Consider the following 69,880-nt stretch of genomic DNA (forward strand, 5'->3'; position numbering starts at 1 on the left):
AAAAGCCCTTTACCAAATAAGGTCTTAATTTGAGGACTTGTGTTTTTTCATAGTTATAAATCACAAACATTAATTAAATTGGAGTTATTTAGTATTTTAAGTCAAAACATGTTAATTAATTTAAAATTGAGGAAGTATTATATAAGTACCCACATATGCATAATCATAATAATTTATTAGTATAGATTAGAGCTCATAAAAAAGCAACTCAACCTACTAACCGTACCCAAAATTTGCCCAGATATATGAGCAGGTTTTTTAGGCCTGAATTCTTATAACTCTGTTTCGGGTAATTTTTGTTCCAATTTTGCCCAGGTAAAAAATAGCCCAAAAGCTCACTAATGTTGGCCCAGAGCATTGAGCCCAAAATGGCCAATTTTTTTGACTAGGCCCGACTGTAGTTCATAAAGTATGGTGACTATTAATGGCTCGACCCGCTAGCCAGATCTACTTCAGCCTAGGAAGTGCATAAAATTTGCATAAAGCAATAGTTAAATGTTCAAAATTAGTAATTGTTCAGATTTTTTTTACTAAATGTTAAAAAGTATAGGTGTTGTACACCTATTTATAGTTGCACAAGGTGCATCTTAAAATTTACGCAAAGACTGAACCTGACCTTGAAAAGCCAAAACACCTGCTTTGGCTTGATAAGCCTGACAATATTTTGTAAGTTTAGACACAAGATTTTGTTCAAAAGGCTAGCCCAACCCGATTTTTGGTCACCTCTAACATAAAGACAAGATAATTTGTATAATAACTTATCCCTCCGTTTTTTTAAATACTTGCTCCACTTTTCTTTTTCGGCCGTTTTTAAATACTTGCTCCATTTTCTTTTTTGGAAACCTTTAACAATATTCAATTCATTTCTCATACTTGGTGGATCCAATATAATACTCTATCTCCTGCTATTCTTCCACTATTTTTGCTTTTTACAATTTTTTATTTTCTCAACTACCCCACTATCTCCATATTTTATTACTTTCTCCAATTTCTCCTAAAACTCCACGCATGGAGAAATGGAGCAAATATTTAAAAACGGAAAGAATACTTTATAAAACAACATAAACACAAGGCAGATACGAACTTACGAAGTACAAGTAGAATACAAGTACTAAACGAGTTATTCGAATGATTGAGCCGTAAAAAACACATTAAAATTTCACAAATGTATCACTGCAGTTGGTGGCATAGGCAATACATTGCTGCCATCAATCTATAGTCAGCACATGATTTTTCCCCCCTCTCTAAAACAGCGAGTAAAAGTATAATTAGGAAGTCCTCCTCACCATGGGCAAGTTACAATTCAACACATGAATTGAACAGGCGACGGAGGCCCTTGGTAGATTCTGCAATGTATTCTCTAGGAACATTCGATCTGCTTTTGCAAACTTTCTTCGGAATAAGACCAAGTCCTCCAAAACTAACGCATATCTCAGCAGAAATCGGATCAAACATAATTCCCTTTCAATCCCATAGTAATACTTTATCACAATTCTTTTAAGATGATTTCTGCAACATGAAGGAACAACTGAGAGAGCTTCTTCACAAAATCTTCGTTCCAGCACACATGTATCCTGATTGTAACGACTACTTGTAGTATCACCAGATGATACGAATCCCTACAAATTAAGTAGATGATAATCAAACTACAATTATTATACCATATATAAAATTATGACCAGATGATACGAATTCACACACTTACCGTCGGAAAGACAAGTGTTTCTAAGACAGGAGAACAATTCAGAAATGCTAGCAGCAACTTATCCCAAGAGTTACAACAATGATAAAGCTCTAGTCGCTTCAAGTTATTAAAAACGGGCAGATGATCATTTACGTCAACATAGCTTAAAACCTTCAACCAAAAGTTAACAAATAGCAATCCATCAATTTCACAAATATAGTATAAATCATTAAAAAAAAGAGTAGGAAATTGAGACAAACCTCTATGCATGCACCAGACAATGTTAAATGCTGAACATTAGACAAGGGCCTTATAAAGGTAAGCATTTGCACAGAAGAAACCTCAAATTCTTCCCTTAACAATTGATTTTCCAGGTAGACATCTGCTTTAACAAGGCAATTCATATTTGGGACAGAGTACTGTAAAGCTAAATTATCGGTGTATTCAAGATACTCCAAATTTGGAGTATTAATAATCACACAATCAGTATTGTCTACGTAATCAAGTTTATTCACAAATAAGCATAATCTCCGAAGAGAAGGGGAGGAGATATTTGTGAAATGGACGTGGTTCCAATAAACATCCACAATGAGGTCTTCAAGTACAGGACAACCAGAAACTAGCCTTGTCACAAAGGCTTCCTCGAAAATGAAAGCCACACGTAATTGGAGTAGTTTCAAGTTTGGAAGATGAAAGGATGACATAGTTGAAGTTTTATCAAGACTAAGGTTAACATCGAGCTTCAACACCTCCAAAGTTTCACAGTTGAAAATCTCAAGGGGGAGCAGACAATCACCAGGTTGCTTCACTTGAATGCGAAGGTCAAGCTCTCTGAGGCCACAACGGGTTAATGGAAAAGAGATCCACGCATTAACTTGTGTAGCTTTCAAGTCCGGGCAACAGTCTTTCTCTTCTGGACCATTAAACTTGCAATCCGTACAAGATGTGTCCGTGAAGTCTGCACCTACTCCAAGCTTAAACCTGGTAAGATACTGAGACTTGTATGCAGAGAGAACACTGTCAACAAAGGTGACAAAAGTGGGGAAACGTTGGATCGCAAAGGGAAAATCCGAACAATGAGATATAGGTGAATCATCAAATTCGAGGCTCGTAATCAAAGGGAATATACACCTCATCCTCTTGGACAAGATGCTAGTAACAGCAGCATCCTTGGTGGGAAGCAAAGACAGTATCCGAATCAATAATTCATCAGGTAAATTGGTGAGCCTATCTGATATAAGGATGTCACCACAATTTCGATCATTCTGTAACGTAGTAGTACTACATGGTTTCAACCTCAAATCCATAGGACTATAGGAGTATTATTAACACATAATCCCCTGATCCTGAATTAATTAATTCCCTGCTTCAATAAAATGAAACAAGAATCAAACTTATACGAAGTAATAAACTTAATCTAACATTAAAGGGTTATAGACAGAATTCTGCAATTCATTATCAACCTAATTCCCATCTAATAAAAGGGTGTCACTGCTATTTTGATCCATTAAGTATTTTTAACACAAAATTCCAACAACAAGAATTGATTCTTAATAACACAATTAATTATTTCCATGTTTCAATGATAAAAAAGTAAAAATAAAAATAAAAAAAATCAAACTTAACAATAAGCTTAATCTAACATTGAAGGGATATGAATAAAAGAATGCAATTCAAAATTAATCAAATTGGGCTCCAAAATCACATAAAATTCCTCTACATAAGAAATGAACAAAATTGTTTGTTATAGTCATTTATAAAATCAGTAATTATAACCTATAGTTCAATATTTCACCTCACAAGAACCCGGAATTGACTATACAGACAATTTGATTAACAATAAACCCTAGATTGTAAAATTGATATCTAATGATCAATAGCAATTAAAAATAAAATTACCTCAGGCTGTTTCAATGGAACAGAGAAAACTAAGAAGGGTCTTCAATGGAGAACTCAGATCATGCTTCTACGGTAGAACTCTGAGACACAGGAGTGAGCTTCAATGGAGGAGAGAGAAAGAGGGGCAAAAATAATTTTAAAGTTGGGAGGAAAATTCAGAGAAGCCCACGCTTTCTGATATTACAGTACATTATTAAACACTAATGACCTTAGAGCTTCTTCTTATACATTTATTTTCATTTCATTTCAGTTCAATTCAGCTCTTAATATTCTTCTCTTATAAAATATTCATTTCATTTCATTTCATTTCATTTCATTTCATTTCAGCTCAGCTCAATTTAGTTCAACTCAGCTCAGCTCAGTTCAGTTCAGTTCAGCTCAGCTGAGTTCAGTCAATGAGAACAGACCTTTATTAACCCGTTTTTCAAGAGAAAATCCTAGTTTCTCTTTTTTTTTTTTTTGGAACAAAGTTTATCTCCTTGATAACAAATTATAAATCAAAATTTGTTCCTAGTCATCTTGATATTTTGGTTAATAAATAAAAAATATTGAGTTGATTTATTTACATTTTTGCCATTTTGTCTAGTCATCATGTCTTTTTTGGCAAATAAATTAAAAACTGTGGGAGTCATGTATGACTAAAAGTTGTTAATTTATTTACATTTTTATTTTTTGATAAACTTGCATTTTCTCGTTTTTCTGAGTTTCATCTATTCATTACTCCCGCCATTTCATAATAATCGCAACATTTTGTCTAATATATATGTCAATATTTGAACATTAATATTTGTAAGTATAAAAAGTTAATAAATGAAAAAATATATATATATATTGGTATGAAATATAGTCAAATATATTGGTATAGAATATAGTCAAAGTAAACATTTGAATAATGCAAAAGTCAAAATGTTGCGATTATTACTAAACAAAGGGAGTATACACTAAGTCAAAATTGACTTGTTTAGAGTCTATTCTCATACGATTATTTTCAGTTCAACTCTAATAAGTTCAGTTCAGTTCAGTTCAGTTCATTCAGTTCAGCTTTTAATTTCCTTCTCTTATAAGAATATTCATTTCAGTTCAAATCACTTCAGTTAAGTTTAGCTCTAATAAGTTCAGTTCAGTTCAATTCAGTCAAAGAGAATAGGCCCTTAATGGTGCATTTATAAGAAAAAAATTAGTAAGTTTGATTTATTAGAGTAGTATTGAAATATATAAGTGTTTATATAAATGTAAGTTAATAATCAACCCATAAATAACTAAGTAAAGGGGTTTATTAATGAATAATATATATATATATATATATATATATATATATATATATATATATATATATATATATATGGGGAGGCTCTCGTGAGAATTTTTCTTATGTGAGAATTTTCTTATGCGAGTACACTTTTTATGTTCTAAATTTTTTACTCGTATGTTCTTAATTTTAAATATGATGTTCTAAATTTTTTTCCAGGTGTTCTAAATTAAATCAGATGTTCTAAATTGGACTCACATGTTCTAAACCATAAATTAATTAAGTTAGATGTTATAAATTTTGAATGACTTATTCCGAAATTTTAACTTATAAGTTCTAAATTTTAAAACGGACGTGTGTTCTAAGATTTTTAGTTATATGCTCTAAATTCAAAAGCGTTCCAATTTTTACTCGCGTGTTCTATATTTTTACATATATGTTCAATATTTTTACTCCCATTTTCTATATTTTATATCAAGTGTTCTAAATTTTTTATTCACACGTTCTAAATTTTAAATCAGATGTTCTAAATTTTAATCATATGTTCTAAATTTCATAAAACAATTTTTTTTTTTTAATTTTTACTCACATGTTCTAATCCTCAAATCAGATGTTCTAAATTGTTGCTCACACACATGTTCAAAATTATTATTCATATGTTCTACATTATTAGTCATATGTTCTAAATTTAAATTTGAGTCACATGTTATAAATTTTACTCACGTGTTCTAAATTATAGATCAGTTCTCATATAAGTATGAATTCTCACATATGAACTTATTCTCACCGGATCCCTCAATACACACACACACACACATATATATATATATAAAAGTAGAGTTTAAGCGGGAAAATTCCCTTTAAAAAAGATTTCACTTTAGTATAAGTATATAATTATTGTTATGAATTTTCAATATATCAACTCTATATGATTTTTACAAATTCTTAATCAAATAAATTAATGGTCAAAGTAGTGCATCAAACATCGCGTGAAATACAAGTGAGTAACATTAAAAAAAAAAAAAAAGAGGTAGTATGAGTAATTTTTGTAAAAGCTAGTAATATTAATTATTCATTAGTAAAATTATATACGACATACACAAAGAGTAAATAAGCATTAAATATCTTTCTTATTTGGTATTAGTAACATTAAAAAAAAAAAAAAGAGGTAGTATGAGTGTAGCCGGCAAAATGCACGGGATATATAAGAAAAAATATATTTAAAATATGAAAAGTTGATTTTGATGTTGTAATTTAAACTTGAGCTGTAATGGTCGGTTTTGGACTGGTCGGTTCTATTGAACCCTAATTAGCTCTGTTGTACTGAGTATTAATAATCGTATTATAATGTGATGACACCTGTTGTGCTATGCTGAAATATGATATTCTATGCTTTAATTGTTTATAAGCTCAAAAAACAGGGTCTTACTCTTTTATGTCGGTGGTCACGCAATGCTATTTTGAAGTTTACTTTTTCAAAGTTATAGAGGTTACCCGTTCAGTGTTATAGGGGTTACTCGTGTTACTCGGTTAGTATCATATGAGTTAGTGTCTTGCTCTAGGAGTTACATACTTTGTTTTGTTGCAAGTAGTTATTCGTTGAGGCCAGTTCCACAAAAACATGTTGTACTTTTTTTTTGGCTTTTGATGATTAAAGAAACGGAAAATGTTTGGAGTAAAGTCCCTAAAAAAAATGCATATAATTGAAGGGTTGGGGATTTATAGTACTATAGTGAATGGTTGATAACGAAACTGTATACTCATGGTAAAGCATGACATATATTATACTATATACCAAAAAAATACTCGTAAAACAAAGTGAAATTTTAGTACGTAGTGTTTAAAAAAAAGTGAAATGTTGGGGATTTTGAGTGGTACAGTGAATTGTATGTGGAGTTATATATTGTATTGTAAAATAGTAAAAGTGAAAGTGAATTTTTTTTTTATCTAAAATTTAGAGAATTAAAAATTAATGACAAAAAAAAAAGATAAGGTAGTTATTTTCCTCCAAAAAAAAAATATAGTGGAAGTTGGAGAGGAAGTTATCCAAAAAAAAAAAAAAATAAAATAAATAAATTAGAATGCAGAGAATTGCTTGAATGAAAGTTGGAAAAAAAACTCTACAATTATATATTAGATCAATAAATATTATATGTTATTAATAATTTTTTGTTAGTATTTTCTTATTTTATTTACTATTATTAAATTAAGGAAAATTTGTCAGAAACTATGAGTACCTTCAAAATGGAATTTTGTGTCAAAAACTACCTTACAATTTTGTTTTGCGAGAAACTACCATTTAAAATATTGTTTTGCAAGGATACCACATAACCCTCGTTGAATTTTCAAGTTTGACCTCAAAAACACTGTATTAAAACTTTTATGTAACAACGTAGTTTATGATTAAAAAAATGTATTTATTACTCCCTTTACATTTTATTACTTGCTCCATTATTTTTTTTTTTGAAAATTTTAACAATCAATAAGTTAATGTTAAAACAGACTGGGAGTGACACGTGTCACATCCTGATTTTTTCCCCCTCCAAAACTCCCTTTTCCTTTTGAACATTTTTTTTGTGAATATTCGATATAATTATAATAATATCATTCCCAATCTTTTATATTATCTTTAAGACAAAAAATACTCCTTGCGTTCCTGAAACAAACTTTGCATGTGCACGGTTTCCAAGGAACATCTTTGATCACTAATAGATTCGGCTATGTGTAAGTAAATTTTTTTTTTAAAAAAAATGATATTTGAATTATCTGTCATAAGGGGAATCTAATAAGATCAAACTTGTTAATTTATTTTGATTGTATAAATAATAAAATGTGGTCAAAGTTACTTTATTTTGATCACATGAATAGTAAGTGAGTCGAACTTTCAGGAACGGAGGTAGTATTCCTTTTTATTTGGCATTCATAATTCTTCCATACACATTTACATAAAATATTATTCCAACTCCTTTTTAATTACGGAGTATATGATAAACGAAATAATATTAAAGTTTGCCAAAAAAGTAAAGGACTGTTCTGATTGACTGAACTGAACTGAATTGTACTTATTGGAGCCGAGCTGAACAGAATTGAATATTTTATGAGAGAGGGAAATTAAGATAAGAACTGAACTGAAAATAAGTTGAAGAGAACAGACCCTTAACACTCCTTAATAAAACTGATTTCTATTATTGATATCAAAGAAATTACTTTAAAGCATCACATTTATATGCTAGATATAATATATATATATATATATATATATATATATATATATATATATATATATATATATATATATATATATATATATATATATATATATATATATATATATATATATATATATATATATATATATATATATATATATATATATATATATATATGCATGACACGAGGCTTAAGCTAGTATTTTGCTATTTTCCACCCCACTAGTGGTCTCATCATATCACATTGTAATATTTTTCATATTCTCTCTCAATTTTACTCGCTTTTGCTTTTTATAGATTTTACATCCATCATATTTTTAATTTCTATTATCTAAAACATTGTGAATGGAGAAATGAAACAATTAATTTTTAATTTTTAAATACGTGTAACAAAATATGTTACTCAAGGGGTACTCTTATGTTTTCGTATCTACCATTCAACTTTCTCTCTCCTCACTCCTCTTCTACCTCAACCATCACAGCCACCACCATCATCACTTCGTCGCCCACCCATCTACGACCTCGACCCATCATTACTTCGTCGTTGTTGAACTCGATGCATCTACGAAATGTCGAACTCGACCCATCATCAATTGAAGGAGCTTCAATAGAGGATATGGTCAACACTTCCTTTTGGGGTTGACCATGTCCTTAATTTCACCCTTCAATCCTAGGGTTTTCATTTTTTTTTTCAGATGTGGGTGGAGATCAAGGGAGGTGGGTGGAGATTGGGGAAGGTGGAGAAGGGAAATCTTGAGTTTTGTACAACCGCGACATTGTGGGCTTGAGAAAGGACGAAGAAGAGGAGGTCAACGGGGGAAAGAAGATCGAAGGTTGACGGGGAAAAGAAGATCGGCTTGAGAGATGGTGATTGTGATGATGGTAATGGCAGTGGTGGCTATAATGATGGGAAGGAAGAAGGAAGAAGAAAGAGGAAGAAGCAATTATTTACAATTGTGCCATTTGATTAACAAATGTTGTTACTCCAAATGAGTAACTGGGGCTACCTCGTAGTAAACTACTATAATCAAAGGTAATATACAAACAGTGAAAAAAAAGTCAAACATGTTCGTTATATTGGAATGAAGGGAGTATTAGTTAAATTCCACGTTCACATATTCTAATCAAAATGTGGCATTTATTTTGAAATAGATAGTAATTTTATATGTGCCCTATTCCTAATTAAATATAATAATAAGTGGCATATTACTAACAGCACTAGAATACATAACTTAAGGCTGGTAGACTGTTCTAAAAATTCAAACGAATGAGCCCGTATCAACGCATTAGCCGTTTAACTCATTTGGTGCATATATGCAAATAAATACACAACATTACAACATTACAACATTGCTGATTTGCTGATGTCAGCCATATTCAACACTTGAATTGAACAGGCTGAAACCCTTTCTAATTTCTGCAATGTATCCTCAATCAGCTTCCGATCAGATTAGACATACTTCCACCGGAATACAACCAATTCCTCCAAAGCTAATGCATGTGTCAGCATAAACTGGATCAAACTTATTTCCCTTTGAACCCCACAATAATGCTTTATCACAATTCTTTTAATATGATTTTTGCAACATGAAAGAATAACTGCTAGAGCGTTTCTACAAAATTCTCGTTCATCCAGATAGATAGGACGAATCCAAGTGCGAATGGTGCTACGAGGCTCAGTTAAACCCTGCAAATTAAGTACGTGATGATCAAAGTAAAATTGTTACACGACAAAATATGCTCCGCATTTGGAAAATTTTAATAACAAATACAGGAGATAAAATTACACACTAACCCTGTGGAAAGACCAGCGTTTCTAACACAGGAGAACAATTCTCATTTAGAAATGCTGGCAGCAATTTGTCCCAACAGATATAATCATAAAGCAGCTCTAGACATTTCATGTTATGAAAAACGGGCAGACGATCCTTTAAATCAACACGGCTTAGAACCTTCAACCAAAAGTTAACAAATAGCCATTCAATTTCACATTTATAATAAATAATAATAAAATATGAACAAGAAACCAAGACAAACCTTCACACAATTGCCACCCAAAGTTAAATGCTGAACATTAGACAAGACACTGATAAAGTTAAGCACTTGCACAAGACAAACCTCAGATGGCCCAACCGGGAAGATTCTAAGGTCGACATCTGCTTTAACAAGAGAATTCATGTTTGGGACAGAGTACTGTAATGTTAAATAATCAGTGTAGCTGAGATACTCCAAATTAGGAGTATTAATAGTAACAAATTTGTTATCAACATCATTATAATCATATCTATTCACAAATAAGCATAATTTCCGGAGAGAAGGGGAAGATATATTTATGAAATAGGCCTGGCTCCAAACCACATCCACCATGAGATCTTCAAGTATAGGACAACTAGAAACTAGCCTTGTCACAAAGCCTACCTCAGAAATGACAGGCACACGTAATTGGAGTCGCTTCAAGTTTGGAAGATGAAAGGATGACATGGTTGAAGTTTGATCAAGACTAAGATTAACATCGAGCTTTAACACCTCTAGAGTTTGAAAAGTGAAAATTTCTAGGGGTATCAGACAATCACCAGGTTTTTTCACCTGAATGCGAAGGTCAAGCTCTCTGAGGCCACAATGGGTTAATGGAAAAGAGATCCACGCATTGATTTGTGAGGCTTTCAAGTCCGGGCAGCAGTCTTTCTCACCTGGTAGATTACTTTCGCAATCTAAACAACAAATGCCCTTGAAGTCTACACCCACTCCAAGTTTAAACCTGGTAAGATACTGAGACTTGTATGCAGACAGAGCACTATTAACTAAGGCAACAAAAGTGGGGAAACGTTGAATCGCAAAGGGTCTATTCAAACAATGAGATATAGGTGAATCATCAAAGTCGAGGCTCGTAATGAAAGGGAAAATAGAGCTCATCCTCTTGGACAAGATGCTAGTAACAGCAGCATCCTTGGTGGGAAGCAAAGACAGTATCCGAATCAACAATTCATCAGGTAAATTAGTGAACCTATCTAATAGAAGGTCGTCGCCGCAATTTAAATCATTCTGTAAGGTAGCAGTAGTACTACTACATGATTTCAACCTCAAATCCATAGAGCATACAAGTTACACACAATTCCCAGATCTTGAATTAATTAATTCCCTGCTTCAATGAAGACAAGAATTTAACTTAATCTAACATACAATTTTGGATTTTGACTCATCATCAAAAAAATCAGACTCATTTATCAATTTGGGCTCCAAAAACTAAATAATCTCTGCATACAATTACTACGTATATCAAGTTATCAACCACATTATAACTTAGATATGAACATGAACAACACTGTAGAAACATAATCGATTGTTATAATCTTCTGTAAATTCAGCAATTATATCCTATAGTTCAATAATTCACCAGAAACCTAAATTGAGTAAACTCACAAATCAAATTAACTATAAACCCTAGATTGTCCAATATTTCCCTACTTCTACAGTTCTATTACGGTGAATAGTCCAAATGTCCAATCGTTATTCAATAGTTACTCCAATCGGATTATAATCATCAATTAGTCTAAGGTGCACCCTTGTGCACTTTAAATAGGTGCAACAACGTAGTCCAAAAGCCTAATTACACACAACCTAATTAAAAAAGCCCTAAAACTAAAAAATACGGAAACTGCAATACACCCAACCACACCCAATAAATGTAACGTCATTTCCAAACTCAAAAATCTTCTTCTTCTATATGATTTTCTCTCTCCTCTTTTTCACTTTCTCTTTCCTCTATTTCATTCTTTCACTAAAAAACTGCAAAAACATCAATGGACGTTAGGAAAGAGATGCAAAATCAAAAGGATCCTCCCCCAAAAAGGCAATTTTATGTAAATTTCACTTAATTTTGTTTGAATTTATATGATTATCACTTAATTTTGTTTGAATATTGTTCGAAATTTATTATTGAAATTGTCAAAAAAAATTAGTGAAATCAAACAGATATTTTTTGTTCACATTTCGAAATGTTTATGTTTATATTTTGAATTTTTATGTTCATATTTTGAATCCGTTTGTAAAACTTTTGAAATGCTTATATTCACTTTCTAAACCCATTTGTTCATATTTTTTTTTATGTATATGCTCACATTCTAAAATGCTTAACTATGTTCATACGCTGATACGTATTAAAAAATGAACCAATGCATATGTTCATATTTTGAATGCATATGTTCATATTTTTAATACTTATGCATTATGATGCATATGTTTAATAATCATATTATTTTTTTTTCTTCAATTTTTTATGTTCATAATAAAATGCCTTATATTCATAATAATCTTTTATATGTTCATAATGTAAATATTCATAGTAAATATTCGCTGTTCTCATTAAGTCTATTTATGCATATCTTTTCTCTCTTAAATGCATATGATCATATTTTTTACGCATATGTTCACCTTTTAAATGGTTATATTCACTTTAAGGAAACCAATGCTTACGTTCATATTTTGAATTGTTATGCTTACTTTCTGAAATGCATATGTTCATAAGTTTTATGCTTATGTTCACTTTTTGAAAAGATAATGTTCACATTTAAGGGAACCTATGCATATGTTCATATTTTGCATGATTATGTTCATTGATAAAAAAAATTTGCAGAAAATCAAATGAAATTCATACACAAATGAAATTGATCGAAGCTAAAAAAAAAAAAAAACAATTCATATGAATTCAAAAAATTAGATAAACAACCAATTCCATATTGTAAGTAACATATTCAATCGAAAAAACGAGAAAAATAGAAAAAAAATAGAGGAAAAAGGAATTAAAGAAGGAATGAGAAAAAATAGAGTATAATTTGTGAATTCAAAGATTCATATATACCTTAATCAATCGAAATTAAAGCACAAAATCGAAATTCACACAAAAATTCATACTTAATAACTACTTTCATGTTGTAAGAAACAAATTCAATCAAAAAAGTGTAAAAAAGGGGGGAAAATAAAAAAAAAAAAACCGAGGAGAGAGAAAATAAAAAATGAAGGAGAAAATAAAGGAGAAGAAACCTAATGTTCACTTTCTGAAAAGCTAATGTTCATATTGTGCTGTTGTTACACCTATTTCTAGGTGCATGAATGTGCACCTAAGAATACGCCTATAATCATTTCGTTCTTTACTCGTCCATTTGGGCTTCAGTTTTCTATTTTGAGCCTATTTCATGTGAGCCATGTATATTGTTTTACCCTTTGGCTAATTCAAATTTGGAGATCAGTTCTGGATAGTGAGCCATGTACATAGTACTACACTAGGTCACACGGACTATTCATCCAACTGTCGTGTCCGTGTCAGATACTGTGTCAAACACGAACACTCTAGGACACACGATGATACGTCTCAGGGCCTGTTCTCATTGACTGAACTCAGCTGAACTGAACTGTACTGAGCTGAACTGAACTGTACTGAGCTGAACTGAATTGAACTGAGCTGAACTGAACTGAACTGAAATGAAATGAATATTTTATAAGAGAAGGAAATTAGGAGCTGAGCTGAACAACCTGAACTGAACTGAACTGAACTGAACAGAGCTGAACTGAATTGAACTGAACTAAACTGAGCTGAACTAAACTGAACTGAGCTGAATTTCAACGTAAGTGAACAGGCCCTCGGATCGTACCCTACTATTATATGAATTGTTTAAATTTTTATAAAAAGAGCAAATTTAAGTAAATAAATAAGGAGTTGTTAAATAATATGGGTGCATTCATATATAGCTCATTGTTAATATGGCACAATATGATCTAATGAGAGGATGAAATGACAAATATATGGTCAATTTTATTTTTTTAAAATATACTTTATAAAGGTTAATATCCCGTACCCATGTCTCTTATTTTGAGATAGACGTTTTTCCGTATTCGTTTCGTACCCGTATCTATGACAGTGCCGTTCTTGTGCAATCTAGACTACACACTGATAAGGTGTTGGGTCACTTTGAGGTTTGGGGTTCGTATTCTCCGAGGCTCCAAGTGAGGGTTCTTAAGGTTATGGAACCCCTTACCATCCCATCTACTTTCAAGTATTTAACCTGCAAATATTAATAAAAAAAAAAAAAAAAAAGTGAGGGTTGAGGTCTAATAATGTTCCTCCTTACATTCTCTCTGTTCCATAATACTTGACACAATTCTATTTTCGCCCATCCTACAATACTTGACACATTATTGTAAATAGAATGAGATCACTAATAAAAAAAAAATATTTTCCCACATTTTTTCTCTCCTCAACTACCCTACTCCCACCCCACTTGTTTTTTTTTTGTTATACTCCATCCGTCCCTTAATACAAAGATTATTTCTAGCATTTATTACTCACATAATAAAGAGTAGAAACATACTTTTGATTTAGGGACGGAGGGAGTATAAAAATTCAAAAGTGAATCTTTTATAGGATAAACTAATATTTTAAATAGACGGTTGTAGTTTAAAACTACGTGTCCACCCCAACATCCCAAGTATTATGGGACGGAGAGAGTATTAAAAGACAATTGTACATTATTGTACTATACATTACGTCAATTATTACTGCTCTTTTATAGTAATTGCAGTATTTTGTCTTTTTACTATTTATATGCTAGTGCTTACTTTGAAGTATTAGCGTGTTTTCTGTATGGTTGACCATACTGTGTAACCCCCTGATTGATCAAGTAATCCTTGACCGAGTAACCTTTAACCGATTGATTAATTTCTAACTGAGTAACCCTTGACCAAGTAACCCCTGACCGAACGGACAACTTCTGACCAAGTAAACTCGACCACTGATTAGAAATTCTCTTAAGGAAATTATCCTTTCATAAATATTATCCTTTCATGATTTTTTATGTGTAAAAAATCGTTTATCAAACAAGCTTTCATCTAATTTCAAAAAAAAGAAAAAGGAAAAACCTAGTATATACTCCGTGTTTAGGGTAATTTTACCCCGCCACGTGGTCCAATCAGAGGACGACACGTGTCAGTCTCAGGATGGCCCAAAGTGGACCAAACTCTGCTTGACACGTGTCGCTCCAGAAAATAAGGGAAAAAAGGGCGGCCTTCAGGCCAAATCCCGAGAAAGCCGCAAAGCGGCGCAACTCACCACTGATTAGGGTACAGTGACCTAATCAGGGGCACAAATCCCAAAGACCCTATAAATAGGGAGATGACCCTCTTTTTGGGGACACGTTTTGATAATTTATTACACATTTACTCTTTGATAGAGACATCATGAGTTTGGAATTCGAGCAGATCCCTATCTAAATTTCCGCACCTTTTTTCTCCCTTCAAGTTTCTAACTTGAGCGTCGGAGGCGGAGCACCACCCATCCGGTGTCTCCGTTTGTTTTGCAGGTACAGCTCACCCCGGATTAGTCTTCGTGTTGTAACTCTCGCGAGGGACAAAAACACCCAAAACATTTGGCGCCGTCTGTGGGGAGAGTACCTCGAAAATGGTTCAAGAGTCTGTACCACCCCCTAACCGTCTAGGTGAAGACCCAGAAGTCTTTACAGACTATGAGGAAGAAGATCCTCAGGTCGATACCTTTATAGCCGAAGACGGCTCTCTCAGAATCAAGCGCATCCGGCCCAGAGAGACTCTGGAGCGGGGTGCCTCCCAGGCGGGTGCAAGTAGACCCCCTGGGCAGCCAGAAGGGGAAACCCAAACGGCAGCTGGATCAGCGCCTGTCACCCGGGACGAGCTCATGAGATTCATGACAAGTTTCAAGGGTGAAATTAAAGAGCTGATCACCCAGAGCCGGGCTGGCCCAAGTAGAGGTCAGTCGGCCAAGAAGACTCCTCTGGAAAAGGGGAAGTCAGTCAAAAATCAGCAGCCAACTCCCCATCCAAAGGATAAGGCAGCCGGGACCATTGATTGGTCCAAAATTCTTCTCCCCAAGGGGAATAACAATAACACCCGCCGGACTCAACAGTCGGTGAGAAGTAAAAAATCAACTCTTGATGCCCGGGAGATCATTAACCGGAGGAGAAACCAGTCGCTGTCTGAGTCGGCTTCAACGTCGAACTTTCCAGACAGCTTCAACAATACCTCTGTCGGGAATATATCTTCCTTGCATGAGAGTCAGACAGGCGGTAATACCATCCATTCTGGCCCTCACATGATTGGAGTTGTACCGTATGTGCCTACTCAGGCTTACGGACAGTATCCTCCTCACTTTATGCAGCCGGCCCTCTTTGGAGGTCAGGCGACATATCCAAATGTCCAGCCATTGGACTGGCAGCTTCGTCTGCTACGTCTAGGTGAACAACCTTCTGCGTACACCCGGGAGATAACCGAGGCGGATCAGCCGTCCAAGGTTAAGAATGTGTTGGTTGGTACCTATGACGGTACCACCAATCCGGAAGAACACCTCATGGCTTACACCAACCTCATGTATCTGCAGGGGTTGGATGATGCCACTTGGTGTCGGTGCTTCCCGGATACACTGAAGGGCATTGCCCAACAGTGGTTTGGCAACTTGCCGGCTGGGTCCATCGATAGTTTCAGGAAGCTCGCCTTCCTGTTTTCTTCCAATTTCTCAATGAACATCCCTGCTAAGAAAACAAGCCTTGATTTGAGCATTGTTAAGCAGGGAGAGAGAGAAGGGCTGCGCTCCTATGTCAGGCGTTTCAATCTGATCAGAATTCAGATTCAAGGACTGTCTGATGAGGTAGCTTTTACAGACTTCTTCAAGGGTCTGAGAGACGGGTCGACCTTCAAGTTCGACCTAGTCAGAAAAGGGGCTTTCACCTTACAGGCGGCCCTGAGGGAGGCGGAAAGCTACATCCAGGCTACCGACCTCTGCTCGCCTGGTAGCCAGTCGGACTCCAAGAAATCCGACAAACAGAAAGACAGCCGGTCAGCTCAGCCGGCCAAAAACAAAGAAGAGAGCAAGAAAAGAAAAGAAGTCTGGGCGGTTACTGACTCTGACCATCCGTCCCAGAAGAAAAAGAAAGAGTTTAAACCGTACGTCCCCAAGTACGAGTTAAAGGACCGGCTGTCCATTGAGAAGCCAAATCCTATGAAGAGTTCTGTCCAGTCACGGAACAAAAATAAATTCTGTTAGTTCTATGAGGAGGTCGGCCATGACACCAACGACTGCTTCAGTCTTCAGCGGGCGTTGGACCGTCTAGCTGACAAAGGGCTGTTGAAGTCCTACATTTCTACGTCCCCAGCCGGGGCAAAAAATAAAAACAAGGGCCAGTCCTCCAAGACTACCCCCCAGCCTGCTAGTAGCTCGGATACCGACAAGGAGCCGGTCTACACAATAGCAGGCGGGTTCTCCTGTGGTGGCCCTACCATCCGGGGCACCAAAAACCATCTTCGAAAGATGTACAAGGATGAGGATGAGCAGTCGTCTGCAAGCACCTCCTTCCCAGACGTCTTGATTACTAAGAAAGATAGGGGCAGCGTCCGCCGTCCGCATGATGACCCGGTTGTCATTGAATGTAAGGTTGCCAACCAGCTGGTTGGACGGATCCTTATTAACACCGGTAGCTCATCTGACATCATCAGCCTCCGGTGCCTGCAAAAGCTGAAATACAATGCCAGCAGCATGCATCCGCTCACCCACCCCTTGGTTGGTTTTGGGGGTGGGATGGTCTACCCAGTCGGAAGAATTGACTTGCCCATCCGGCTGGGAGAGAAAGGCCAGGGACGACATATTGTCGTCAGATTCTTGGTCGTTGAGGAGTTGACCGCCTACAACATTATCCTTGGCCGGCCAACCCTCAACGTAGCCAAGGAAGTAATCATCCCGTCTCTGATGCTCATCAAATATGAGAGGGATGACGGCTCTGTTGGTTCCTTGAATGGGGATCAGAAGATGGCCCGGGAGTGCTATCTCTCAGCCGTCAGGGACACTGTGGCCCCAGGCGATCAGGAACCAATTGACCTTGACAATGTCAAGGATGCTGATCCAGCACCTGCCCCACCAGCAGCCGGAAAGAAAAGAAAGGCACCTCTGCTGGCGGAGGTGAAGAAGGAGAAAAAATAGCAATCACTGACCGGTGAACGGTCAGATGAGCTCCGTCCCCAACCGGCTGGTGAAAGCATTGATCTCGTTCTGGATGACAGTCGTCCAGAACGTACTGTAAAGGTTGGGACGGTCGCTCATGCTACTTTGGGTGCAGACTTGCACCTTCTGCTGAAGGAATTCAAAGACATTTTTGCCTTTGAAGTGGAAGAGATGCCAGGCGTCGGCCCAGATCTTGTTGTCCATAAGCTCGCTGTGGATCCTAAAAAGAAGCCCATCCGGCAAAAGAAAGAAACCACGGTGAGGAAAGAAGTCAGGCGGCAGCTGCCGAAGTAAAAAAGATGCCAGATGCCAGATGCCAGGTTCATCCGGCCTTGTAATTTTCCCGGCTGGGTGGCCAATGTGGTCCTTGTTAAGAAACCGAATGGGACCTGGCGCATGTGTGTTGATTACACAGACCTCAACAAGGCGTGTCCAAAGGACAGTTACCCGCTTCCAAAGATCGACAGTCTGGTCGATTCTACAGCCGTTCACGCCTTGATGAGCTTCATGGATGCCTACTCCGGCTTCCATCAGATACCCATGTGGAAGAAAGATCAAGAGAAGACGGCCTTCGTCACTGATCAGGGGTTATTCTGTTATACTGTGATGCCATTTAGCTTGAAAAATGCGCCTGCCACTTTCCAACGGATGATTAATACGGTCTTCATTAATCAGATTGGGAGGAATGTGGAGGCGTACATTGATGATATGATAGTCAAATCCAAGCTCCAGACGGATCACCTGGCTGATCTCTGAGAAACATTCACCACCCTCAGGCGGCATAAGGTTATGTTAAATCCTAAGAAATGCGTCTTTGGTGTTGAGTCTGGAAAGTTTCTCGGATTCCTGATTGATCAAAGGGGGATAGAGGCTAACCCTGAAAAGATACATGCGGTGATAGACATGAAGTCACCCCGTTCTGTCAAGGAAGTGCAGAGACTCACCGGCTGTCTGGCCGCCCTGGGGAGGTTCCTCAGCCGGTCAGGCGACAAGTGCCTCTACTTCTTCCAAGCAATCAGGAAGAAGACCAGATTTGAATGGGGGGATGATTCTGAGACGGAATTCCAGAGGTTGAAAGAGAACTTACATTCTCTACCTAGGTTGGTCAGTCCTTTACCTAGGGAGATGTTGTACATGTACTTAGCCGTCTCAGATCATGCCCTCAGTGCCGTTCTCCTTGCTGAGCGAGACGGCGTGCAGCTCCCGGTTTACTTCATTAGCCATGTTCTTAAAAATGCTGAACTCCGGTATCCCATGGTTGAAAAATTTGGATCATGCCCTCAGTGCCGTTCTCCTTGCTGAGCGAGACGGTGTGCGGCTCCCGGTTTACTTCATTAGCCATGTTCTTAAAAATGCTGAACTCCGGTATCCCATGGTTGAAAAATTTGGCCTTGCTCTGTACATGGCTTTCAAAAAATTGAAGCCCTACTTTCTGGCACATCCGGTAGTGATTTACACCGACCAGCCACTCAAGCGGCCAATGTCTACCTTGGACTCATCCGGGAGAATGTTGAAATGGGCTATTGAAATGCAAAGTCTTGAAATCACTTACGAACCAAGAAAGGCAGTGAAAAGTCAGGCGTTTGCTGACTTCATTGTTGAAATGACCCGTCCGGTGGCTCCGGATAATCTTGATCAGGTTTGGAAAGTGTATGTAGATGGGAGCTCTACAAAGAACGGTTGTGGTGCAAGCGTAATCTACGAGTATCCTGAAGGGGATAGATTTGAATATGCACTACGCTTCAAATTTCAAGCCTCTAACAATGATGCAGAATATGAAGCCCTACTAGCCGGCATCCGCATGTGTAAGGCGGCAGGGGCCATGAAAATTGACGCCTACTCTGATTCTCAATTGGTTGTTAGCCAGTATGAGGGAAGCTACGAGGCTACTCATCCGGCTATGATTAAATATCTTCAGGCAGTCAAAGAAGAGACCAAGGCACTTGAAGAATTCCGGTTGAATCAGGTGCCTAGGTCGGAAAACAATCAGGCGGATGCATTGTCAAAACTGGCGTCTTCCGCCTGCCATGATACGCCTCGGTCAGTCTTCTGGAAAAGAGAAGCATCTATGAGGATCCCGTTGGAATTCTGGACCGAAGCTCTACCTAGATGGATGGCATCCAGGCCTATCTCTCAGACAACACACTTCCTGACTTGCCACAGGAAGCAGCCGTCCTGAAAAAGCGAGCTGCAAGATTCGAGTTGAAAAATGGAGAACTGTTCAAGGCGGGGTTTCTGAAGCCTTTATTGAATTGTGTCACCCCAGAAAAGGGGAAAGAGGTTCTCGAAGACTTGCACTCGGGATTCTGCGCCTCTCACATAGGCGGCAAGTCCCTAGCCGTCAGATCCAGACGACACTATTTTTGGCTCACTCTTGAGGCAGACGCCAAGGAGTTGGTAAAGAAATGTGACAAGTGCCAAAAATTTGGCAAACTCATTCACCGTCCGGCTACTGATCTGACGATCATCCACAGCCCAATCCAGTTTGCAAAATGGGGCATGGACATTATAGGTCCTTACACGCCTGCTCCAGGCGGAAAGCGCTACATCTTGGTGGCTGTGGATTATTTCACCAAGTGGGTAGAAGCTGAGGCGGTTAAAAACATCAAAACCTCAGACGTGATTTCCTTCATCTGGAAAAACATTATCACCCGGTATGGGGTACCTATGTCTATGGTATTTGATAATGGTCCTCAGTTCGAGACGCCTCAGCTAAAAACTTGGTTGGCAGATCAGGGGATCTCAAGCTATTTTGCATCCGTTGGCCGACCCCAAGCAAACGGCCAAGTTGAAGCCTTCAATAAACTCATCTCAGATGGCATTAAGAAGAAAATAGAAAGAGCCGGTGGCTTATGGGCAGAAGAGTTAATCCATGTCCTATGGGCCATCCAGACAACAACAAAGGGGGCAACCGGTGAAACCCCATTTCTCATGGTTTACGGTGCTGAAGCCGTCTTGCCCATCAAACATTACGAGCCGACTCTTAGGGTCATGCTATATGATGAAGAGGCAAATTGGGAAGCAATGCGCTTGACATTGGATTCACTCCCAGAACAATGCCGCCTTGCGTCATGAGATTTACCGTCTGAGAATGACGAGAGCCTACAACAAAAAAGTACACAAGCGTCCTTTGAAAGTTGACGATTTAGTGTTACGAAAAATGGAGGCAACCGGTAGGGCCAATGAGCTGGGAAAGCTAACCCCAAATTGGGAAGGCCCCTACCGGATCTATGAAGAAGTAAGGGACGACACCTACCGCTTGGAAACTCCAGACGGCAGGCGCCTTCCTAGAACTTGGAATGTAGACAATCTAAAAAAGTACTACTTCTGAGAATGTAAACTTTTTGTAAACAGTGAGTCAATTAATGAAGATTCAGACTTTGTTTGCAAAATTGAGTTATCGTTTGATTATCCATCTGGGTAATATCCAGGCGGATTCCCCATTTACCAAACTAAGTTCGATACTTAGTGGAGGTTACATTTGTTTGACCGCCTGGGTAATACTCGGATCTCTTGTTTATTTAAGTTTGATACTTTGTTTATTCAACTGCTTGACTATCCGCCTGGGTAATACTCAGACGGATTCTCCATTTATCTAACTAAGTTTGATACTTAGTATGATCAAATATTTGCCTGTCCGTCTGGGTAATACCCAGACAGACTCGTTTGTTTAAAAAACTGAGTTCGATACTTAGTGTAAATTCAATACTTTGACTAAAAACTAAGCACAAAAACGTTTAGTGGCTATACAACCGGTCTCAAACAAGACCATAGGCTAAAATGGCCGGATGGTTGCTCATTTTATAAAATCGCCTGTCCCAACATGGACAAAGGCGTCCGGCGACACCCCTCCGGGTGCAATCGTCGCAGAGAACAGACTATTTGTCGGTTCTACGTACCCATGCTGACGGCAAAGATTGAACGACCTAATTGGTCAACTCATAGCCATCTGACCAAAATGAACTGTGAAGAATGATCAAGTTGCAGAATACCGGATGCCATGGGGCATCAGTCGGTCACCGGCTGAAGTTTTCACTTAGGTTATCTATTCCAAAATTGCACTTCCCACCCCAATTGGGGAAAAAGAGTTGTTCAATGGCTATGAAATCTCTACCTAGACGGACAAACGCCGTCTGTGGAGTGATTGGAACGCCTGTCGGTGTACGGCTGTGCACTTGGTTTGGGGCAATCACTATTTTGATTGATCGACTTGCAAACATATCATACTCTTTACGGCATCAGACGTTTTCAAGTCAATCAACCAACTCCACTTGAAACCAACCACACAGCCGTCCAGGGGCAAGGACAACCGGACTATTGATTAGTTAGGCAAAAATGAAAAATCGCCGCATGATTTTGATAAGTTAGGCAAAAATGAAAAAATAAAATTTGCACAAAATAAAAATTCAAATGCAAAATGATCAAAACCGACTCAGTCGGTGCATTTAATAAAGTCCACCCAACCAAACGGTCGTAGTGGATTAAAATATTAACCGGACCCCGTCCGGAAGAAAGAAATTGTTAATTAACACGGCTCCACAGCCGGTAAATACAAGGTTACTCGGCACGCAGACCGGAAAAAGCAAGTTTTGGCATACAGCCGCTGAATAAAAGAAAAAATAAAAAAAAAAGCAGAGATTGGCATACTGCCGCTGAATGGTCACTTTTGGCCTGCAGACGGTGCCTCCTGGTCCTCATTCTCCTCATCATCTGAGGGTATCTCCTATGCTTCACCAGGACCAGGGAGCTCAGGCGCGGGCGGCTCGTTGTTGGAGTTGACCCAGGCTTCGAAAGAGGCAGGCTCTGGCTCACCTTGTTCTCTCAAGTACACCACGTCCTCGGCGTACCTGTGAGCCAGTGCCCAGACGCCATAATCCTTGTCCGGGTACAGGGCAGCCCAGGCGATCTTCATTCGGGCGTCATTATCAGCGTCACTCTCAGCAACAAGGCGGTTTTGCTCCGCCTCCAGGGTTGCTGCAAAGTTTATCTGAGCCTGGGCAGCCTCCTTCTCCAGCCTCTGAACCTTGGTCTTCAGTTTGGTGTTCTCTTCGGAAACACCTTTAAGTGTGCCAAGGTCCGTCTGGGCCTTCTTGAGCGCCTCACCAGCCTTCTTGGTGCTCTCGTCTGCCTTCTTCTGGGCCTCCTCCGCCTCCTTCTTAGCCGTCTCAACATCCGTCGCCCGCTGATTGGCCGTCTTAAGATCTGACTCCAGCTGCTGGATTCTAGACGCCTGTGTCATAATTATTGCTTTAGTTTCAAGTTCATTTACGATAGTCGAGTGTAAAGCAATATTATCAGCGTCTATGGCGGACTTCTTGGCCCTTTTTACCTCTTCCCGTTTGTGGGAATAAGGACGTTTGAGCCCGTCCACCCGCAGCATGGCCTGCAAAAAGACAGGAGGTATAAGTATTGCAGGCGGGATAAAACACTTGGAAAAAACAAAATTGAATTGACAAGTTTCTTACCTCAGCCAGAAGGGATAGAATGCGTTCAAGATTGAACGTCTCTATCCCAGGGATATTGTCCTTATCCCTCTTCCGGACGGCTTCCAGCATGGCCTTGGCGTGCTTCTAGACGTCTGGCCAGCGGGGAGATTGATCTGCACCATAATCAATACGTGATGAGTGCGAGACTAAGGCGGCACCTATTTGTTGTCGGTCGTCTGAAGATGACGTCTGTTGAGAGTGGGATTTCACCCGTAAAGGCCACCCCAGCTCAAGCGGGGATTCAAAAGGGTTCTTACCTTCAGAGCCGGCCAAGCGGGAACCGCTTGCAGGCGTGGTTAACCCCGCGGCTGCTGATAAGGGGTTGACAAGATCAAGGCACAGGCTGTCTCCTACCTTCTCGAGTCGCCCCGCTATCCGCATCTGCTGATGCCCGGCTGAGGCACCAGGAGTTGATGCAGAGGTGGATTTTTTTATTTTGTTGAGAACGGAAGGGTTCTCCTCCCTAGCCCGTTTGAGTTGTTTCTCAAACGACTTTCCAACCTCTCCTCCCTGCAAAAATAACCAAAGTTAAGGTTAGCATCCGGGAAAAATGATTTTAAAGGATCAATTTATGAAAGGGTCAGGCGTTTGATACCTTGGCCTTGACCTCAGCCGCAACTTTCTCCGCAAGATCTTTGTGGATGGTTGTAGAAGACCGCTTGGGAGTTTTCTCCGACTGCAACATGTTTAATGCTTCTTCTGCAAAAAGAAAGAAATTGGTCAATATCATAATTCAATTTCGATAGAAAAATACTATAGACGGATATAAACTCAGGCGCATACGTTTTGTAAACATGTGCCCTAGCCCGCAGGCGGCTAGGAAACACTCATCCCTGAACCAGGCGCTCTTGGGGATCCAGTTATTGGGAACTTTTATTGTTTCTCCGGTTGACAGAGTTGCGTCTGTGAGGCCGAAAAAGTCTGCCTCAATTATCTTGTTAAAATCTTCCTCTGGGATCCGGGGAAGAGCGCACTTCCTGCCCAACAAGTCAGGCTTCTTATTGTACAGACGGAATTCATAATTTTCCCGTCTGGTTGGGGCTGACATCAGGTAGAACCTGTGCTTCCAGCCATCGAACTTCGAGACCTTGTCCAAGGTCTTCATATATTGAGGCTGCGTGGTTAGAGTGTACCACGCCCTCCAGCCGCCTGGGCTTCTGCTAAGATAGTGCATACTAGCAAAAGCCTCCCAGCCGGGGTTAAGCCCCTGAAACTCGCAGGCGGCAACATACCCCAGAATGTTTGTCCAAGAGTTGGGGGTAAGTTGCCAGATTCCGAGGCCGTAGCCTCTCAAAATTGCCTTCACCGCCTGGTGAAGGAGAAAGCGGAGACCAGCCTTGAACGCCGCCTCATAACAGCCAAAATAGCCGTTGGCGTTTTGTTCATCGTTCTCCCAGGCGATGGTGCCATTCTCAGGCGGCACCCGGATTCTATACCCGTCTCTTAGCGGGTGTATTTGGGTAAAATTCTTTAAGTTATCCTCCATTTGGATCCGATCTTTGGAGGAGACGTGGATGTTGAAGGGATCATCCTTCTCGTTCCACTTTTTCCTTTCTTCCTCCTCGCTATCCGGAAGCGGGGGTAAGTCGTCACTGCTCTCAGAGGTAGAGGCGGAGCTGTCGCTCTCCGTCTCCTCCTCACTTTGATTCAAGGGGGCAGAGGCGGCCTTGTCGCCGCCTTGGTCGCATTCCTCCAAGAAGGAATCAGCAGGAGTCGAAGGGGCGCGCGGAGGGGATCTCTCCAGAGCCGTCTGGCCTCCCTGACCAGACGTTTCTCCCTCAGGCGTTTGGCCGCCTGAGCCTTCGCTCTTGTAATTTGGATCAGTTGCCGTCTGCTTTATCCGAGCCATTGTGTCCTGCACAGACACGTAACTGGTCGGAATCTGAGGCAAAGGGTGGTCCCAACACTGCAAGACAACACTCCCAGTCCTAGACTCAGCCGTCCCTGGTGACAGGCTGGACTCTAACCTAGGTTGTGCCGTGTGTGTTGGTGATGCATCCATTTATTGCAAGAAATATGTACAAGCGGTGAAAAAAGAAAAAGAGCTGAAAGAGGCAGAGACGGTACCTTTTGAAGAGATATCTGAAACTAGGCGGGTCCGGCTGGGTCTCTGGAAGACGAGCTTTCTTGCTTACGCCTGACTCAAACGAGTGACGTCTGCTCTCTTAAAGTTCTCTCTAGAAATGTTTTGGTAAACGTACCAAAATTATGAGGGTAAACGGCTATATATAGAGGGTAAAAACGGGGGCATTTTAGTAATTTACCCGGAAGGTGAACGATTACTCTTTAATGGTAAAATTACCGCCAATCAGAGCGTGACACATTTCACAGATGCCACATGGCGTGCCACGTCACATTTGTGAGGGGCAAATGTTTAGGGTAATTTTACCCCGCCACGTGGTCCAATCAGAGGACGACACGTGTCAGCCTAAGGATGGCCCAAAGTGGACCAAACTCTGCTTTACACGTGTCGCTCCAGAAAATAAGGGAAAAAAGGGCGGCCTTCAGGCCCAAATCCCGAGAAAGCCGCAAAGCAGCGCAGCCCACCACTGATTAGGGTACAGTGACCTAATCAGGGGCACAAATCCCAAAGACCCTATAAATAGGGAGATGACCCTCTTTTTGGGGACACGTTTTGATAATTTATTACACATTTACTCTTTGATAGAGACATCCTGAGCTTGGAATCCGAGCAGATCCCTACCTAAATTTCCGCACCTTTTTTCTCCCTTCAAGTTTCTAACTTGAGCGTCGGAGGCGGAGCACCACCCATCCGGTGTCTCCGTTTGTTTTGCAGGTACAGCTCACCCCGGATCAGTCTTCGTGTTATAACTCTCCCGAGGGACAAAAACACCCAAAACACTCCGTAACCAATAACCCTTGCAAATATACTAATAAGAATAAAATGTCTATGCCAGCCTTATTTAATTTTATGTGAAATGTCAACATTTCTTATTATTCTCAAATTTCAATTGGCTTGTGTACTGTAACGCAATTAATATTAAGATAATTAGTTGAAGTCAACCTTATGCATCATATTTGCAAGTCAACGCGCTCCTCCTCCATTGTTGTGCTATAAACTGTGGGTAGGGAAATCGGCCGTCCACGCAACAACAAAATCTTTAGGAACATCAACATAACGTTGTTTGGAATCTTAGTCATTTAGTCAACATGTTAAATAATGTCATTCCAAAGTGTTATTGAAATTGTTCCCATTCCTAAAAAAATTCTCATATTATGAATCATGATCGATGTAACATAGTGTTGTTACTTATCCTACAAAACGACATCATTTGGTAGATGGTACAACCATTGGGATGTAAGCGCATAACCATAAGTTAAACCATTGGGATGGAGGGGGGAGGGTTAACATAGATCTTTTCCATGTTATAAGAGCATTTTGGACAGTAAAATATGATGAGGCATGCTAGTCATTCAACCACATATTGCACTTTCAACAATCTTTAATTTTTTTGTTGTGTTAGAAAAAAAAAACAAAAAAAAAAACAATCTTTAAGGATTTGTTTGGCATTGTTGTGATTTTCTGTTTTTTGGTTTTTTGTTCTTATAAAGCATATGATATATGTCCCATAATGAATTAAACAATTATTATTTAAACTAATTAAATCATGATAATTTTGAAAACTGACAATAAAAAAGTGAAAATACTTTTTTCTTGTTTCTTTTTGGTTTTAAAAAAAACAGGAAACTGAAAATCTAAAATGATGACAAAGAAGCCTAAATTATTCATTCTATACAAGAAACAATCAGTTAAAGTTGACTATTCATACCCAACTTTGATTACATCTACCAGCTACTATCAAATATATATTATTTGTTCGATTTATGATCATGAACACCTGATGATCAATCAAGTACTTCAAGTTGGCTTGGAGATTGATTCACTATATGTATAATTTAACATAGCTTCAAGAAAAATCATTTTAAATTAGAAAAAACAATTTATGAACACAATCAATGCTAATGTTCTTGGATAATTAGAGTATAATTTAAAATTTCACAAGTACTAGCACTAGTCAGTTGAATAGCTTTCACTGATCTTCTCAACAATCTCCCATCATTTTCAAACATATTCCTATAAATTTGACGACATTAAAAAATATATAGATTTGTTAGAAAATTGATTATTGATTTTGATTAGTCTATAGAAAATCCATCCATAATTGTTAATTAAAGATTGATAAACAATAATCCGAAGCAACTACTTTCTCACATCACATATTGAAAGGTAGTATTTGACATAAACACTAGTGAAATGCTTATAAGAACTAACATAGCCACATAGGTCACCATATACGTCAATTTGTGAGTCACATCACCAATTAATCAATAAGTATAGCTAAAAAAAATGTAATTATTAATTAAAGAATACTAAAATATTGACTAATACTTATATATATAAATTAATGTTAATTACAGATGGGGTCTAAAAGGTCACAAGCTCTAATAATCTTCCTCACCTATGTATTTATAATGCTCTTGTGACTCATTTGTACATTTTACAAAAATGTAATTTTGTAAACTGCGTTTGACTTTCTCGTTTCTCATTATATATTTTCAAAATACAAAGTAATAACCCTTAATAATTTTACAAATATATATGTTAAAAATTTCGATGTTTAAAGTTGTACATATTGACTAATAACATAAAAGTCAAATCGCTACAACTTTACAAAAACAGATAAATGATTAATTGTCCCTCAGTCTTTTTAGAGCGAAAATAAAAATAAGACAACAAAAACAATTTATAACAATTCCTTTTAATTAACCATGTTCATTAAGGTCAAAGGGGTGAGCTTATAAATAAATAAACTTCCTCAAGATACGATTATGGCATGAATGACGTACCAAAAAGATTTGGTCCGCCGAAGTAAGGCAAGTCGCAAGTATTAATTTAACTGAAAAATGCCACCCCTTTAATTCAATTCCAACTAAAAATCACCCAAAATTTAATTTACATAGGACACCCCCTCTAGACTTGGTCCACCCCAAATTGACAACATTAATACTCCATTTTATAAACTGTCCCCTTTTTTGTGGGACCGTCCTTTCAATTGTAAGGATTAATTCATGTATGACTAATCACTATTATCTGTAGCTAATCTTAGGATAATGACAATTAGCTAATTATTAATTTGATTTTGTAGCCCCCTTTTGAAGTAGTCGGTTATCAAATTATTATCCCTAGTTATAGATTTTGATGTATGAGTCAATTTTGAGCTCTATATAAACCTAGCTCCCTCTCATTTAAATGTTCATCAAATTAAAGCATTGTTAGTGATCATCACAACTTCAAAAGTAGCTTCATTATTAACTCATTTAGTGTAAGCTCTCTTCTTAATTCATCTTATTTTGCTTCTATTTACATGTATAAGTTATATATGCATACTTATATATAATACGTGCATTGCCTTTGTGTTCACGTGTGTTCACATAAGCTACTTGTTTATATATGTAACATTCATCAATATATGTTGCACTCTTGGTAATGTAGGGTTCTTTTATTTAGTGTATTATTAATAAAGTGCTTAACTAAAAATACGTGCATTACCTTTGCGTTTATATAAGTTACATCTGTGAGGTCGTCATTCATGTTTAGTAATTCGATAATTATGTATCAGCTAATGATTTGCTAATTAAGAGTAATTAATTAACTTTTAAATATATACTTCCTTTTCATGTTGACATGTACAAGCAGCAAATATAGACCTAGGAGTGAGTCTACCTAATCTGAATATCTTGATGTGCCATAGTATCAATTACAATTTGTTAATTAATATTGTGATTGTCTCTAATGTTATTGTGACATTGACATGCACTTAGACTTACTAGAGTAATCTGACCATTTAGCAAATCTTCACGTGCCTATATGTGTATTTTACTAATACTACTCAAATGCTTAATTAGTCCTATAACAATATTGTAATGAAGAAATTAAAATTTGATTAGCTACTCATAGCTCTTAAAGTTTATTTTATTTATAAATTGATTGATAATCTTATTGTTTAATCTCTAATTTATAACCTTTATTTGACTCTTTAATTAAGAAAAGTCTCCTTTGGGTAACACATTATGTTGATAATAATTTCATAATTCATAAATAGTTAATGTAAACAATATTTCATAAATCTTATATAAATATATATTTTTTTAATTTGTAACAGAAATTAATTTCAGCAAAAAACCATGGTTTCCAAAAGTCTACCAAAGCTTCCTACAGTTAACCTCACGTTAAACTTGACCCCTGGAACAAGTTCATGGACATCAACATGCAACAAAATCAGGCAAGCACTCGAAGAATACGGTTGCTTCGTCGCAGTGTACGACAAGTTTACCCTAGACTTCCACAACAAGGTGGTCGACGTTATACAACCAATGTTTGACCTCCCTACGGAGGTTAAAGCTAGAAACTTCTCTGATCTACCCTACCACGGGTATTATAAGCCTGGCAAGTCGATGCCACTCCTTGAAAGTCTAGGCATCGAGGATGCAGCAATGCCTGACAAGATGCAAAGTTTCACTAACCTCTTGTGGCCTACTGGGAACGATCAATTTTGGTAAGAACAACATTATATCTAGGTTATTCTCGTGGTGTAACGTATTCCTTCTTTTTAAAAAAAAAAGTAACATTAACTTTTAAGGCCTTGGTCTCTTCGCCTGATTTTATTAATTTTATTTTGTTTTTATGTTATGAAACAGTGAAACTATCTATGAATATGCAAAGAAAGTATCTGAGCTAGAACAATTGGTTATGAAGATGGTGTTTGAGACCTATGGTGTAGAGAAATACCTCGAGTCACATCTCAACTCGACGACATACCTTCTACGGATAGCCAAGTACAGGGTACCACAAGAGAATGAACATAACCTTGGGGCAATAGGTCATACAGACAAGAACTTTATAACTATACTTCATGAGAATGATGTCAATGGTTTGGAAGTTCAAACTAAAGATGGTGAATGGCTTAGTTTTGAGTCCTCACCTCAGTCTTTTGTTGTCATGGCAGGGGAACCTTTCTTGGTACGTCCTTTAATTTTTTAATATTTTTATGGTATTTATGTCAAACTATTAATTAATTAAAGTCATTAATTAAGGATTAATATATAAGCGGACATAGGAAATGGAGGGATGGTTTGTCCCTCCATCTTTCCGTAAGTGGTTGGGGGTTCGATCCTCATCCCCCATTCCTGTGAAGTATATACGCAGTACCAACTTAGATTGTTTTTATTAATATTTTCCTTCAAAATTAATCTTTAGACAAGTCTAAGAATTAATGATTACAAAAGCATGCAAAATCATTTTCATATAATATATGATGTGATGCCCTAACTTCAAAGCTTCAAAATAATGTAGGCATGGAGTAATAACAGAATACATGCACCTCTACATCGCGTAATAATGAAGGGAGATAAGCCAAGATATTCATTTGCCTTATTTTCTACTACGAAAGACACCATTGAAACACCCAAGGAGTTGGTCGATGATGAGCATCCATTACAGTTTAAGCCATTCGATTACATGGGATTGCTTCGATTTTATACCGAAGATGTTACTCGAATGGCTGTGTGTACCATCAAAGACTACTGTGGAGTAGTCTAATAAACTACAATGGAGTTCTTTCTTTGTTATATATGTTCTGATTAGTGAACAAAGAGAATGATAATAATAGGTGTAAGAATGATGTAATTACCTCATAAAATTTAAAATTAGCAAGTAATTTGTAATAGTCATGCATCTTCTAAAAGATCATAGACTTTTCAAAACTTTCCCTATTTTTCTAAAGACATGTAATGAATTTATAAATTATAAGATGGTTGTTTTGAGAATGGAAACTCCAAGTTAGCTCCCAAAGCCATTAGTTGTCTAAACTTGTCGTATGTACGTTTTTTTGTTGTTGTTTAGAAAGCCACGAGGATGGGATGAAAATGAATCATAAAATCTCTTGAAATCGAGACTACTTGAGTTATCCCTCACTCTCACATGTCATATGTACAGAGTACACTAGTACGTATTGTATGTATAGCTTCAACATATTACAACTAACTTTAACAAATTTGAGTTGTTATGTCTTATTGATCAAATCATTTTATTCTCTTATAGGAGTATATGTCAAAATTTTGTTTTCCGTATTAGCTAGTTTGACTTGAAACAAACAAATCATTGTTTCTATAAACTTTCAACTTTGTTTATATCGCCTTTATACAATTTTTTTTTTAATATTATTATTATTATTATTATTATTATTATTATTATATATATATATATATATATATATATATATATATATATATATATATATATATATATATATAGTTCCGTGATTTAACGTTTGAACTTAATGTAATAAACGACCTCGACCAATAAAGTGAAGATTTAATTTGTGTCGCAGCTTCTTCTCCAGTAAAAAAAAAAAAAAAAAAAAAAAAAAAACCAACAACCTATCTACTGTGATACCATTTTTTGGAGTAGAATCTAGCTACTAAGAATAACATACTAGCTAGCATGTTCAAGGCTTAAAGCTAAATTATAAGTCTAATTGTGGAAATAAAAATTATACGGAATTAAACATAATACGACACCAAAAAAAAACATATATTAGCCACCCAAATCTTTTGTGTTAGATCTTCACATGTGACAAATCTTCACAATATCAAATTAAACAATAATATAAGGTCATACACTTATACAGCTTATACTCCTATTATGAATTTATGATATGAACCGACATTTTTATACTTCTATTACTACCAAAGTTTCTTCATTTAAAATTACAAGTATTCCTCCCTCCACAACAAAATATGAATAAATAAATGAATAATACGGTTAATAAATAAAGAAAAAATTACAGGCCTCCAGCTTGAAAAACTGCTAAAAATAGAAATTTTATTCGGGAATAAAATATCAAAGCTTCAATTCAAACATTAAATTGAATAATAAATTTAGCTTTGGAGTTGGAAGAGAATCTTTACACAAGACTAAGAAAAAAAAAACCCCCCTCCTGGATACAAATTAAATAAACAAACAAACAAACCAAAATTAATAATTGAAAAAACAAAGTATAGAAAAGATTAAATGATCATAATTAATTATATAGTCATTAATAATTTTATTAGTAATAATGATCATTATGTACACTTCAGTATATATTAGGATCAATTATAAGAATTAAGTTGCAAAAATATATTTGTATATATGAATATATAATTAGGGAAAAATAATAAAAACTGCATAATTCATCAAGTAATACTACAACAATAATATACAGGCCATTTCTTGCCTGGCTTGACCCTGTGTGCCTTGCTATATACACTTGTGATTCTGGGCATCTAATAAGGAGGAAGTTAACGCCGGGCGAAAGCCGAGAAGTCGAGCTTTGTAGTGGTTGAGTAGGTGGCGCCACTAAGTTTGGCGGAGGTGGAGAGAAAGAGTGGTGTGAAAGACACAAGTAGCATTTTGGTGGTTGTTGATGATGATAACGTTATTTTTGGCTTTCTAGTTTTGGTGAAGGGTCCTGTTTAGTTGGACCTCTTTATATATAATCTTAATGGTTTATTTATGTTAAATGTTTCCCGCTTCTATTTGAGGAATTTTTGCACTTTTTTCCTACTTTGTCCAATAACTAGCTTAGTCAAGGTTTGTCTAAATACTCTTTTGAGATGGAGTTTCAGTTAGGTGCACACATTATGATAGTTATATATTGATGAAGTATATATATATGGAGTAAATAATTATTTTTGCCTAAAAGAAAATTGCTCATTCTGAAAATCTGTTTAATTTGGTCACTGATTTATAGGCCACTAAATAATCATTATTATGAAATTACATACCGATTAAGCTATATATATATGGTGTATTTTATTCATCTGATTTTTACTTACATAAACTTAGGGCATGTTCTAATAGACTGAAATCAGATGAACTGAACTGAGCTGAGCTGACCTGAACTGAAATGAATATTTTATAAGAGAAGGAAATTAGGAGCTGAACTGAACAGAACTGAACTGAAAATAAACGTATGAGAACAGACCCTTAAATAGCTCAATAACATATTTATGTGTGGAGTAAGGCAAGGCGCATAACAATGATAGGTTTACCAAAATTGTGCTTCTTTGATACTTTGTCTATCACATTTAGGCGTTAATACTTCTCCTTTTTATGAGTGACCTTAAAATGACACTTATCCCATAATGTCAACCCTGATTCAGAAACTCCAATCGATCAATTTATAGTTAGTAGTAGGCTTTATTTAAACCACCAATATATCATAATGGGTTTTTAACAAAGCATTATTATTACCATGTAAAACAACTTAAACCAATAATAAATTCTATTGGAGTATTATATTTTGAAGCTACCATCTTGATCATCTATCAAAGGACAATTCCTTCACATTTTCTCTTCGATCCACTCATCATCATACCACCGTAGAAAAGGACCAATAAGGCAGTAACCTTAACATACTTTTACAAAATTGCAATGTATATATTGATTCAAATATTACTTTAATTTCTGTCATGATGTTATTGGATGTACCATAACATGCAAATTGTCTATATAGTCAGCAACATGTAAGTTGAAGCATATGAAAATCTATCCTTCAAACTTATGTGGGTTCTATACTGTTGTCATTCTTGTCAATTCCTAGTTACTTCACCAATATTCTGACATATTCATGCAAAAATACGTTTTATATATGGAACATATATTTGTGTGGAGATTCCACTTCGTTGCCGCAAATTAATATAATAACGACTCTCCACACCTAACGGACCCATAAAACGCGTATGGACATGGATCTAAAGTGTTAATAAGGTAAAAAGTAAATACATACTTGTATGTACGAAGGATATAATAACGAGTCTCCACACCCAATGGACCCATAAAATGCGTATAGACATCATTTTGAAGTGTTAGTAAGGTAAAAATAAGTACTTGCTTATATGTACGAAAAGGGGTAAGGTAAATGTAAATACTTACTTGTATGTACGAAGTATCATATACTAAAATGAGTATATGATAACTGAGTCTCAACACCTAATGGACCCATAAACCATGCGCGTATGGGCATTGAAATGTTAGTAAGGTAAAGGTGAAGTCTTGTATATTGTAAGTAATACTTCCTACTTCGTATATGATATAGAGTTCTCAGCACCTGAAGGACCCAAAAACACATATTGCTATTGAAGTTTAGTAAAATAAAGGTGAAGACTTTTATGTATAGGTGTATTAATAGTTTTTTCAATCCAACTAATGTAAATTTAGCCTTGTAAAAGAGTAGTTCATATTTGTAATATAGGCTAATTTAACCACAAAACTTATTGTATACAGTACACCCATTGATATAAAATGTCTAAACATGATTAATTACAATAATTATATTAAGGTTATGAAACCTTTTTAACAGTTATATAGAGTGGTATATGTTTAAAGAAGCTTACTCGATCTTGGTTATTAGTTAAGCCTAACTGAATGCATAAAACCCAACCAATTTTTAAAACAAACCAACCTGGCTATCACCATGTAGGGCTTTAACATATTGTTCCCACTAGACTTGGGTTGACGGTATCTCTAACCAATTATAGAGATAATTGACTTCATAATAGAGGTGATAATCGAGTCATTCAAACTAGGTAGCTTAGGGTTAGTAATTTCAAGTACAGGTTAGTTTGTCAAGTCTAATTGTGAATAATCAAATTACACATTCTCTCTCCTTACTTTAATAACAATCATGAATTCCATAAATTACGTTACAGACACTACTCCTTTATATTAAATTTTCGATAAAATTGACATTACATCTATCTGTTTGCTTTATTCTTCCATTATTATCATAAGAAACATAATTTTTTTTTAGATAAAAAATGGAGAAAGTATCGATTAATGTTATGGCGAGACAGATTAATAGATAAATGTTGTCCTCTTATAGAGAAAGCGATGTGAATAGCATAACACAAAACTCTAGAAGTGGTGGAATAAGGAATCACAAAATCGACGACAAAAGGAATCAATACATAATGAAGCAAAGGACAAGGTGAAATCTACTTCGGTATTGCGCACGTTATGAACCAATGGGTATGAAAATGAAAGGACTTGATGGAATTGGCCTATTTTTTCAGCATTATATTCATTGTTTGCCTTTATAATTATACCTTGCAAAGAAAATGACAAATGGGGGGTCATAGTGATCCCCTCTTCTTCAACTACATAATCATATGCACACCGATGAATTTAATCTCATGTTTTCTTGCTCCTAATAATGAGTTTCTATGTTTGACGTTTGTTCTATTGTAAGATAGATATTGGTTGTTGAATTCGAGGTTCACACACATATTAACAGATTAATCTCAAATAATATAGGAAATTCTTAAAGTGAATCGAAACAATCTATATATAACTAATACTAAAGTAGCAATCACTGTTATTATCTTTTTTCAATGTTGTACATGTGGCCCCTATTTTATGAAAAGATTTCCCGTTCAAATGCTAATTATTTTTATTTTTGAAATAAAATGCTAAATAATTTTAAACATATAGTAGCTATTATCTAGGTAATTAATTTAAAATAAGTACCTATTACTTTGGTGATTTATGTTGATTTTAGGTTGTTGTAGTCTTTATAGGAGTTGTTAATATAGTTGAGGTTAATTAAATTGAGCTTATGAATATTTTAAACTCATTTTTTTTTTTTACAAAAATCCAAAGATAAATTACTAGTAAACCTGTGCATCGCACGGGTGCTAACTTAGTAGTTTAACATTTTCAAGGGAAATTTCATAATCAAGCTATGTAAGCCCACTTGTATTGTCAATGTGTCATGCGTTTAAACAGGTGATGTCTGAAACAAACTAAGAAAAAATTGTGTCATATTTAATTAATGTTGCTCATTCATATTAATCATATACTGGATGTCATACATGGCCCAACCCATATATACAATATTGTCTTATGGGTTATGTTGTATCAATGTATCATACCAACTACCAACAAGGTAACAAATGTCCTTAATAACTTTTACGGAGTATATTTTTTGAGAATTGGCCTACTGGCATACTTCTCTAATTTTCTTATGTATACCCGCCCTCTAGTTCTATATCCAAGTAACTAATTTAACTACTTTAATTAATCATTAATCGTGAGTAATAAATTTGGAGGCTTAAAGGCCCGTGAATTGGCAAAAATAACATTTATGACATACTCCATAACACATAACAAAAAGGTGACAAAGAAAGAGAATAATTAATGCATCCTTACACGGTAGGAGTCACCCATCCTCTGGATGATAAGAAATTAAGAACATTGATATAACATGATTAAATCAATACATGAATCAACTAAATTGTAATAATGTAATTAGGTTAAATTAACTTGAACAAGATGTTAGATATAGTGTCTTTAATTTCAAGTGTGAACAGAAATTGTAGTTCTTCAAAAGTGGATATCATGATTAGACCTGTTCAATGGGTTAGGGGCCCATTTAAAGCCCTAGTCCAGCCCTTTTATAAAAGGGTTTTACCCATCCAACATTTAAATGGGGCGGGCTTTTAAAGGGCTATTAAATAATGGGCTTTAAAGGGTTGAGTCTAGGATTATATATGGCTAGACTCTAGTCTAGGCATCTTAGCCTACACCCCTCCCTAAACTCATCGTTTAACACCCCTTCCCCAAATACTCACTTTTACAGTAACTACATAGTAATATCCGTACTATTTCCCCCACCCCATATATACATAAGAAAAAAAAACCATTATCATTTCACTTTCTCTCTCCTCACCCATTTTCTACATCTCTCTCTACATCTATTTTTTGCATTTTCAAATATGAAGTTTCTATAAATTTGTGACAAATTATCAAAAAAAATTGTTCAGTTACTACATAATTCAACTAATCAAGGTCGAAATTCAAAGGAGTAAGTGATTTTGTTCATATTTAGTTCAAAAAAGAATATAAACGAACCCTAGTTTTAGTAATTTTTTGTTGCAATTGTGTTACAGGATCATCATCGAAGTATAAAACATAGAAAAAGATTATGAACTATTGCATTTTAGTAATTTTTACTAATTTTCGTTTAAAAACTAGTAATCTGAACAAGTAGCTTTTCATTTTTGGGTATGAACTATGAAGTATTCTCTCTTTTTTTTTTGGGCAGTTGAAGGAAATAGTTTCAGAGAAGAACATCAAAGAATCTGGAGAAAAGTAAACATTAATTGAATTAGTTTGTAGCGTTTCTTTTTTACTGAATGTTCATTTCCGTTTCAATAAATGTTCATTTATATACTAGTATACAATCATTCACATGTTAATAGATGATTAATATAAATATATTACTATATTTATATATCACAACATAGTCATTGTATTAATGTTAATTCTTTTTCATAGTTTGGAGTGGAAAATTATTACTACATAGTCATTGTATATATAAATGTCATTCTTTTTCATAGTTTGGAGTGGAAAGTGATTTTAGATGAATATTCGGTTGTATTTTGGTAGATGTTCAATCGCATAAAAGTATATGGTCTTCACATATTAATATACGATTACTAGAATTTTGATAAATATTTATATTTTGGTCATCTTCTTCAAATATTTCATGCTCGGTTAAATTTTGAGTTTCAACATATGTCTTTTTTGAGATGGATGTATGATAAATCACATATTGATAGCTTCAAGTGTTATTTACGTATATATTTCATGTTCATCGATTGATATCTTTCATAGGCATTTTTAAACTAATGCATGTTCATTTATATATTAATAGATGTACATTTTCATATTCAATTATGTAAATATGTTCATTATTGTATTAATAGTTGTTCATTCCATATTAATAGATGATCAATTCTACAAATATATATGTTCATTTATATATTAATATATGTTCATTTCCATATCGATCATTTCAATTGTTATATTTTCATATTCATATGAAAATTGGTTCATTTCAACACTTATTCTTGCTCAAATCTAACTAAAAAAATCTTGTTTTTGTCGATTAGTTAAACAATGAATCGTGGATATTTAGCAAGGAAAAAAAAGAAAGATCAGACGACAAAAATAAGGAAATCAAGAATGCATGGATTCACGCAACATCAATATGTGTAGAATTGAATTGTATATTTAATATTCAATAGTTTAATTTTTGGTGATATACAATTTCTATTTGATTTTAATAAGAAGGATATAAACTTTTTGTTTCCCAAAGTATTATTACAAATCACATCGTTCAAAAGCAAACATTTAAATAGTATATATATAATACTAATATTTTTTTTACGACTTTGAACCATCATTCACTAACTATATTAGAATATGTTCATAAACACACCTTAACGATCAATAGGAAACTGTACAAAAGTTAAACATTCAGTTCTTGTATCAAGTCACTCATAGGATCTAATATTTCTACACTTATTATCTTTATAACCCCTTATTAGAACAAATAAATCCTTTCATAAAAAATGAGCCATCCTTTCGCCTCTTACTCCTCCTAACTCTGATCCCAAACCTTTCATAAAAGCATACTCATTATATATTTCATAAGCATCATCTACCGAAGGAAATTGTTTCCTCCGAAAATCAAAGTGACTTGCTTCTTCAAAAATAACAACATCCTCTATTCCCACTGCAATAATTAAAAATGTAATAAATGAACAAATACAGTAGCAATAATGGTCAATTACAATAATGCATTTGATCAATTACAGTAAAATTACCATATGTAAAAATATATATGATCATCTATAGTTACATAACTGAACATTATTAATGAAACTACAAAACAGTGATAATCATTAAAAGTTGCATGTACAACTTATAATTCCATAAACACAAGTGTATATATAAATGAACATTTATAATTGCATAATTGGACATTATTACAACAAAACAGAATAACAAATGTTAAACTATTTTTTTTGAGGGAATAAATATTAAAATATGTTCACTAAATAAAATTTACATGAGCATCTTTAAAAGAATGAAAATCATTCAAATTTACATGTACAACATATATTTTCGTATACGACTACAATAAACCTATAGTTTACTACAGAAACATACATTAAACATAAATGAACATTTACTATTACACAAGTGATCATTTTTTTTACTAAAAGTATTTTTAAACGATACACCAATGTGATAAAATAAACGATTTGGCAAAATAATATTTAGTGTTCAATTTTGTAGCACATAATGTTTGTGCCTTTAAAGCTAACATTTTAAGTAAAATTTAATAAACAAGTTATAGTATTTAGTGTTCAATTTTGTAGCACATAATGTTCAATTATATAACACTTAATGTACTGTTTATTTTAATAACAATTCATTTTCATTAACATGTAGGCTAAATCACAAGGTTGGGGATGCAAATTGCAATACACTGCTCAACTAATGCTACTGAAGAAAAACCATGAGTCTAAGAATAATAGAATAACATCAAGAAGATTTGCAAAGGCATAATATAATATGTTCACTTATGGATAGATATATGTCCATAGCTGGTTGATAAAACTTATACTTCGTAGATATTATTTGTTAACAGAATTACTCTATGTGATTAACTATTTAATTTTATACGTTTAAAGTTTGATACGGAGTAGATATTATTTGTTTATAGAATAATTTTTACAATTTTATATGAAAATTGCGGATTTTATGTAAAATATTATGTTAATCAATTTTGATCATTCACAAAAGCTAAATGATTCTTTACAAAAACTTAATGATCATTTTTAAAAACTAAATGCTCAATTACAAATACTAAAATATTCACTTATAGAAGATTTTTAAAAAAATTAATATTCAATAAGAAGAATAGTACTTAATAACAAGGCAAAAGCTAATGAGCGTCCCCGGGGCGTTAGATAAGAGAATTAAAGTGCAAATATTAGAGTAAAATTAACATTAATTGCACCGAACGACGCATGATTTTGTCATGAATTCCTAACTTAATACTATTTCAACCAATATAATTTAACCTTATCTAACGCCCCGGGGCGCTCGTTAGCAAGATCCTAATAACAAAAGGTTAAAGATATTCTTATAAATATTAGAGCCATTTGAGCATTTATAGAAATTTTTACATTTTTGGAAGATAATGGGAGGAAGTTGAGCACTCGATCTTTTGAACACTAGTAGCAACTTGATTATTTGCTTGACCATATAATTGGAATTTGAACACATTTCATAAACTTCATCAGCAGTTTTAAATTGTTTCGTTCCCCACTAACTCAGACTTATTTGCTTCTTCAAAAATAATAATATCCTTTTTTCCCACTGCAATAATGTAACATGTAATAAATTACATTAGCAATAATGTTTAATTATAATGATGCATTTGGTCAATTACAGTTGAATTACCAAATGTAAAACATAAATGATCATCTATCGTCATAAACTGAACATTATTTCTGAAACTACAAAATAGTGATAATCATTAAAAAAAAGTCACATGTACAACATATAATTCCATAAACACAAGTATATATATAAATGAACATTTATAATTACATAAATGAACATTATTACAACAGAACAAATATAAAATATATTCACTAGTTAAAATGTATATGAGCATTTATAAAACAATGAAAATAATTGAAATTCACATGTACAACATAAGTATTCAAATACAACTACAATAAACATATACAAGTATTTTAATACATAAAAAATACATTAAATTATAAATGAACATTTACTGTTACAGAAGTGATCATTATTTTAACTAAGATTATTTTTTTACGACGCACAAAACTGGTAAAAATAATCGAATAGCAAAATTAAAACAACAATATATACTCATACGAAACGCACAAAACTGGAATAAACAACAATCAAAAATACAAAAAAAAAAAAAACCCCGAATTAGATGAACAATACAAACTAAATTATTAATCAACTAATAACAACAATAACAAACCAAAGCATTATCAAAATTAAAGTCAATACAACAAAAACTATGAAATCAGATCATTATAATCATCCAATTACAATTGTAAAACAAAGCATTATCAAAACATTGACTAATTATAATTAAAAGTAAGAATTACTTATATTGATCTCCATGAAAGAAGAGAGAGAAAATTGAAAAACAATAAATCAAAAAAAAAACCAGGAGAGAGAAAATGAAATTGGTGAAAAAGAGGAGAGAGAAAATGAAATTGGTGAAAGAAATGAGAGAGAAAATGAAGTCTATAAAAAAAAAAACAACACTCAAATAATAACATTACAATAAAAAAAATACAAAAACAAAAACAAAAAAAACAATCGAATTAGAAGAACAATACAACCTAAATTATTAATCAACTTATAACAACAACAATAATACCAAAACCAGAGCATTATCAAAATTAAAATCAATACAACAAAAACTATGAAATCAAAACATTATAATTATACAATTACAATCATAAAACAAAGCATTATCAAAATCGATTGACTGATTATCATTAAAAGTACGAATTATTTACATTGATCTCCATGAAAGAAGAGAGAGAAATTTAAAAAACTATAATAAAAAGAAAAAACAAGAGAGAGAAAATGATATCAGTGAAAAAGAAAAGAGAGAAAATGAAGCAAATGAGGTTTGTAAAAATGTTTATATTCTTGTTTGAATTGAAAGCAAAGAAGGAAAGGAAAAAAAAAATACAGAAAGTGCTACTAGATAAAACGACGTAGTATAGAAAGGGGGGTGTAGGGGAAGCTGCATACATTAGAGTCTAGGGAAAAATTTGTAGTTGAGTCTAAGTTAAAAAGAGCTGAAATTAGATAACACTTATGAGGCTTTTTTATCCTAAATTTTCTGTTTATTTCTAAAACTTTCTAAATTCATGATGTGAACATCTATAAGATGACCGTCTAATGTAAATGAAACTTAGGTTATAAGTCTTAGCTTATAACCTAAGTCTTAGCTTAGTGGTAAGGAAAGAACCTTTTACCCTTGAGGTTAACGATTTAATTTCCATTAGCTAGGGGCGCTTTGAGAGTTGAGATCACCTTACGTTTACCTCTCATTTTAAAAGTGTTTAACTAGCTAATCAATGGAGAAAACACGACTAAATGAGTGTGTAAAGAACGACTGGTTGATGGTTAGTTTAACGATTGTTATGTATTGGGGAACACTTTAACAAAAATTGTGCGGTTTACAGATGGGCATTCCACGAAAGGCAAGAAATTATGGTGCTCCTATGAGTAGTCCTATCTACATGGTATGAAGGGGTGAAGTTGTTGGGTTTGAGAAGTGTGGCGAACGGTTCAAGGAGGCTAAGGGGGTGCATAGCTTAGGAGTTTTAAGTTATGGGCTATTTCTCCTTTGTTAGTAACTTACATTCTTAGCCCTTAGATTATTTGCCTTGTATTTGGACTATATATACTCTTGTATTGTCATTGTAAGGGAGTAATAAGATGAAGGGAGAAAGATGTAGAGAGAGAGAAAGAGAGCCTCATGTAAACCTTAACACTTAGGGTTTGAGTGTTTGAGATGATGAGTTTGGGGTGGGAGCTTTAATGGTGATTGAAGCTTGTAATCTACATTAATCTTCATCAAATTGTTACTCTATAGTGCATTTGTGGGTTTTTCTCCCGGTTCTCGGGTTTCTCCTTGTCTCGTTTATTACTTGTTTTTCACGTCTTCGTTGTTGTTAATCGCAAACTAGCTAGCACATTGGTAATCCCTTTCAGAAGCAGCCGCTTAAGGGTAGTTTGATTGATCAAGCTGATTTTCATTCTTTTGTTCTTCCTTCCCTTGGGCTTCCCTCTTTTAATTTGTGGGTTTGGATGGTTGAGGCTTGGCGTAAAAGGCTTTGGCTTTATACTAAATCAAGTTAGACCAAGGGTGTGTTTGGTAAAGAGCTTTTACCTTATTTTGTCCAATTAGATGTTTGACTAATTAAAAAAGCTAATTTGGGTGTTTGGTAAATAACTTATTAAAAGAGCTTTTTGGACTCAAAAACTCTTTTAGAAAAAGCTCATTATAAGAGCTTTTTTAAATTAGTTTATTGTACAATTAGCTTTTTGTCTTTTAAATACACTAAAATAACTAACAAAACAGCTATTTACCAAACACTTTTACACAATCAGCTAATCATAATCAGCTAGTCAAACCAGCTAATATAACCATCTAGTCAAATTAGCTAATACAATCAGCTACCAGCTAATTACCAAATAGGCCGCCCCAAATCAATCCATTATAGACCAAAGTAGACATCAAATTACAACAATAAAAAAATTAAATTAACTAGATTATATTCTCTCAAAAAAGAAAAAAAAAGTATTCAAGATTATATCAAATCAAATCAAATTAAAAACATCCATTATAACATTCAAGAGAATAATTATATCAGATCAATGAAAGTCCAATGAACTAAACACATCAGATGTGCATAATTAGCTTTTTTATGTCAATCTTTCAACTCAATATATCATTAATCTTTTAATAGGAAAAAGTTTTGTCCATTTGGTACTTTTTGGATCATGATTGACTAACATCAAATTGCAATAAAAAGTTTGCTGATTTTAATTTTCACTCTAAATTTGAACTATTAGGCTTAGACTTTCCTCACATCATGGGAAAGTAGGCAAGCTAATATAGCTGTATTAGCATACAAGTTAAACATATACAAGTACAACACTACACCAAATAGATTGGTAGTATGACTAGTATCATCAAGTGTGAATTGAGTGTGAAGCAGCAACAACAGCAGCACCAATGCCGGAGGCATCTTTAAACTGCTTGAGAACGACCATCTTCGATACTTCTTCATCGAGCAACTCCTCAGCAAGAGTTTTCTGCAGGCATGATTTAAACTTTTTGTATGTGCCAAACAATGACCCATCAATAACAACTACAGTCTCCTCTGTCTTGGTTATGTCTTTGCCTAACCTCTTCAGGATTGCCAGTATAGCAGCAGCAGCAAGTCGAGCCCCTCGTGTAGCTACATATCACATATCTTGACAACAAGCTGCTTCCTCTCCAAGGATATGTTGGTTATCTAAATATCAGAAGAATGACAATTACAATAAGAGTTGATTCAGAAATCCAAAATTTTCTGTTTTGCTTCTTTTGATCATAAGCATACATGATAAAAATCTCTATAATTAGGCGATGTAGGCCTTAAACGATCCCTGGTGTAAGGTTCATAGAAAAATCCAAGGACTCTTAGAAAATAACCAAACTTAAGTGCATCGAGCTTTCGTTTCAGGATTCCATTGCAATTTCAAACTCACATTTTACAGCAATGTCATTTGACTTAATAGGACTGAATTTAATTTGCACTTACAAAACTTGCTTTAGAGTTTGGGAGGACATTGGTCAAGTATTTTTAAATATGGCACAGAATTGTATTTTATAGTTGTCCTTTTCACCTTAACAAGAAAAGGTTTCAGGAAAAATACGATACACTGTCATTTACAACTAAAATAAGTCAAGATAAGATCAAATCATTGCTTTTCAAGTCAAATAACAAAGCTTTAATCATCATTACCCAGTACTCATGTTTATATAATGTAGTCGCATCGTGTCCAGCATGAGTGCAGATTGCAGAATGAATAATTTGCAATAAGGTACATGCTTAGGGACAAAGGAGTACTAAGAAACAGGGAAATGTGCGAAAAAAAAGAGATTTTCCATCGTAAAATGTTTGCATAATTGATAAGAAGTTTATACCTCAATGATCTCCTCTAGACATTTCCCAACCACACTTAAGTCAGTGGATTTGTCACTATGCATCGCTACCACATTATACGTCCTGCATTCCAAAGTGAAAGACTTAGGCGCAAAATATTGGAACCACATAATATGACAGTACAATTATATTTGTCCTGGTAAAAGGACTGAATGCAATTTCCTCACATACGCCAGTATATAATGCTGTCGAAGTTTTGGAGGAGTTCTGTCACCAAAAAGCGCAGCATCATCAGCTAGTCGCTGCAAAATTCTACGCACAATTTCTCCCAAATATCTACCAGAAAGCATCTTTTCTAGAATCTGATAGATAATAGTGATTTGAAGGTTTTAGAATATGAAAGATTATCAATTTAACCATAAGAATTCAGAATAAATACAGTTGTGATAATTACCTGCTTGTGGTGGTTTGGACTATCATAGTCTAATTCATGATCGTAGTCAGTTAAAGGAAGAAGTGGAGAGTTAAAATTACCCCATTCTGTGTTAATAACCTACATCTGACACAATTAGTAAATCATCCAAACCAACTGAATCAAGTTATCTTCTGTAACTCGGGAAGAAGGTAATGTTACCATCTGTCCTGATTCTGGTGGAAGACCATACGCCTTTACAATTGTTTTCAGACTGTTCTACATAAGCTGCATTAGTTCCAGTACCCAATACTACAGCTGCAACAACATTGTTGTCGCAAAATCTTCCTCCAGCCAAAGCACCAACAGTATCATTGAGCTGATTAACATATGCAGGTTAATTAGCAACTCTGAAGTTCAGAAGGGGAAATTGCAGAATACTAGAATAGTGGACTGGTGTACAGGTAAAATAGGAGATTAACTTACCAAAGCAGTGACATTAACATTAATAGCTTGTTTCTCTAACGCCTTTGTCAATTCTTTCACCACGTCTTTACCAATCTAATATCGTTCAGATCATAAAGTGTCAGGTTGAAAAGTTCATAAACCAAGCAAAATAAGTTTAGATGGACATCAAGCAACTATATTGGTAGAGCTGTCTTCTTCGAAAATTCAAAAATTAGCATTCTAATGATCATGTTTGTTTCGTTAGACATGAACACTATTTTATCAGATTTAGGATTTGTAACATGCAGATGAATTGGAAAGTGCCACTATCAAGAAAAGTCAATAATAAAGTCCAGAAGACTAAAACTACTTTTAGTACTTAGATGTTGTGTACTCAAGGCCGATGTGTAAATAACTAAATATACATATTCTTCCATTCGGAGTTAATAGTCACGTATTAAGACATCTGGTAAAAAAAATGAATATCATAATAGAGATACGACTACTAAATTGTTATAAATATAACGAAAAGTAAAGTCACTTTTATTATGAAGGGTTGGGACAATGTGACAACTAATTTTAGGAGGACGGATATTTGTTGATATAGATGCTTTCAGCATTTTAGAATGATCAACTACTCACTAGTCATTATACTGAACAAATTTCACTGAACTACTGAAGCATAAGAGACTTACAGCATCTTGCACATCGAAGTCCTTTGTCCAATTAAGGAGAGTCCCGGAGTTTATCCTTGTTTGTTGTACTGGGAATGAGAAAGTAAACCCGAGTTCCCTCTTCTTACCAGGTTGTATCTCCGAATCAGAATCCATTTCAATAACTTGAGAAACTTTCTCTGCTATATAATCAAAGAGTTCCTGAAATCAGAAATCTGTCAACTTTCTGAGAAAGCATAGCTTTAGTTATAGCACAACATTTCATTCAAGACGAGAAGGGAGATAGATTTTACTTACATGTAACTTTCCAACCTTAATGTTTGGAGGCACCATGTAAGACTCGGATTTTAGATCAATGGTCCTATCTCCTTGCAATTTAACACGCATCACACGAAAGTTCGTCCCACCCAAGTCCAATGCATAAAAGCATCCCTTTTCATGACTGAAAGGCAACAGCCACAAGAACACTGCCTACATTACTACATACAGAATCAAACAGCAAGGAAGACATCTTTACTGACATCAAAATCAATTCATTAATTTAAAGTCATATGACATGTACACATGAAAGACGATTTTAATCTTGAATCCTGCTCCACACTATAGGAAGCACATATTAGGATAATTTTAGCAAATTTGTAGTTCCTTGTCTCATATCAATGGTTTTTCTTCTCAGTTTAGCAACATTATTGTCAAAGCCATTGCTGTCATAAACTCATAACCACTAGTACACACACGCGCACACGCACACACGTATTCAGATTTTAATAAACAAAACCAAGTGACTAACAAAGAAACATCAAATCCACCCACCATCAACTCATCAAATTTCAGAAAATGGTTGTCATATGTCCACAACATGTAAAAATAATGCATGTTAGACTAGATTTTTCAATAGAATGAGGTGACAGGGTTGTTTGGATCAATTTCATTCAATTTTAGTTTGGTTTGTGTGTAATTCTACTAAGGGCTTGTTCTGATTTACTGAACTGACTGAACTGAATTGATTGAAGTTGAGCTGAACTGAACTGAATAAATGAATTGTTTAGAAGAAAAAGAAATTAAAAACTGAACTGAACTGAAATTAAGCTGAATAGAACAGACCCTAAGTAACTATGATCAGTGAGTCATTTGATTCATTTTAAGTCAAACCAAATTCAATTCAAACAATTGAATAATGATCACCTACCCACTATACCTCTTCATTCATCCAATTAGTTCATACACTCACCCACCTTTTTACTCATCTTGGTACACTTTATTTACCTTTTTCTTACACTCAATTCACTTTTTTTTCGTTCGTTTTTCCTCGATTTTCGAATTAGAGTTATTACTAGTGATGAATTACAAAAATTTGTAAATATTACTTGATACAACTAAAAACAAAAGAAAAGTTAAAAAAAAAGTACCCAGAAGGTAGGGAATCAACATAAGAAACAAGCATTTTGATAGAACTAGAATCTTCATCTTCTAAACCCTTTCTCATCATCAATTCCATTTCATTTGCCAACTGCTTCAGCAATTCAACTGATACCCAGAATTCTTCTTCTATTTTCTTCACCATTTCCTCTAATCTCACCCCATTTTTTACATTTTCACAATTACTCATCTTTTTTTCTTCAATTTTTCTAAGCCTTTCTTTTTAGCTCTTTTTAGAAAACCTTCTTAATGCATTTGATTCCCTAATATTTGTATAATTGTATGTGAACCTTTTTTGGATGTATTGTAATTAAAAAATGGCAACTGCATTGAATTATAATAATGGGGCGGCAAAAACAAAGGATGGAAGATGGTGGCTGCAAAATTCATGCAACAAAAACATTAAACAAAGACTTAGGCCTTGTTTGGCCTCTTTAATCATAAAAAGAATAATATTCTGTAAAAATAAGTTTTAACAAAAAATAATATTCGGTAAAAATAAGTTTTAACCGAGTTACAAACCAGAAGTCTACTGGGATCAATGCATAAAAACATTTAGAGGGAGCTTGTCCAAATATGAAAGCTATTTTTTTTTTTCACAAGCAATCACATATTAATACAAGAATTTGATCGTCTCCTCTAACAAATTCAATTTAAAAAATCATATCATAATGAATGGACAAATTAAAGATAACTGCATTGCATTCACTATATAATCTGGGAAAATAATGGTTTAAATTGTAAAAAGAAATTTTTTGTTACAATTAACAGCAAGAATTATTGAACAGCATTAATATATACTAGACTAAACCCACCAAACAAATACTAGTATTATAAATCGTAAATCGAGTGTGAAGCAGCAACTACAGCAGCACCGATGCCTGAGGCATCTTTGAACTGTCTAAGAACAACCATCTTTGACACTTCTTCATCGAGTAATTCATCTGCAAGAGTCTTCTGTAAGCAAAGTTTGAACTCTTCGTATTTCCCGAACAATGACCCATCTATAGCAACTACAGTTTCCCCTGCACTTGTTTTGTCTTTGCCTAGCATCTTAAGGATGGACAGTATTGCAAAAGCTGAAAGTCGAGCACCTCGTGTAGCAACAATTTCACATATCTTGACAACTACCTTCTTCTTCTCCAGGGATATATTGGTTATCTAAATTTCAAAGAAATGATTATCATAATGGAGTTAGATGGTGGAAGAATCGTATTTCATTTGCATCTTTTGATTACAAACATAATGTAATTTCTCCAAACAAATTAAAGTTAATATGCACAAAATAAATCTGTTTACTGAGCAGACAAAATCAACCTTTCACTTGATCATTTTACACAGTTAAACATAAAATTCAGAAAATTTTGTGATATTGATCAAGTATTGAGATACAGAAATAAGATACACATTAATCAAAACTCAATAATGCTTCAATATCACAAATATTTTATATTTTATTGAAGTACTTCAATAAACACAATTATCAGCAAAAATATAGTTCAGGTAAAAGCTACTAAGTTCAATTTACCAATCCAAATAAGTTTTCGCATGTTCAGATTTTTCAAATAGAAAAACGAATTACCTAAACATTGCTTTAATATGATGTGGTCGCATCATGTCCAGTATGGTACAGAAAGATGAATGAATGACTTGCAGTAATAGTAACAAAGGTGAACATGCTCAGGGAAATCAGTTTTACAAAACTAGAATGAATATACTAGTATAAGTATAAATACCTCTAAAACCTGCTCTAGGCTTTTCCCAACCACACTCAAGTCTGTGGACTTGTCACCATGCATCGCGGAAACAATATCCGTCCTGCATTAACCACAGTGAATTAGACCTCAAAAATATGTTGCAACAAAATAAGATGAAAATTTGTCCACAAAAAACATTGATTGCATTTCACACACATACCCCAAAACATAAGGTTGTCGAAGTTTTGGAGGAACAATGTCACCAAAAAGCGCTGCATCATCAGCTAAATTTAGCAAAATTCTCCGCACAATTTCTCCCAAATATCTACCAGATAGCATCTTTTCTAGGATCTGAAACATAATGTTGATTTGAATTCTTCAGCAGATGCAAGATTACCAATTATTTGATCATCAAAATACGCTTACTATAACAATCACCTGCTTGTGGTGGTTCGGACTATCACTGTCTAATGCACGATCATAGTCAGTTAAAGGAAGAAGAGAAGAATTGAAATTGCCCCACTCCGTGTTGATAACCTATGTTTTAATACCCAAAACAACAACCATCTCAATACAAAGATCAACACAGTTTTTTGTAAAGTAAAACTCAGGAAAATGAAGGTAAAGTTACCATTTGTCCTGATTTTGGTGGAAGACCATATGGCTTCACAATGCGTTCGGACTGTTCTACATAAGCAGCATTCATACCGGTACCCAAAATCACGGCTGCAACAACATTTTTGTTGTAAAATCGACCTCCGGCCAAAGTGCCAACAGTATCATTGAGCTGGTAACCATATAGAAGTTAGCAACTTCTGAAGTTCGGAAAAGAAAATTTTGACAGAAAATTTAGACTGATAAAAGTAGTAGTTTAACTTACCAAAGAAGTCACATTTACATCAATAGCCCGTTTCTCCAAAGCCTTTGACAACTCCTTCACCATGTCTTTGCCAATCTAATCAGTTTAAGATGATCAAATGTCAATTCAAATGCTCATGAACCAAGCAAATATTGGATGAATAAAAATAAAATAATGGATGGGATAGAAGTATAGAACTATCAAGCTCTCTGTGCCGAGTCATCCCCCTCAATGATGCAATTAGTTACTATTCAGGCTACAACTATGATTTTCACATTTAAGGACCCATATATAGAATTCGAATGCAAGCAGTGAAGAAGTACAAAGTAGATATATGAAAGCAAACGTGTACCAATAGGCCATGCATGCCCGAAATACACTTCCTTCTTAGTTTTATCTTATCCAAGGAACTTACTACTTAAAAGTTACAAGCTTTCAACTAGTTACTACATATAAACTAGGATTTATCAAACAGTTTCAGACAAAATATACCGACACCTGAGACCTCTTTATCAACAAGTACCATGAAAAACTCTAACAAACCAACTGGGCAATCACTAACATCATGATATGTAGGATAAATATTAGCTATTTATAAGTTATTCTAGGGGGGCCAAACTAAACATTACATATATCACCACTTGGGCCATGGGGGGCGGGGCCTCCACCAGCCCCCCTGGCTCCGCCCATGTATACAAGTCCAGGGACCTGAAACTCATACCAGATCCATCACCTATAACTGTTACAGCTAGACTAATGCAGACCAGTGAACTATAACACATACTTCATGCTTGCTTATAGAGAAGCATGATCAAAGGCACTCACATGAAACATTCCACATAAAAATTGATATAAATTCCCTTGATTTATGACTGTGTCAAACTGGCTGTAGAAGTAGAAGCTGTGGCATGCTTGGATAATTCTTAGACTTTAGGCTACATAAAAAGCATGATGCAACATTTCAAAATGCATTATACGGCCACATTGCTTCCGGGGGAAAAAAAAAAAAAAAAAAAAAAAAAAAAAAAAAAAAAAGAAAAAACTGTGTCCAGAAAATATATTATTGTTTATAATTTTCTGCCACATTCTAATCTCATTTGCTAGTATTTCTAATGCCAGACATTTCATATTTACAGCCTTTCAGCCAAATGCATGTAGCTGAACATGGTACATTGGAACGTACAAAAAGGCATAAGAGACTTACAGCATCTTTTGCATCGTAGTCCTTTGTCCAATCAAGGAGAGTTCCAGAGTTGATCTTTGTTTGGTGCACTGGGAATGAGAAAGTAAACCCAAGCTCCCTCTTCTTACCAGGAACAGTATCAAAATCAGCTTTTACCGATTCAAAAACATGTGAAACTTTTTCCGCAATATAATCAAAGAGTTCCTGAGATCAGAACTAAACGTCAATGTCTGAGATAATAGAACTATAGTAATTTAAATCAAACAATTCCCTCCAAAAGAGAAGGGAAACTGATTTCACTTACATGTAATTTCCCAATCTTTATCTTAGGAGGCACCATATAAGACTCGGCCTTTAGTTCAATAGTCCTATTTCCCTGCAATTTAACTTGCATTACACGAAGGTTTGTCCCACCCAAGTCCAATGCATAAAAGCATCCCTCTTCATGGCTGAAAGGCAACAGCCACAATAACACCACTCACATTACATTACTACATAGTACATACAGGCATGCAGTATCAAACAGCAAGGGAGACAGAAATCGTTAACATTGTCAATCAAATACTTAGTCTCAGAAAATTGAATTTATGAGGAGTGTAGCATAGCAACAAGACAGCCATTTTAACAAGTAAATACTGTGTTAGCAACTTTGTACTACCTGTTCTTACTATAATTGTTTCAAATCTTACCTTGGATTATCCAGCTTTAAATGTACTTTTCATTTCACAATTACAATTACTATTTTACATGAATAATAATATTATATACACCGTATCTATTACTTTTCTACGTAGTCATAGGTTCATCGAGATTAAAGTATTAAACTTAAGCATTTTTAAACACTTTAAATCGTTCTACTTTATTTTATTTTTTTTCCTTTCAACATTAGTCATAAAAATGAGACATCTGAAGTATTCAGCGACACTTTGTATCAGATGGCAGCAATTATAATATCAAACGGTGCCTAAAAGACAGTCACTGACCTATTATCTACCCACTTACCGCACAGCAAATGGAATTGTTAACTATTTGAGACTAAATATAACAAATACATTATTTAGTATTAAACATTTGCTGGTATAAGGGGTAGGTCAGTAGGTGTTGCTAGGTTGAGTTATAGAGAGCTGTAAAAGCAATGATGCGATTAGTTTAGTACCCGAGTCCCACACAATCATCAAGAACCACAGAAGCAATGATGCAACTAGTTTAGTACCTAAGTGGCTAAGGCCCACACAATCACCATCTCAAGACCTTACTTAGGAGGCTGACATCATTAAAAATCATTGATGTATGGCATTGCAGCTTGTTGATGATTTATTATGTTTTCCAATAGTTAACAAGCATATGCAATCACTTAATTACCAAGCAAATTAAGTAAACCTCATAATTTAATCCTATTTGGTCCACATTTGCTAGAACCTTGTCTCTAAAATTAGAATAGAGAGGACAAAAGAGACTCATCTAACATTATTCTCATCATATATAGAATAATGAATATTTTTACCTATTAACAGGAACATTACATATGATGTCCTTGTATTTTGGCTTTTCCATAAGATGGACATAGATTTGCTAAATTTCACATGATACCCTTTGATCATTGACCTCAGTTTATAAGGCAAATCTTGTATCATTTCCCTAAGACCCTAACATCCTCTAGACGCAAATTGAATCCTAAACTTGGGAGCATAATGTGTATCATACTCCCTGTAGAGCACATCACAACCTCACATGGCCAAAAAAATCATTGATGACATATTCTGGAAACTACAGGGAAACAATTAAACAAATGGCAGAGATATATGGCCATTGAGTAATGGAATCTTTGTATATAATTATTGGAAAATGATTGATGGTGTTAAAGAGTTTAGGCGGCGAAAAGCAATCAAATTCAATTAGATTACCAAGCAACAAAGGTTGCCTGCAATTAACCATCAAATATATATTGGACATCATATGAACATAGAAAAATAATATGGTCCACCATATAAAAAAGTCTGAAACACAAGAGCACCAATGTATGGTTCATGATATGTTATAATCTAAGCTATAAAATATCCACCGTTAAGGATCTAAATTCTATAATAGTACAGTATGCTTCATAAAAAAATTTTAATAATAATATTGAATAACTAAAATTGTTTGACAATCTTTATAATGGCATGCTTTGTCATCATAGCATGAACAATCACCCAAAATTAAGCGTGCAGTAAATCTTCAAAACACAAAATTTTAGGTGATTCAAAAAAAAATAAAAAATAAAAATCTCATTTGAAGATTTTTAAATAACCATTAAATTTAAACATCGTTAGCTAGTGTACTCAGAGTGTAGATACACAATAAACGATCTCACAACTCACAAGACCATGTTACATTTCAACTTAGGAAAAACCTTTGGCTTATTTGTGAATAATCCAACCTTTATACCCAATTCGCTCAAAGGTAGAATCATTTCGGAAAATTTTTCCTTTTAACTTATTTTGTTTAATTTGTATACATTGTCACACAGACACACACCATTTGAAAGTATTTTCTTTTGGGGTCAATGTCAATTTCACATATGAAAAACAATAATCCATAATAACATTAATAAGCTAATAACATTTCATCATCAATGTAATGTAAAAACAAAAAAAACAAAACAAAACAAAAAATAATTGAAAAGAGAAGATTGAAGAAAGGAAAGATACCCAGAAGGGAGAGAATCAACATAAGAAACAAGCATCTTAATAGAGCTAGATTCTTCATCTTCTAGACCTTTCTGCATCATCAACACCATATCATCACTCAACTCTTTCAGCAATTCAACTGGTACCCAGAATTCCTCTTCTATTTTTTTCACCATTTCCACCAATTTTTCACCATTTTTTACATTTTCACAACTACCCATTATTCCTTTTAATCTTTCTGAAAAATCCCTCTTTTTATTTCTCTCTCTCTTTCTAATTTTTGTGAATGAATTAGCAGAAATTTGGTAGTGTTAATTAATTATATATAAGTAACCAGTTTTGGGCTATCGGGTGAAAATTATTATTATTAATACAAAACGGTGGCAACTGGCATGGAGTTGTTGACAAGTTTGTACTGAAAATGATGTATAATATAAAGTCTAGATCTGTGGCTTTTTGGCAGAAACAAAGGTTGAAAATGGCGGCTGCCAAAAAAACCATGTTAGAGAAAAATACAACTACACGTATTTGGTAACTAATTAGAATGTGACCGTTTATGAAATATCAACTCTATCCTCTAGTCTCCTTATTTGGCTACTTATGTTGTTGATTTGTTGTATGACTTTTGTTTTATTACTCCCTAGTCCGTATTATTATTGCATATTGGATTATTGACGTTCAATTTTTTATTTTTTATTTTTTTATTTTTTTTTATTTTTTTCTTTTGACAACAGCAGATTGCAAAAAGGGAAAACAGGAAATAAAACTAATGACAAGGTTGCGAGAAGGACATACAAAGTAACCTAAATTGATTGGCTAGTTGGTGAGCTTGTTTTACCTCATCTCGATTTACCTTTAGGATAACACATTGATGAAACGGGGAGGCAGTGCTGCGAATCTCCTTTAGCGTCCAGCGAGAATCCATGTTAGCTAGCTTCCCATTTGATAGGGAGTTAACTAAGGCTGTAGAGTCTGTGTAGATAGAAATCGAGTGCAGACCATTAATAGAGCTCCATTTTAGAGCTGACAGGCAAGCAATGGCTTCTGCATGAAAGGCTGAACTTGTTAAACCGGAGTTCCCTCCAACCCCTATTTCAGCTTGGCCGGGGGTTTGGGAAAAGGTCCACCCCGTGCCGTAGGGTCCAGATTGCTTGTGCCAGGACCCATCCATTCTGACTACAGGCATTGTTTGGCTGCCCCTATAGGATTGGCAAAGAAAATCCTTGCCGATCGAGACCTGTAGGAAACCAGGTGGTACAGGAAGATCTAGGTGGTACATCGAGACCTGCAAGCTTACGAACATCCGGCTTCAAGTAGTTCTTAAGAAGATCAAGTGCCAGAGTGAGGTTAGTGAAAAAGGCTCTGAGATAGCCATTGTCCCCTTCAAAGACCCTCTTGTTTCGAGTCATCCATAAGGACCAAAGAGTGGCCACAAATTTTTGGGTTCGGCTACGATGAACCCCATCCTGGCTATAAAACAGCAGGATATAGGTTTGAATCCATTCTTGTATCGAAATAGATCCATTTAGTTTTTTACAGCTCGGAATGCCACAATTATCCCAGGCATTCCGGGATATAGAACAGTACAGAAAAAGATGTCTATCATCCTCGAAATAATTACCACAATAACCACAGATCCCATTCGTATGCATCCCTCTAATCAGAAGGTTCCCATTTACAGGTAAACTATTAGTTGCCAGCTTCCACAAAAAAATGCGCCATTTAGGAAGGATATCAAGGTGCCAGATAATCTTGAAAAAATCAAAAGTTTCCTTCCTATGCAAGGGCTCTGAGGTCTCAAGGAGACCTGCAAGAAAAGCATAGCCAGACTTGACCGTATACTTCCCCGAGGAGTGGTGGTGCCAGTAGAGAAAGGCTTCTTCTTCCATCACAGGTAGGTCAACAGAGAGAATTGCTTGAGCACTCTGCCACTCAAAACGATCCCTAACCATACTGACATTCCAACTTCTAGAGGTCTGGTTAATAAGATCAAAAACAATCCATTTAGAGCTCTGGAGCAAATTTTGGTTGGACTTAACCACCAGGGTTAACCCATGGACCCATTTGGAGCTACTGGCTAGGATATTTCTTCCTGAGCCAATCTTCCAGACAAAGCCTTTCATGAATTTGAGAGCAAGTTTGTGCATGTTTCGTCTAACCCACGAGAAACTGGAGGGAGTCTTAGCTTGAGATTTTCCCGAACATAGCATACACTCACTACTTGCATTATACATTTTAGATGCAAGAAGTTGGGGATTTGTATGCATTCTCTGTATTTGTTTGAACAGCAAGGCATCATTGTAAACATGAACCGAACGAATTCCCAGACCACCCATACCTTTCGGAAGTTGAATAGTTTGTCTATTTACCCAGTGAATACCTTTGTCACCATTTTTTGCCCACCACAATCTTGTTATCAGGGACTCTAACTTACTTGCAATAGACAGAGGGATCTTGAAAGATTTCAGCACATGCGAGGAGATTCCTATAAGGACAGAGTTGATAAGGATTAATTTGGCACCCTCGGAAAGCTTGTAGTGAGCCTAGGAGATAATCTTCTTTTTGACTCGTTCAATCAGATAGGTAAAATGTTGAGATTTTGCTCCCATAAGGTCAATAGGAACCCCAAGATGATTCTTATTACTGTCAACTATAGGGAAACTGAGAATACTTTTGAAGGTTTCTGCCATCGAAGAGGTGACAGATGGGCTAAATTTAACATAGGATTTGCTAAAATTAACTTGTTGTCCAGAGGATTCTCCGAATCTAAATAGAATATCCGCTATAGTAGTACATGATTCTGGGCTAACTTTGAAGAAAAACATAGCGTCATCCGCAAAAAAGAGATGCGAGATTGAAGGTGCTCTTCTCGAGATTTTGACACCTTGCAGCAGCTTGATATCTTCTGCTAAAGAGAGCATACGGGACAAGACATCCATGCAGAACAAAAATAAATAAGGAGATAGCGGGTCACCCTGTCTTAAACCACACTTGGGCTTAAAGGAATCTGACACCTGTCCATTAACCAATGCCCGGAAAGAAACTGTAGAAATACACTGAGAGATCCATTGTATCCATTTTGCTGGAAAACCATAGGCCTGCAAAGTTTTAAGTAAAAAGAGCCAGTCTACTTCGTCGTAGGTTTTAGACATGTCCACCTTGATAGCAGCTAGATGAGTGGACCGTTGTCTCGAGTTAATGAATTGCATGAGTTCCTGTGACATAAAAATATTATCCTCCATTTACCTTCCAGGAATGAAGGCATGTTGGAAATCGGAGATAAGAGAAGGAAGAACGAGCTTGAGTCTAGAAACAAGACAATTGGCAATACATTTATACATAGTGTTGCACAGACTTATAGGTCTAAACTGCGAAGCCGTTTCCAGAATGTCCAGTTTTGGGATCATGACAAGGAGCGTTGAATTCAGCTCATGTCAAAGAAAACCTGTGTTAAAGAAGTGTTGAACGCTTCCGACAACAGTATCACCCACTGTATCCCATAAATTATGAAAGAATTCCGCAGTGACTCCATCAGGGCCCGGAGATTTGGAGCCCTTTATATCAAATATCGCTCTTTTGATATCCTCTGCCTCAAAGGACCGAACAAGAGCTTCAGAATCAACGGTTGAAATAGTAGGAAAATGAATTTGCCGGAGGAGGAGATCAATAAGTTCACTTTTTTGAGCAACAACAGGGGGAGCAAAGACATCCTTTAATGAATTAACAATTAAATTCGAGACTCCCTCCTGACCTACTACCCATGAATCATCATCAACCCGGAGCGTAAGAATTTCATTTCGAGATTTTCGTTGCTTCACTTTGTTAAAAAGGTGCTTTGTTGGAGCATCACCATCTTTGATCCAATCGCATTTAACCTTTTGTTTCCAATATTGAAAGTCCACAGTGCACTTTGGAATACAAAAATTAATGCGTTGAATATAAATATTACCATCATCAAGGCAAGTAATATCACTCCCATAATCTGCAAGATTCAAAGAGAGCTTCCTCCAATTCACACCCCAAAGATGTTTGTTGTCTAAACACCATTTTTGAAGAGTACTTCTAATCATCCGCAACTTTCTCATTAAGCAAAAGGGAGGAGAGCCTTGGGTCGGTGAGTTCCACCCATTGGCCACTATATCATGAATTTTCGGAAAACCAAGACACCATAGCTCAAGTTGATAGGGTCTTGTAGATCGAGTTTGAAGGGGGTTTGAGTTATAAACAATAGCGGCATGATCCGAAACCACTATTGGTTCATGTGAAATCCTACCATTGGGGTAGTCATCGAACCAACTTGTAGAAACATACCCTCGATGTAAACGTTCCATAATTAAATCTTCTCCAAGTCTTTTATTACTCCAAGTGAAGCGAGGACCCGAGAACGGAACCTCATATAAGGTATTTTCCAATCTCCAATCCACAAAAGCTTCAATTCCTCTAATACTATTACTACCACCCAATTTATCCTCTAAAAATTCTAATTGATTGAAATCACCTAAAAAAAGGCATTTAGGAAAATTATGAACAATATAAGAGAGTTCAACCCAAACTAGGGACCTATCTTCAAGAGAAGGGACACCGTAAACAAAAGCTACATACTTATTGATATCATTACGAAAATCAACTATCTTACAAAGGATAATGTTTTGAGAGGAAAAAAGACAAGTCATTAAAGAGCTTGTCCAAGCAAAAACCATAAGACCACCTTAGCACCTATAGCATCACAACCAAAAGAGGTGGAGGGTGTTAAAAACATCTAAGATAGGCCTAGCCACATCAACAACTAATTTAGTTTCGGAAAGGAATAAAAACATAGGTTTAAAATTAGAGACGAGCCACATTAGGTACGATCATGTAGGGGCTTGTGGGTCATTAAGGCCCCAACAATTCCAAGCAACACACTTCATAAACCACTCGGGGGCTGAGACGATGCAGCCACCTCATCCAACATAATCAGATCCGAACACACAAGTTGCTGATTTGCCTCCCAGTCCATACCAACAGCAGCGCTAGAAAGGTTTTGAGAGAAAATGGGCCTCCTTAGCCTCAAAGCACTTGAGCCCGTGGATTCAATAGAGGGAGACCTTCTTCTTTTCTTAACTTTTTCCAAAATGTCTGTATCTACTTGAACGCTCCAAATACGAGCCATATCTTCATCAGTAATCACCTTTGAAACCAAATCTTTCGAGCCATTAAAATTTTCCTTCCAGAAATTAAAACCCCCTTTATCCGACCACTTGTTAAGGGTTGCAAAACGCCTCCTTTCGCCCCAACTCAGATCAAAATAACTTTCACGAAAGTCACAGCCACCATCAGAAACCGCAAGCTCACCATCCCTGTCCTTGCGCTTTTTCTTTGATTGAGCAGATAGAAGAGTTGGCGAATTAAATAATTCGTCAATGTTAATTGTTGCCACAGGTGTTTCCGAAGAATTGGGAGGGTCGAACTCCGTCAAAGGAAGGTTCGACAGTTCCCCTCCAAAAGTCGATGGAGAATATGGAAGAAAGGGTCGCACCGATGCACGTTGATATGGGTGAACCTTCGAACCTGAGAGCCGCAAGGAACGAGCGAGAGCTCTTCCTGCTTGAATGAAACACCTGTGGCAAGGATTGGCTGCATGAATGTTGAATAGCAAAAGGAGATGAAGATGAAAAGACACTCGAATGCCAAGGATACAGTTATGCAAATAAGCTCATGTGCGACGTTCAAATTATTGAATCAACACGATTCAAAACCAAAATAAAGTTATTGAGAAACTCATAAAAGATAGCATAGTATATAACTATTGTTTGGGTCCAATTTAGTCAAAATTGGGCCTGAGCACTAAATGATCCAATTAAAAGCCCAAGGTCAAGGTTCAACTCTCCAATTGCTCAAAAGTCAAAGGTCAGCCCACAAAGTAAGCCAATTGGGCTAAAGCCCAACCTCTCCATGTATGATGAGGTATAAAAGCCATCATATTGACACATTCACGAGGACATTGATATTCCAATTCATATGCTCATTCTTGCATTCAGAAATATTCCACCAAAGCCTCAAGCTACAAACTCTCTTGCATAGTGTCTTCCTTTTACACATTGTACTGACTTTAGCATCGGAGGGGCCTTCCTCGGAAACACCCCCGAGGCTAGTTTACGTGTGTTCACTGTGCAGGAAACCTTCGGCCCAACACAACTTGGATCGAATCCAGTCTTCTCCATTTCAGCGGACCTTCGGCAAGGTCCCATTGTTTTCAACCGAAACAATTTGGCGCCGTCTGTGGGGAAGACTTTCAAAAATCTTTAAGCCAAATTCCTAACCAAGATCATCTTGCAATTATCTTAGCAGCCATGGCTAAGAACCGCAAGAGCAAAAGCCTCCGTCAAGGAGCGGGCGAAAAGCCTAAAACCCCTACACCATCGCCCTCGCCGGACCGGAACTCTCCCAAGGGTGCCGGCTCGGGGGGAGGATCATACAAGGAGGATTCCCTATCTCCTATAATGCATGACTCTCAATATAGGCCGGACCACTCTCGGTCTAGCAGGGGTCAGTCTGATCATAGGACATATTCAGTGTCCCAAAGCCAACCATCGGCTGCACGGCCTCATTCCCACACTCGGCCGGGGACCCCTTTGACGGGGCCCAGTTCGGAAGAGGTGGCAAGAGCGCTGGCAGTACTCATGGAGGCAATGAGGGCACAGAATATGCCACCGCCTCGTGATCGAACTCCTCCGCATACCCGGCATCAGCGGAGGAAGTTAGACCATGACGGTGGGAAGCTTCCTTCCTTCCGGGAACTGGAAGAGTGGGAGGAGGATTCTTGGAAAAATGAAAAACAGAGGAAAAAGAACTCTCAATTATTTAAAGGATCCTCATCCTCAAGACCAGCAGCGCATAAGAGCGGCAGCTCAGCTTCTCGGCCAGAATCTACTCGCCGGGAACCTGAGACTGCTCGCAGAAGCGTCCTTGACCGACTCGGCGGCCAGGAACCGAGCGTGCGTAGTCGCCTCTCGTTCCCTGCAGCCGAGGCCCAGACTTCCCAGCCAGGGACGAAAACCACTCCTACCTCTCTAAGAGGGCGGAGCGCGGTCCCTTCGGCCAGGAACAAGGGCAAGGCCATTATGCTACCCGCTAGTTCACCATTCGAGCAATGGATACTGGAAGAGCGCGTACCCACGGTTAAAATACCGTCGCATATCACATATGACGGGACCACGGATCCGAAGGACCACGTGGCCTCGTATGAGACTCATATGCATCTTTGCACCAGATCCGAGGCGACTTGGTGCAAATATTTCCCAACCACTCTCAAGGGGGTCGCGCAAGCGTGGATCTCCAAGGGAGTAAGGAAAGGCTCCATAACAGGTTGGGATGATCTGTCCTCCAAGTTCAGGAGCAAGTTTTCCACGGCAAACCGCCGAGAGAAGACTACCGCAGAGCTCATGAGTCTGCAACAGGGGGAAACCGAAAGCCTCCGAGACTACCTGACCCGTTTCAGTAACGAGTCATCAAGCGTCTCCCAGCTGGACCAGGGGCTAGCTGTTTTTGCAATGCAGAATGGCCTTCAGCCAGGAAAATTCCTAGACTTCATGGTCATGCATACCCTGCAGACCTTGGAGGAAGCTCTTAGTGCTTCGGATAAGTTCATCCGAGCCGAAGAATGGAATAAAGCAAAAACCCAACCTCAATCCGGGGGAGGGAAACAGAGGCAAATACCCTTGTCTGAAGGCCAAGGCCATAAGGCAAAGGGAAAATCAAAGGCTCCGGAGCCATCTCCGGCCAACGACCTAAAGAAGGACAGGTTTGCCTCATACACAGGCAGATACGAGTCCTACACTCCGCTCTCTCTTCCACGCGCCAAAATTTACAGTGTGACGAAGGAGGAGCAGAGTTACCGAAAGCCGAGACCACTCCCAGAGTGGTATCAGCGAAAAAATAAAAATCAGTGGTGTGAGTTCCACGAGTCTTCGGGCCACAACACTGAGGAGTGTATCCAGCTGAAGGACCAGATAGAGGACATGGTCCGGAAGGGATACTTGAAAAAATACATCGCGGATCACCGCGAGAAAAAAGAATCCGAGAGACTAGCAAAGGACCCTCGGCAGGACCTTGATTTCCCCCGGAAAAACAGTAAAAAACCGGAGGGGAAATTCCCTCCGATCAATGTTATCTCGGGAGGAATATACTCTCGGAGGGAGCACAAGCGTCACCTTAGAGCTTTGACTCACCAGGTGAACAACGCTGACATTCAATCTCCCCAGTCGCCGGTGCCGAACATGACGTTCACAGCCGCCGACTGCCGGGGGATTACGTTCCCTCACGAGGATCCGTTGGTGATCATCGCCACGGTGGCCAACCACGACGTCAGTAAGGTCCTTGTTGACGGTGGCAGCGGAGCAAACATTCTGTTCCGAAAGGCCTACAACCAAATTAAGCTGAAGCCCAAGCACCTTACGCCGGTACCCTATCCGGTATCCGGGTTCAATGGGGCTTCAACTTATCCAGATGGGAAGGTGACACTTCCTGTCACCATCGGTTGCGATGAGGCAGCCCGGAACGTCATGATTGAGTTTTTGGTCATCGACGCTCCTTCAGTGTACAACGTGATTTTGGGGAGACCCATAATTCACGAGATCCAAGGGGTCGTCTCAACTTATCATCAGCTGATGATTTACGTCTCAGACGCCGGCTTCCCCGAAAGGATACAGGGCAACCAAAAGGACGCCCGAAGGTGCAACTACCTCAAGCCATCCAATAGTCGCCCAGATGACGACAAGGATGAGGAGGAGAAAGAAAAAGAAAGAGAGCCAAGCGCAAAAAAGCCGAAAGGCCTAAGTGCTTCGGCCCAAGGATCCGTGCCCAGAGAAAAAGGTCCCGAAAGGGAAAAGGTTGACTCTTCAGCTGAGCCGCAAGACTCAGAGAGCCAGCCGAAGAACACAAAGACTGGGACACCTGCTGACATTGGCAGCAGACCAGATTCTGAAGAGTCCAGTCCATCGGCAATGGACATGGACCAACAGACTGAAACAGTTGAGTTGGCCGAAGGAGACGTTGAGAAATGTGTAACAATCGGGATGGACCTTGATCCTAACACCCGTTGTGAACTTATTCAGCTCCTTCGGGATAACAGAGATGTGTTTGCTTTCTCGGCAGCTGATATGCCCGGGATAAGTTCAGACCTCATCTCCCATAAGCTTAATGTTGACCCAGCGTGTCGACCAGTTAAGCAAAAGAAGCGGAATTACTCCGCCAATAAGAACCGAGACATCGCAGCCGAAGTCAAAAAATTATTGGAGGCAGGGTTCATTGAACCTTGCCAATATCCGGAATGGCTGGCAAATGTGGTGATGGTTCAGAAGCCCAATGGTACCTGGAGGATGTGCGTTGACTTCACGGACCTAAATAAGGCTTGTCCAAAGGATTTCTATCCCTTGCCAAGAATCGATCAGCTAGTCGATTCGACAAGTGGCCATGCCTTGCTTAGTTTCATGGACGCATTCTCGGGGTATCATCAGATCTTTATGCACCCCGACGATCGAGCCAAGACAGCATTCGTCACGAACGCTGGGGTGTATAATTACAAAATGATGCCCTTCGGATTGAAAAATGCGGGGGCAACCTATCAAAGGCTGGTGGATCAAGTTTTCGCCGATCAAAAGGGCCGAAACATGGAAGTCTATGTTGACGATTCGATCGTCAAAAGCAGAAAACTAGAGGACCATGTAAAGGACCTGGCTGAAACTTTCGCCACCTTGAGAAAGCATCAAATGAAGCTGAATCCGAAGAAGTATGTCTTCGGCGTGAAGTCAGGGAAATTCCTGGGTTTCATGGTCAGCAAAAGGGGGATTGATGCCAATCCCTCTAAAGTCAAAGCGGCGCTCGACCTTCCTGAGCCGAAAACGAAGCGGGATGTTCAGCGGCTCACCGGAAGAATGGCAGCCCTCTCGAGGTTCATTTCCAGAGCTTCGGATAAGGGGTTACCCTTCTTCAAAGCCCTGAAACTCCCGAAAACAAAAGAGCTTGTTTGGGAGGAAGAGCAAAAAGACGCCTTTCAACAGCTTCGGGAGCATCTGGCTCAACTCCCAACGCTGGCTAGCCCAGTTGAAGGAGAAACTCTATACCTATATGTGGCCGTTAGCCCGGCCACCATCAGCGCAGTATTGCTGAGGGAAGAGAGTAAGAGTCAGCAACCGATTTATTTCGTCAGTCATACACTGACGGATGCCGAGACCCGCTATCCTCTACTCGAGAAAGTTGCTTTCGCGGTAGTAGTAGCTGCTCGGAAGCTGAGGCCCTATTTTGATTGCCATCAGATAGTGGTCTTAACTGATCAGCCATTGGAAAAAGTTCTTGGCAAGGTTGAAAAATCCGGTAGGCTAGCCAAGTGGGCTTTTGAGCTCACCGAATTCAGCATCAGCTACCGTCCGAGGGCTGCCATTAAGGCTCAAGCCCTGGCGGATTTCTTGGCCGAATGCTCATACCAAGAAGTGCTGGACAGTGAAAAGAAAGTCTGGGCCGTGTTTACGGATGGGTCTTCCACCGAAAACGGTTCGGGGGCAGGAGTAGTGATAACTTCTCCCGAAGGCAAATCCTTTGAGTATGCACTAAAATTTTCTTTTAAGGCCTCGAACAATGAAGCCGAATATGAGGCAGCAATCGCCGGCCTACAATTATGCATCACCTTGGAAGCCGATCATGTCTGCTTAAAAACAGACTCTCAGCTAGTTGCATATCAGATCAGTGGCAGCTATGAGGCCAAAGAGCCCTCCATGATAGCTTATCTTGCCAAGATCAAATCAGTCATTGCAGAGCTGAAAACTTTTGAGGTTCAGCTGATCCCAAGGGGTCAGAATACTCAGGCCGATGCACTCTCCAAACTTGCTAGTTCATCTTTTACCGAGCTGAACAGGTCTGTATATGTAGAAGTGCGTCGAGTAAGAAGTGTCGACGAAGCACCTGAAGTGTGCTGCGCTGACCCAGAGCCTAGTTGGATGGAACCCATTTTAGCTTTTAAGCTTCGGGGAGAAACTCCTGAGGACAAAGCTTTGGCCTCCAAAATGAAGAGAACCAGCTCTAGGTTCATTGTCTTCAGGGGGGAACTTCTGAAAAAGTCCTTCTCAGCCCCATTGCTGAAATGCGTGGGACCAACAGATGCAGATTATATCCTGCGGGAGATTCACCTCGGCATCTGTGGGAACCACATTGGGGGAAGAACCTTAGCCCACAAGGCATTGAGGGCCGGATATTACTGGCCCACCATGATCGCAGATGCTAAGGAGCTGGTTCTGAAATGCGAAAAATGTCAAAAATATGCTCCAGTTATCCATCAGCCAGCAAGGGATCTTCAGCCGATCCTTAATCCACTCCCGTTTGCCCAATGGGGACTGGATATACTGGGACCATTTCCAGAGGCTGTGTACCAGAAAAAATGGCTGATAGTTGGTGTCGACTACTTCAGTAAATGGATCGAGGCCGAAGCAGCCTCGAACATTACAGAGCAAACTGTCAGAAAATTTATCTGGCAGAATATCATCACTCGCTTTGGCATCCCGAGAGTATTTGTCTTCGATCATGGGAGGCAATTTGATAACTTACCGCTGAAGCGATATACAGATCAGTTCGGCATCAAACTGGCATACTCAGCAGTATGCCACCCGCAAAGTAACGGACAAGCCGAAGCAGCAAATAAACAGATCTTAAATGCCCTCAAGAAGAGGGTGGAAGATCAAAAGTCCAAATGGCTAGAGGAGCTCCCTGGAACCCTTTGGTCCCTTCGGACAACTGAAAAAGAGGCAACGGGCCACTCACCTTTTGAACTGGTGTATGGTGCCGAAGCCGTCCTTCCAGTGGAAATTGGCTCTGAGAGCCTTCGAGTGCACCATTTCTCGGCTGAGAATGAGCGACTGATGAGGGAATCTCTCGATTTCCTCGACGAAGTAAGAGACTCAGCTCGAGATAAAATGGCCGCCTATAAGCAGAGAGTCAGCAAATTTTATAACCGAAGGGTCCATGCAAGGCCTCTCAAAATTGGAGATCTTGTCCTTCGGAATGCTGCTGCAGTTCAGAAAGGCCGAATCCATGGGAAACTCTCAGCTACATGGGAGGGACCTTATGAAATTTATGATGAGCTTCAGCCAGGGACATACCGACTTCGACAGTTGGATGGAACTGAGTTGAAGAATCACTGGAACGCTGATGTACTGAAAAAATACCATGTGTAAACCCTTCGGGGCAGAACAATCTTTGTAAGTACATTTTGAACTAATGAAAGGCCTTGGAGCCGCCATTTATATAAATATTTACAACTTTTTATCCTTTCAAAATTTTCTTTGTTCTATCTACTCTTTAAGGGTTTTTTTTATTCAGCCTCGTCTGAAATCTTCGCCTTCGGGTAACTGGGCTTCAGATTGCTGACAAAACTCGTCTTTTTAAAGAACACCGGTCTTTCAGCTGAAGTCAAACTTCAGTAAGACTTGTTCTCCAAAGACATGAGTCCATGGACAAATCTGGGATATTGCCTTAACTGAGCCTTGTATCCCAGAGAGCCATTATCCGAAACATTGCCTTAAGTTGGCCCTGTGTTTCGGGTATCCATTTTTCAAAGATAGACAGAAAATCAAGGATAACAGCAACAGTTGAAAATTTTTAAATCAGCCTCGTCTGAAACCTTCGCCTTCGGGTAACTGGGTTTCAGATGGCTTACAAAACTCGTCTTTTTAAAGAACACTGGTCTTTCAGCTGAAATCAAACTTCAGTAAGATCTGTTCTCCAAAGACATTAGTCCATGGACAATTCTGGGATATTGCCTTAACTGAGCCTTGTATCCCAGAAAGCCATTATTCGAAACATTGCCTTCAGTTGGCCCTGTGTTTCGGATATGCGTCTTCTTTAAGAACGCTAGTCTTTCAGCTGAAGTCAAACTTCAGTAAGACTTGTTCTAAAGAGGTTAGTCCCAGAAAGCTAATATCCCAAGCATTGCCTTCAGTTGGCCCTGTGTTTCGGATATCCAACTTTCAGACAGTCAATCTTCAGTAAGACTTGTATCCCAGAAGCATTGCCTTCAGTTGGCCCTGTGTTTCGGATACCCATTTTGAGGAGATTGGGGTGTTGGCTGGGGAACCCTCGGCGATCCATTGCCTTCCTCAGGTTCCCTTATTGCGACGCCGATGGTCATCGGCCTCTGCTGAAAGTCATGAGGGCCGATGATGGCCATCCTTCGGCGCCTTTTCAGAAGGGGCTGCTCGTCCATATCTGAGTCTGAAGACTCTTGTATTTGGTCTTCGGGACGAACAGGAGCTTTGCCTTCTCTGTGTCTGTTACTCTCTTCAGACTGTAACAGACAGGGGGGAAGAAGAATGTGAGTAAAAAAAAAAAAAAAAAAAAAAAAAAAAAGAAAAGAAAAAAGTTGTCTGAAAGCTCACCGAGGTTTTCAGCAAAGCCTCGTCTTCTTCAGCTGCTCTAGCTGCAGCTTCGGCTTCAGCAGCTCTGGAGGACCCTTCTCCTCCTTCGCAAGCCTCAAGTACCCGTGCAACCTCTTCGGCTGTGCGGGCAGCTTCAGCTTCTTCGTTCAGCAGCTGAAACCAAGGGTCTCTCTTCTTCCACCAAGGCTTCTGCCTCTGATACAGAGCAACAGCCTCAATTTGGAAGTGGGAAGAATCCAGATGAACTTCCCTATGCCTCGGCTCAGTGATAGACGGGGCCCGTTCAGTTACAACTCGCTCTCGGTTAACACCAAGACGAGCGTAGTTAATACCAACGTTGGTCTCGTCCCGCTCTGAAAAAAGGAAAGGGAAAAAGTTTAGCTCAGATATGTCGGCACAGCATAAAAAAAGCAAAGCGAGAGAAGAAAAAGAGGTAGTTAAAAAGCCTCGGCCCCAGCCGAAGAAGCTTACCATCCTTAAACTTTCGGCTGAGGCCAACAGCTGCTAGCATGTTCTCTTGGAAAACGTAATGCGTATCGGGGAGCCAAGTCTCCGGGATATGCTGCATTCGACCACTTCCCCCCGGGTTCGGCAGCTTGCCGAAGATATGTTGCTGATCCAGGTTCGGATCCGCCCCGTTATCTGCGGGGGGACCTAGACTTCCCATTTCGGGATCAGGCTCAGCTAAGTACCGGGGAGCGCTGAAGACGCAAGGGTGGCCCGGATCTGTGGGTGCCCTAACCCAAATCCATTGACCTCTCCAGTCCTTGTCTGAAGAGTCATTTGGCCACATGGTCAAGTATTGGGGCCGGGACTCAATCCGATACCACCCAGAACCATGGCTTCCGTGCCCACTTTGAATATTTGGCACTAGCCGATGGAGCTTTCTGAAGCAGTGCAGGTTCGGCACGTACTTGAAGAACTTGCAGACCCATAAGTATGTCATCACCCTTCGGATGCTGGTGGGGGTTAGCTGACATAGGGAAATGTTGTAATGGATCAGCAAGTCTCGGACGAAAACGTCCAAAGGGAACCTCAGCCCATACTGAAGCTGTCTCGTGTACACCCCCACATACCCCGGGGGTGGACGATGGATTCTATCGGATGCTGAGGGCATTCGGCACCAATATCCATCAGCTTCAAAAATGCCGTAATGCAACTCAATTTGCTCGGCAAATCGATATTGATCGGCGTTCTCTACCCACCATGAGTAGGGGCGGTTCTTTATCATGGCCGAAACGACTTCGGCATTCTCCCACTCTGAAAACCCAGGGAGGATATCCCAAAGGACAGCGGGAACTTCATCATCCCGTCCAGAAGCGCTCGGCTCATCCGTTCTTTGAGGAGGAGCCGAGGAAAGGGGAGTCGCCCTAATCCCTTCAGCAGGGTCAGACTCCGGCCTTTGACCATTCCAGGTCCCAATCCTGTTCCTAGGATCGGGAATCGGCCTTGCTCTTCTTGGAGCACGGGCTCTACCTCTAACTCCTCTTGCCATGGATTATTTCGAAGAGAAAAGTCGAAAGAAAAGGGGAAGGAGTTCGAATTCGAAGAAAAATAAACTGAAATCAAAGGAATTTACCTTAATCTGAAGCGAAAGTTGCCGATTTACGAGTTCGTAGTGGCAAGTCTCAGTTTCTAAGCTCAATGCTCGGGGAATTTGCGAAGTTTTGATGCGGGTTCTTGGTTTCTCTCTCGAAGAATTCTGGGTTTGTGTTGGTGAATAAGTGAGGAGAATGACGCGCCTCTGTTTATATCTCCAGGTACGGGATACGAAGAGTTTGTGCTTTAATTTCTCTTAAATACCCACTAAGTAACCATTAAACACATGATCTTGTGATTAAACTGCCCATTATCCGTCCAACTTCCGCAATCATTAACCGTTGTTATCTCATTAATTACGGTTTAAACTCAAATTTTTGGATCAATT

General features: G+C 37.3%; 4 protein-coding genes and 1 pseudogene across 6 annotated transcripts; 1 reads left to right on the top strand and 4 right to left on the bottom strand.

Annotated features, from left to right (window-relative positions):
- Positions 1–1,028: 1,028 nt before the first annotated feature.
- On the bottom strand, positions 1,029–3,776 carry LOC110715393 (F-box/LRR-repeat protein At4g14103-like). 2 transcript variants are annotated; one of them, XM_021893975.1, is made up of 4 exons: positions 3,584–3,776; positions 1,945–3,047; positions 1,706–1,855; positions 1,029–1,619 (listed from the first exon to the last, which is right to left on the bottom strand). In XM_021893975.1, the coding sequence occupies exons 2-4, from the start codon at positions 2,989–2,991 to the stop codon at positions 1,269–1,271; spliced, it is 1,548 nt and encodes a 515-aa protein (XP_021749667.1). In that variant the 5' UTR covers positions 2,992–3,047; positions 3,584–3,776; the 3' UTR covers positions 1,029–1,268. The 2 variants fall into 2 exon arrangements, with proteins under 2 accessions (XP_021749667.1, XP_021749668.1); XM_021893976.1 differs by having other exon boundaries at positions 1,945–3,776.
- Positions 3,777–8,661: 4,885 nt separating this feature from the next.
- LOC110715472 (F-box/LRR-repeat protein At4g14103-like) lies at positions 8,662–11,204 on the bottom strand. The gene is made up of 3 exons (XM_021894054.1): positions 10,079–11,204; positions 9,872–9,993; positions 8,662–8,743 (listed from the first exon to the last, which is right to left on the bottom strand). Exons 1-3 carry the CDS (start codon positions 11,129–11,131, stop codon positions 8,662–8,664), a joined length of 1,257 nt encoding a protein of 418 aa, XP_021749746.1. The 5' UTR covers positions 11,132–11,204.
- Positions 11,205–28,820: 17,616 nt separating this feature from the next.
- LOC110715491 (2-oxoglutarate-dependent dioxygenase AOP3-like) lies at positions 28,821–31,542 on the top strand. 2 transcript variants are annotated; one of them, XM_021894070.1, is made up of 4 exons: positions 28,821–28,887; positions 29,741–30,120; positions 30,263–30,584; positions 30,918–31,542. In XM_021894070.1, the coding sequence occupies exons 2-4, from the start codon at positions 29,750–29,752 to the stop codon at positions 31,161–31,163; spliced, it is 939 nt and encodes a 312-aa protein (XP_021749762.1). In that variant the 5' UTR covers positions 28,821–28,887; positions 29,741–29,749; the 3' UTR covers positions 31,164–31,542. The 2 variants fall into 2 exon arrangements, with proteins under 2 accessions (XP_021749762.1, XP_021749761.1); XM_021894069.1 differs by having other exon boundaries at positions 28,836–28,887; positions 29,728–30,120.
- A 12,412-nt stretch (positions 31,543–43,954) lies between these two features.
- On the bottom strand, positions 43,955–48,401 carry LOC110715608 (annotated as a pseudogene).
- Positions 48,402–48,606: 205 nt separating this feature from the next.
- LOC110715552 (hexokinase-2-like) lies at positions 48,607–55,486 on the bottom strand. Its single transcript, XM_021894140.1, has 9 exons — positions 54,572–55,486; positions 52,186–52,330; positions 51,903–52,085; positions 50,720–50,794; positions 50,471–50,626; positions 50,278–50,376; positions 50,060–50,190; positions 49,879–49,960; positions 48,607–49,303 (listed from the first exon to the last, which is right to left on the bottom strand). The coding sequence occupies exons 1-9, from the start codon at positions 54,769–54,771 to the stop codon at positions 48,974–48,976; spliced, it is 1,401 nt and encodes a 466-aa protein (XP_021749832.1). The 5' UTR covers positions 54,772–55,486; the 3' UTR covers positions 48,607–48,973.
- Positions 55,487–69,880: the final 14,394 nt, after the last annotated feature.

The sequence above is a fragment of the Chenopodium quinoa genome, unplaced genomic scaffold (genome assembly GCF_001683475.1).
Source record: "Chenopodium quinoa cultivar QQ74 unplaced genomic scaffold, ASM168347v1, whole genome shotgun sequence".
Lineage (NCBI taxonomy): Eukaryota > Viridiplantae > Streptophyta > Magnoliopsida > Caryophyllales > Amaranthaceae > Chenopodium > Chenopodium quinoa.

Coding starts and splice junctions, on each gene's coding strand:
- LOC110715491 (XM_021894070.1), top strand. CDS start 29,750: ATGGTTTCCAAAAGTCTACCAAAGCTTCCTACAGTTAACCTCACGTTA. Junction 30,121..30,262: donor ACTGGGAACGATCAATTTTG/GTAAGAACAACA, acceptor GTTATGAAACAG/TGAAACTATCTATGAATATG. Junction 30,585..30,917: donor TGGCAGGGGAACCTTTCTTG/GTACGTCCTTTA, acceptor AAAATAATGTAG/GCATGGAGTAATAACAGAAT.
- LOC110715393 (XM_021893975.1), bottom strand. CDS start 2,991: ATGGATTTGAGGTTGAAACCATGTAGTACTACTACGTTACAGAATGAT. Junction 1,856..1,944: donor TGTCTGGTGCATGCATAGAG/GTTTGTCTCAAT, acceptor TTTTGGTTGAAG/GTTTTAAGCTATGTTGACGT. Junction 1,620..1,705: donor AAACACTTGTCTTTCCGACG/GTAAGTGTGTGA, acceptor CTTAATTTGTAG/GGATTCGTATCATCTGGTGA.
- LOC110715552 (XM_021894140.1), bottom strand. CDS start 54,771: ATGGGTAGTTGTGAAAATGTAAAAAATGGTGAAAAATTGGTGGAAATG. Junction 50,627..50,719: donor ATGTAAATGTGACTTCTTTG/GTAAGTTAAACT, acceptor TATGGTTACCAG/CTCAATGATACTGTTGGCAC. Junction 49,304..49,878: donor GCCTAGAGCAGGTTTTAGAG/GTATTTATACTT, acceptor TTTGAAATTTAG/ATAACCAATATATCCCTGGA.
- LOC110715472 (XM_021894054.1), bottom strand. CDS start 11,131: ATGGATTTGAGGTTGAAATCATGTAGTAGTACTACTGCTACCTTACAG. Junction 9,994..10,078: donor TGGGTGGCAATTGTGTGAAG/GTTTGTCTTGGT, acceptor TTTTGGTTGAAG/GTTCTAAGCCGTGTTGATTT. Junction 8,744..9,871: donor GCATTTCTAAATGAGAATTG/TTCTCCTGTGTT, acceptor CCTTGATCTCCA/CCCACATCTGAAAAAAAAAA.